Below are 72,089 nucleotides of genomic sequence, written 5' to 3'. Positions count from 1 at the left end.
TTGGCAAACAGTGCTGAAAAATCATAGCGAAAGGCTGGTGTTTTTTTTCACACAACAGGAAGAATTTGATTCATTTCAGCTCAGTGCCTGTAGTTTCTACCTTTGCCATCTAGTACAGTTTGAATGAATGTGATACAGTAGTCAGGGTAATAACTGCATTTGTGAGCAGTTCATTAACTACAAAGAGAGGGAGGGGCAGGTAAGAAAAAGATTTAAATATGTTTTCATCAACCAGTGTAATTATACCGGGTTTTTTCCCTGTTAACCCAAATTGGGGGTGGGGCATGTAGAAGCCAGTTGTGCAATCATTACTTGACGGTCAATTATTCTGCCACTCTCTCTTGGAGCTTGTTGATGAAGCTAATTCAGCTTGTACTAATGTAGGAAATCATTAAAGATCAATAACAAAATCATTAGCAGTGTGATGCTCTTTCTGGACCGTCTGATCGACAGATATGCCACTTAATCCGGCCATAAAATCGGCACCATGAGCTCATTTTAATGGGTGTCAGCAAGATTGATTGGCAGAGGTCTAAGGGTTAGAGCAGCAAAGCGCAAGCCAGACCACTAATGCACTTGCAAACTCTTTGGAGCACTTTGAGGCAAGTTAAACAGAAAGGGCCCTGCAAACCGCACAGAGCCCCATTTTGCTCAAGCCACTTAAAAAGACTCCAAAGCTAATGCAAGGCTATGCAACAGAGCAGGACATTACAATGATGGAGGCATTTTACTTGGTTAAAGTAAAATGAACAAGCAAAGATGTATATGCTTTGAATATCTCTTCATATCTATCCAGGTGTTCCAGAAGCTGCTGGGAACATCTTGGGATGAAGGCACCAACCTCAGGACTTAGAAAAAGTAGGATTTTAGTTACAATTTGTTCTTCAGCTTCTGCCAGACCCAGCCTCAGACATGTTGGTGCCTGAGAGACAACATTTCAGTGGCACACACCCATATATTTATGGGGCACAACCAGTGATGGCCCAAAAATTTGTTCACAAACTTATCTAATTTGCACACCCCAAAGCAATATGTGAAGCAACATGCTGCTTTCCTTGAAAATCTACACTTTTCGGAATTTTGGTCATATCTGATAACAACAAAAAAGGCCCCTGAAATATATTAGGGGAAAGTGTGCACAGACAGGGCCAGCTCCAAAGGGCGGCCAGGTGGGGCTCTGGCTGAGGGCCCCTGAGGGCCCCCCAGCTCCCCTTCTGCTATTTGCTGCAGCGATCCTGCCGCGGATCGCACGGTGAGAGCTCCGGAGCCCCCGCCATCTTGGCTGATGGCACTCATGCGTGCTACGTGCACACATCACTGCCATGATGGTGGCAGAGGCTTCAGCCCCTTAGGGAAACCTTGGCCGCCATCTTGGTTAAGGGTAGCACTGTGCATGCAACTGCGCAACAGCTGAGAAAGGTAGGTTGAGCAAGGGAATGGCAGGGGCTCTGATGCTCTCGCCGTGTGATCCGCAGCAGTCATCCTGCCGTGAATCGTGGAAGGGGAGCACTAGGGCCTGGGGCAGGCTTGTGCCCAAGAGCCCCAGCATGTCTGGGGCTGTTGCTGTACATGGAAACACCTGTTTTAGCAAAAATAACAAACATATTGTGTTAGAGGAAAATTGCTTGCATAAATGTGTATGTTAGGAGAAACATGCATCAGAATGCAGACGAAGTTTTGTGCAGAGGTTTTTTTTAAAATCTGAAATCTGATTTGGAAATGGGGGAACTTGAGATTGGAAATATGAGAAACCGAGAAACCAAGAGTGACAGATTAGTCCATCTCTAGGGACAACTCCCTGGGAAGTTTCCTTGCACAAGGCCTGCTGCAGTGTGGTATAGTGTTTTTAGAGTGTTAAACTAGGACCAGGGAGAACCAGGTTCAGATCCCCACTCTACCATGAAGCACACTTGGTGACCTTGGTCAGTCACTGTCTGAGCCTAACCTACCTCACAGGGTTGTTGTGAGGATAAAATGGGGGAAGGGAGAACCATGTCTGTACTCCACCTTGAACTCCTTAGAGGAAAGGTGGGAAATAAATATAGTAGTAGCAGTAGTAGAAATAATAATAATAATAATAATAATAATAATAATAATAATAATAATATGAACTGAGCTGTAAAGAGCATGTTTCCCCTTTCATTCAAAGGGGTTTCATTGTGATGGATTGTGATCTCTGGGTCATATCTGTCTGTCTCCACTCTGCATCCTTTACATGTATTGAGTGGGGCTCCCATCCCACATTCTTCTAACCTTCTTTAAGCATGTGAGGGGATTCTGAAGCCATCATGCCTTGTGGAAGGCCTGTTCCTGGCCTCTGCCAGGGATCATGACCATTTAACAGATAGAAAACTCTTAGGGGATGTGTGCGCTAGGAGTGGGCAAGAAATTAGTTTTAGTTCACATTTCAAACCAAATCTATCAAATTCTCACTTTTCAAAACAATGTGAGAATTGGAATACAGCCATCTTTTGAAATTCACACTTATTTGAATTTTGCAATCCAGTTCGCCAACCAAGCAATGTTTACAGAAAATCGTGTTAGGGGAAAGTGTGCATAAAAGTGAATATATGAGTGAAAATAATGTGCAAAAACATTATATGACAAGTAATTGCTTGCAAAAATGTGTACATTAGTCAAAACTACCTACAAGAATGTGTTTATTTGGAGGAATTCTCACTAAAATACTGGAGAATTTCATGTGGATTTTTTTTTAAAAAAAATCGCTGCAGAAATGTGGAGAATCAAATTTTTGGAAAAATGGGAAATAAAGAGAACCAAAATTGGCAGAACTTTCCATCCCTAGTGTACAGTGTAGTGATGTTGATCTCAAACTTTGGGCATTGTTGGTTCACATTGCCACCAGTGCTGCATACGAGTAGAAATCAATGGTGCTGCTTTCATCCATTGGACATGTTTTTCTGTACATGGTTATTGGTGATTATTATTTCAGTTGGTAGGCGGCTTTCCCACATAAATGGAAAGATTACTAACTATATGAAATTTTAAATTAAATATAAAATGGGCAAGTTGAACAGTGAAAGATGACCTCACCCCTCCCTTTTGCTTGACCTTTGCCAGAATACTTGAAAATACATCAAAAACTATGTACCCGCTTTTTTTAAGCAGAATGGTCAGAACAAATGCAGTAAACTGTTGGAGGAATTGGGGGGACCAAGGTTCCCTCTTTCATACGTGGTGGTCTGCCCAAAGGTCCAGCAATTTTGGTGAAAAGTGTTTCACGAGGTTCAACTGATTACTGATCACACTATTCCAAAGACTGCTGATTCTGACGCTCAAGATCAGAAGATCTCATCACTCACCTCACGACAGCAACAAGATTGACTATAGCTAGATATTGGAGGTTACTAAATGCAAATTTAGTAGAAATTTGGTTTCAGCAATTATGGGACTTGGTCCTCATGGAAGAATTAACTAGTTAAATACACGAATGCAGAAACAATAAGACAAATTGTATGCTCTTTGGTTTAGTTTTATTGGATATGCTGTGACAAAAGAATATGGATACAGTGTGCTAACATCCCATGGTGACCTATGGAAAGAAACTTTTATCTGATGGACACTGGATATGCTTTCCTTTACCAATGAAATGCTGTACTCATCTGTCTCTGTGTGTTTCCATTGTGTTTCTTTGAAATTCAAAAATAATGTTTTTTTAAAAAAAAGATTGCCTTGCCTCTTATACACCCAGTTGATCACTATGCTCTGCAGGTGAGGGCCTCTTATCAGGAGGTCCGTTCTGCACAGTGTAGACATTGAGCCGTTAGTGTGGTGGCACCTTCTCTTTGGAATCCCCTCCCCTTAAATATTAGACAAGCACTGTCTCTATTGTCTTTTTAGAGTGTACTGAAGACCTTCCTCTTTCAACAAGCCTTTAAGTAAATATCTTTATCTCAGTCTGTATCTGTACTGGAATTGTTTTTAGATGTTTTAATTGTTTTATCGCTTATGTGTCTGCTGGAAGGAAGGGCATGTTATAAATATAATAACTACCTAAATAAACTGAAGTGAGAATTGAGTGAAGATGGAGTGATGCCGTGGGTACAAGGACAGTGTGATTGTGCATGTGATTATGTAAGAGGGTGGTTTAGATTTGTTTTGTGTAGTGTGAACATGCATGTTATGTTTTTATCTTCTTGTAATACTTATGAGATTTCATAATAATATACTACAAGTATGTTGCATTTTTATGTTGTTATCTTGATTTTGTGGTTTTGTATCTGATTTGTATTCATTGCTCCACCCACTTTTGCCTCTGGCCCCACCCACCACTGACATGTGGCCCCTGGAAGATTCCTCAGGAGGGATTGTGGCCCTCAGTCTGAAAACACTTGCCCACCCCTGGCTCAGTGGTACCTTGGGGCATGACTATATTCCCGTATTTCTTAAATGTACAGAGAAAGGGGCAAAGCCCCCCCCCGGGAACAAGTGCAAGTGAGACTGAATGTGGCAAGATAAGACAGAGGCAAAGATGAGAGGCTGTGGCAGGGAACAACAGCAAACAGTGACCCCTAGTGGCCTGGGGCATAACTTGGGAAGCATTTCATTGGAGGACTAGGCCTTGTCATATGACCAGCCCCAACCTATTAATATTTGATAGGTGTCTTATAGTCTGGTTGGTCATTCTGCATTTCTGTTGCTTGACCCCATGTGTGGTGGTGCAGCAGAGACTAACACCCTGTCTGCCATGGCCTGGGATAAGGTGCCTCATGAGGATTCAAGTCCTGACGAGTGGCATCTGCAGATAGCTGTTGGGTTAAGATGGCTGCCAAAAGGCCGTCATGGAGAGATCCGTCTCTCCCAATACCAATGAAGCTCCAGTGGTTTCCCAGTGACTAATGATTTAGCCCTTGAAGTCACCATTTTGCCAGCAATTAGAGCTTTGGGTTTGGCCCACCAATTGGCTGAGAGACTGCTCCGTTAGGTTTACAAGCCTCTGAGGTTAAATGGCTGAAGAGGCCACAACGAGTCAATAAATTTAAAAAAGCACCGCACAGCAGCAGCATCAACCCAGAGTTTTCTCTAACGAGGGAGCCTTGTGTCTTCATTTAATCCTGATGAAGGCTGTTGGATTAAGTGGAGAAATCCCAGTATCGACGAGGGGAAATTGTGGTGATACCATAAAACACAGACTAAAGCAATTAGTGGGCAGTTCTGCTGGCCTACGGGCTGTTTAATTCTGTGGTCATTTCCATCTAATGAAAACCCCACACAAAATGAAGACACATTGGCTGTGACCTCCTCATACTTCACGCTGGCCACATGCGCACCACAGCGGTATTGAGAGTGATTTGAGGCATTGAGGGGAAAATTACTTATTGTGAGAGAGAGGGCTAATGAAACAGGGGAAGAAGAGAAGAGCGCACGAGAGAGAAAAACAGCTGACTGAACGTAGTATGTCTGAAATAATGGGAGTGTGGTTTCTGTCGCACCCACTCTACCCCCTCACTTGTCATGGTTAAATCATTGCAATTGGACATCCCCACTACTCTCCCATTCCCCTCTAGCTAGCCTGTTAATTATAATAAACCAGCTATTTCTTTGTCAAAGAAGCTGAGGAAAGCCTGTGCATTTGGGCCACAAGGGGGCGTTTTCCCATACAGAGCGACGGTGCATTCTCAAAGAGCACTTCATGGGGGTTGACTACTCCTTGACTCCCTCCAGCTGAATTGTGGTTGCTTTCTGGGTGCTTAAAAGAGTCAGGAATCTGCTTGAGGAACTCAGTCTTTGTGAATTCTGGTGTGAACTGACCTGATCCTCAGCTCTCTGGTTAATGTATGGCTTGGAACCAAGTTACCCAACAGCTTTCTCACTTCCTGAAACTTCCAATACATTTCTCGGCTCAGAAAAGGTATCAAAACACATTTTAAAACATGCATATTGAGAGAAAATAAGTTTAGAAACAATAATTTTGAGACTGAATACATTTGTAGGGCAATCCTGTGTATCTCTGTTTGAGGTCACTGAGATCCCATTGAGATCAGTGGGGCTGATGTATGTCCCGGTAAGTAGATACAGGCTGCAGCCTTAGAAATATTATTTAAATACATGTTGAAATGCAAAATCCCTTGCAGAATTTTTTTTACATGGCAGAATAATGTGGAATCAACACAGAATAGATTGATGTGGGTGATCACATGCAAAGGTGCCATGGAGTCTGGAAACGAAGGGATGCAAAAAGAGTTATGAGTCAGGAAAGGTTCCACACATCCCAAACTGGGAACCCAGCAATGTGTTAATGGTGGCTTCGCAATCATGGGACGTCCCGTTGGGAATTGAGGGATGGTGGAGAAACTCTCTACAGAGTGGTCATATCTGATAAGGCCTGAGGCTAGAGTTGTAGGTACTTTGAGGGGCAGGAAAAAAAGGAAAGTGAATGCATGTTATTCATTAGGCTGTGATGTGGGTGTCAGCTTAGGGATGGGTGAAACTGTCCATTTTGGTTTCTTTCCATTTCTCATTTTCTGAAACTTCAGTTCAGTTTTGTCCAACATGAATATTTACATGCCTTTTCATTGTTTGGTTGGTGTATTGATTTGAAAAGTGTGAATCAGGTAGTTGTGCATCAACCTGCGAACCAAACAAATGTCTTCGCTGTGCTTAGTACCAGCCTCTGCTTCTTACCAACATTGGCTGTCTGACTGAGACCTCCTGTCCTGGTGAAGGTCAACTCCAAAGCGGGCAAAGCTGATCCCATCTAGTCCAGGTGGTCACTGAATTTCACCAAAAGTAACATGTCAAGGTGAATTTGTTAGTGAAACATCCAAGGAGTTTTGAGGACAGCAAAAAGCAGTGTTGGTCAGCTTTCATCGGGTGTGAGGTCAATGTTCTGTACACCCCAAATTCTGGCTTTCCTTTGTCTTTCTTTTTTTTTTGGAAAAAATAATAGGCAAAGGCATAACAGTGAATTAGGGCTCTCATAACTTTGCACCTCCATATTATACTAATTTCAATCCAGTGGCCAAATTTCCCTAGCAAACTCTTGTCTCAAGCTGTTTGCCCTTCTGTACGTAGCAAAATGTGTTTGTTGGAATAGAGGTGGAATTGCACAAATTGTACAAACGTGTTAAAGAAAAAAATGGAATGAAACCTGCTCCTGCTGCCCCTGGAGGTGAAAGTATGTATTTATAGGAAATCCCTGCAGGTTAGTAGCAAGGGAAAAGTAAAATGTGATAATGGGCAAATGTATATTTAAAACATATCTTGGTGCATACCCATTTAACTGTCATGGCGTTCCCTCACAAAGAATCCTGGGAAGCAGTGAAGACTGGTGGCTCCAATGTTAGTGGGGCAGTGAATCTGCTCCGGGTTTTAGTCAGCAATTTCAGCACCTTGGCCAGCTCCTTGAAAGTTCGGACTAAAACCCAGAGCAGATTCACTACTCCGCTGAGATCGGAGCCACCAGCCTCCACTACCGGGAAGGGTAGTTTGATGAAGACACTGAGAATTCTCTGTTTGAAATCCCCACCCAACCTTCCCCAGTACTACCTTTCCCAAGCAGAGATGCAGCTTGGTAGTTTTAGACTCTGGGATTTAATGGCTGTATGTCCCCTTCCCCTGTTAAGGTGAATTGAAAAATGAAATGGACTGCCTTCAAGTCAGTTCCGACATATGGGTGGCCCTATGAATTGGATTTTCATAGTGAGTGGTATTCAGAGGGGGGTTACCATTGCCTTCCTCTGAGGCTGAGAGGCAGTGACTGGCCAAAGGTCACCCAGTGAGCTCCATGGCTGAGTGGGGATTGAAACCCTGGTCTCCCAGGTCCTAGTCCAACACCTTAACCACTACACCACACTGGCTATCCTAAGGTGAATTATTTCTGCAAAAAAAGGGGGGGAAAGTGGGTAGTGTACCATGCTGGGTTTGGCAGTCTTCCTGCTCATTCTGCTGAGTGGGGCCCGATGTCTGTCCCGGTGATACCACTCTTCTCTGAGGAGAAAGAATGACTGCAAAACTCCTTGCAGTTTTGCAAGGAGTCTCATTGGTCTCAGCCTCATAATGTCATTGGCCTAATTGTTACCTGCACTCGCGGCTTGAATGCACAACTACACCCTGACATTTCCTTTCCTCTGGGCACCATCGCTTTTTTAAGCCAAGCTTCCGCCCAAAATGTAGTAGCCACTCTGCCTTGCCCAGGCTTTCCAGTAATCATGCTGTGCATTAGTCTACAGCGAGCAGATTATTTCCTGTAAAATCTATTTGCTCCGACCACAAGCCAGTGCTCGGGCATGATCCTTTGCTTGCAGGCCTTTGCCAGCATGGTATCAAAATAGACATCAGCTGGAAGAGGTTTGCTCTGCTATTTGTGATACCCCTCCAAACACACGCACAGCACTTTCTTTTATTGCACATCAGTAGATGAGCTGTTTGCTGATCATACTGGATGCAATAAGGTGATCTTTACTTTCTCATAACACAACAGCAAACTCTGTGGGCATAAAGAAAATGAAGTTGTTCACATGCACAGTCAGATCATCATGGCACAAATTTATGGTCACTTGATTCATGAACCCTTAGTCATTGTTCATTGATTATTAACTAATACATTAAATCAAATGATGTAGTGGTAAATTTTGAAGGGCAAGAGCTCATCATGATAGCCCTTATAGACATGCCTCCCAGGGAGAATCTGTAGCCACGCCTCCCAAGAAGAGTCCTTAACCATGCCCCCAAGGGGAATCTATAGCCATACCTCTCAAGGAGAATCAGTTGCCACACCCCCAAGGAGAGTCCAAAAATGCAGGTAGCAGTCTGACCCCCCCCACACACACACGAACAACAGTACATAGCAGGCCCTCCCTTAGCATGTGCAGGGCCTGGGGCAAAAGCATAGTTGGGGGCCCCCACATTTGCTTGGGATCACTGTCTTGGCCTTGGCCGAGTTGCCGTAGGTGCACAGGCACAAGTCCCAGAACTGCCGGCCCAGCTCGCTGTCCCCGGGGCGGCTACTGCTCGCTGACTGCAGCAGGAGTGGCAGTGGCGGCGGCAGCTTCGGCATGGTGGGCAGGCGAGCGAGCCCCTGTCCCAGGCAGAGAGAAAGAGAGCGAGCGAGCGCTGCGCCCTGCCTGGCGTGGTGAAGGCGATCAGGCAGGCAGGGAGGAGCTGGCTGGTGAGCAGATTGTCAAGCGCAGGGGCCCCCCAAAGCGTGGGGCCCGGGGCAACTGCCCCGCTTCCCGGTGCATAGGGGCAGCTCTGGTACATAGCACAATATGTGATTTATTAGGGTTAGCATAACTACAATCCTATGTATAGTTTTCTGGGAGTAAGCTCCATTGAAGTCAGTGGTACTTCCTTCTGACTGCATAGGTCCAGCTTGCAAAACACGCTGAGCTTTAACAAAATATCTTCAACTAGAAGCAATGTAACCTTTGGCTTTTCATCAGAAACGCAAACAATCTTACAAATAAGTGTTGTGATTTAAACAGCTAGGTTGAAGGAAAAAAACCATCAAAGAAAAGGAAAGAAGTATCCAGCCTTTGCTTGATTATTTTCCTCATTCTCTGACTTCCTCTATACGCTAATCTGTCACAAATAAACTTGAAAAGCTCATTATCACCTCATTCACTTGTGAGAGCAAGGAGGACCAGCCAATTATCCTGATGCTCTGGCAGATGACATCATTGCTCCTGCTCTGAAAAAAACAACAGTCCCAGAACTGTGCTCCTCTGCATTAATCCTCCACTACACCACTGAGTAAATTTGTAGATGAGAAGAAAGAAACAACTACAGTTCTAAAGCAGTTTAGGAAGAAAAATAGCTAGGAAGGAAAAATAAATACACCTCAAACCACAGAATCCCAGTAGAGAGGTGGTGGAATGAATAGTGTTGCAGTTAGGGTTGGTTCTTGGGTCTCCACAGCCCAGGAGCTGCCAAACAACCACCTAGAGAACAGATGTTGATGGAGGCAGCAGCAAACAGGCCTGGTGTCAGTGCCTGGGCTGGCATGGACATACCAGGATCCACAGGGCCCTGTGCTGATTGCCACAGCATCTTTTCTTTCTTAATTTTTTTAAAAAATGTTGCTTACAAAGAAAGCATATGGGCAACAGAAGCAAACACCATTTTATTTCTGTAGTTGTTGTGATGCCTTAAGTAAGTTTAGAATGTGAAATTTACATGCTTAGAGTATTTCTTTGAAAAATCCAGGTTGGAAAATTGCTTGTTGTTTTTTAGTATAATATTAAGAATGTTGAAGCAGCTGTAACACATGGAATTATGGTGGGGAGAAGGGAAAAGAGACATGTTAATTGTGTTTTTCACACATGGTGTTCTAACAAGGTAAGACGGTAAAGTCCAGAGTCTCAAATTCCTTAGCTGCATATCTGGGAATAAACCTCATCTGAAAGGGAGCCTCAAAGCCTTGATGCTAGTAGTGGCTGGCACAGAGGTGTGTGTGTGTGTGTGTGGGTGTTCCTGACCTGGCTTCCCACCACTGCACCTCGCTGCCAGTTATGGAGAGGGGGAGGGGCAAGGCAGGTGGACCAGCAGCAGGAGCTTCAGAGTTGCTCTGACCCTGTCCCTGCACCAAACACGCCGCTGTCTTTCCCCTCTCCTTCTCCCTCTCAATAAGCGGCAGTGATGTGCAGCAGTGGGAAGCCAGATCAGCAGTGGACCCATGCCCCTGCTGCCATCACCAGCTGTGCCTGCTTGGTGCCACTGTTGAAAAGATCCTATCTGGGTAACTCTCCTCTGTATTTAAAATGGAGAGGTATCCCAAAAGCAGACCCTTTGACGCAGATTCTTTTAACTGCTGGTAGGTTGAAATGGGAGGAGACGGTGCACTAGATCAGCCTTTCCCAAGCTTTGTGTCCTCAGATATTGCCGGACTATAGTTCCCAGCATTCCTGACCATTGGCCATGCTGGCTGAGGCTGATGGGAGTTGTAGTCCAGCAACTTCTGGGGACCCAAAGGTTGGGAAAGCTGCTTTAGATATTCTGGAACCAGATGGCTTAGGGCTTTAAAGACTAACAACACTTTGTAACAAGCCCAGAAACCATCTGGGAGCCAATGACATTGTTTTAAGATTGTTATTGTATGTTTCCTGCATCCCACCCCAGCCATCACTAGTGTTTTGAACCAGTCGTAGTTTCCATGAACTTTTGAAAGACAGTCCCGCATATGGAGCATGTTACAATAAGTAATCTAGTCTGGGTGTGACTAAACCAAGGACAGGGAGTTGAACTACAATTTCCATCACCTCTGACCATTTATCATAGTGGCTGGGGCTGATGGGACCTGGAGCCAACAACATCTGGAGGGTCAAAGCTTCTTCGTCCCTGGACTAAAGCATGGACAGCTACATAAGAACATAAGAAGGACTCTGCTAGACCAGGCCAAGGGCATCCTGGTCTCACTGTGGCCAGCCAGATGCTTCCAGTTAGCCTGCAAGCAGGACCCGAGTGCAAGAGCACTCTCCCTCATGTGTAATTCCCAGTAACTGGTATTCAGAGGCATACCGCCACCGACAGTGGAGGTAATGCACAGCCATCGTGGCTATTTCTATCTGCTGATTTTAGATAATATTATTTGATTGTATTGCTGTATTTTTATTGTTTATCTATCTATACGGTGCCCTGAAAGCTTTTTTGAAAGATTAAGTATAAATTCTTTGAAGGGAGAAAAAAAAAGGGAAGGAAGGAAGGAGTGTATTGATTTCTGCTTTTTTTGTCAAATATAACAGAAAAAAGGGGGGGAAGCTAAAATAAAAAAGAGAAAGATCCCCCTCCCCAGTAAACACTGTCAGCTCACACTGAGAAAACCATATCCATCAGTACTTCCATCTAAAATTAAGCATATAAGTTCTCTAGATGTCTAAATAGGTATCCACATGAGATTGGCGTTTATATATAAAAAAGTTCAATGTAGCAAGGGTGGTGAGGTCCTCAGAACATTGCGTAATGCACTGTGGGTGTTTATCCTCCTAAGCGTGAAGTGTAATTCTCTTGGCAACCAGAAGGGCTCGCAAAATTCACTTTTGTTGTCATGAATTCTGCTGTTTTAATACTGTTTTATTGCATTTGACTTGTGCCTTAAAATACTGTCAGTTGCTCTGGAGTCAATTGATGAAAGGCAGTATCTAAATTATATCCCACAAAAGGTTCTGCCATAATAAGTGTGGTTCGCCTTTCAGGAGCTACTACAAGTCTCTTTATTCTGTTTTCTGCAGCATAGTTCCATGGCTACTCTTCTGAAATTTGTACTGATTTGGATCTGTTTTTTGTCCTCCTGCAAATGTAAGTCACTTGTACCATAACCTCTGAGCCTGTGGTCTTGAGGTGAATTCATCAGAACCCAAAGCCTCAGCTGAGAATGTATGGCTGGAACCAGACTCTTTGAAGGCTGCATATTGCTGGCAGGGATGACTTTTGCATAGCACCAATGCAACAGATTTGTGCACTTGAAAAAAGCACTGTGGGTACAATAAGGTGGAGTGGGTCTGAGCCTGTGGTGTGTGTTTCCTGAGATGAACAAAGATTGATGCAAAGTGCATGCAAGCCCATGGTGATTGTACGGCTCTGTAGGGGGTAAAGGCCAGAGCTTGGAAAGTTCATTCTAAAAAGGAACTACTTCTAGTTCGTTCATCCTGTCAAAAAAGCAACATATTCCAGTTTGGTGTTTTACAAAACAAATTAGTTCAGTTCAGGTTCATCCAAATGAACTTTTTAGTTCATAAAAAGATCATCCCTGATATTTTTTTTTCAGCATTCAGAATGTTATAAGCTGTGGTGCTGGAGTATAGATAAAGAAACCAGGGTCTACACAGAAGTAATAAAATGTCTGGCAGACAGAATGGCAACAGATGAAGCTTTCTCCATAATTGTATTTCTATACTACAAAAGGCTTACCCTATTTAATTTGTGCCAGCCACACAGATGTTACAGGCACAAGACATCTCTCCCCCCCCATACTTGTACTTCTCACTGCAAGCTGCTCCTGTTGGAAGAGAACAAATCTCTTCAATAGGAAAGATATACCTCACATTCCTTTATTCTGATAAAGAATACCACAGTGATTAAGTGACTAAGCGTCCTGAGAAACAACAGCACCTCCATATCTGCCTAATAAGTCTTTGAATGTTGCCTCCACCATTTTGCTTTCTAACTTTCTTTATAGATGTCTGATTTTTAAAAACTAAACCTAAGAGTCTGGGTCCCCTGTTTACAGGGGGAGGGGAAGGATTGAACTTGAAGATGAACTAAGTATCATTCAAAGTTCTACCCCCAAAAGGGACTTAATTCACCTTTATTTCACTGGGAATTACTTTCAGGTATAGTTCAGAGATTTTTGAACTAGTTTCATGAAATTCATTCAGCTGAACTAGTTCATTCCACGGACTGATAAAGATGGCAGCAATGTACAGCAGCAGCACTCTGAAGCATTGTTAGGTAGCTGTGAGGCTCCATTTAAATTTCCCACAGTCATCATAATCATTTATTTGTATGCTGCCTTGCCATAGTCAACCATACACAAGGCAGCTTACAACATCAAACAGTTCACATAATTCACTCACTGTTACAATACAAAACGAAACTGAAATAGTCATAAACAGTAGACTAATGAAAACATCTCATGTGCATAAAAATACCATAGAAATGGGATTTGAGTTGGACTCACCTGATTGGATAGCGCTCTATACATTTAAACATGGCAAAACAATTTCTGCCAATCATAAAGAAATTACGCTGAAAATATTTCATGTGTCTCACATATCTTCAACTATATCACCAACTTGCTGGAAGGGTTGTACCCAAAAAGGAACGTATTTTCCACCTTTGGTGGACGTGTCTGAAGATTAGTTCATTTTGGAACATAATCCACACTGAACTCAACAAAATTACTAAAGAAGATATTCACTTTATTTATTTATTTATTCATTCATTTATTACTTTTATTACATTTATATACTGCCCCATAGCCAAAGCTCTCTGTTTAAGTCCGGGATTGTTTTTACTCTCTTTATTCAAGGGTGAAAATAACAAATTGAAACCCAGAAGCCTTATTTCTAAATTATTATTAGCAACAAGGATATCGGTATTACAACAATGGAAACTTTTGAATGATTTAGACATACAGGCTTGGTATAGGAACATCTGGACGATCACGATTCTGGACAAACTCACGCTGCACCTTGGGTTCCTGCAAGGCAAAGCAAAACCAGAATCCTTCACGACTGTGTGGTGGATGTTTATAGAATAAACTACTCGACATGATTTACACGATCAGCTTTCCAAAGTAACCAGGTCTATTTGGCTGTCATGTTCAAAGATTCTAGATCACTTACTTGATGGATTAACCCAGTCTATAGTTACTTTTTATTTTTAGTGTTACCTCTATTAATATTTTTACTTGTATGATCCCAAATCGTATTTGTAATATTTGTCAGTGATAATCTATGATAATCCATGCCTCCGGGGTGGGAGGGATGGGAGGGGTTGTTTGTTGGTTGAATTCTTGTAATTTGCAAAATAAGTAATAAAAGTTTTTTAAAAAACACAGACAATAGAATTAAGTAATCCACTGATAATTCATAATAAAGTCTAATAATAAAAACACAAGAACATAATCCAGATAACAGCAAAAATAAGGCATCTCCAAAACGAAATCTTGATCCCAGCCACAACACTAAACAATACCCCACCCTGATTGCCTTGAGGCACTTCGAGCTACAGAAGGAATGTTTGTAGCTGGAGTCAGCCCCCCTCCCGGCCAAGTGGAAATGAGAAACAACAAAATAGGGAGCGGATCTTGCAGGACCCGCAGTGTCCCTGACATAGTGTTGCTCAAGGGCAGGGGTGGTGAACCTCAAATCTGGGGGCAAAATGCAGACCTCTAAGCCTCCCTATCTGGCCCTCTGAATTCTTCCCACACCACATACCCCTAGCCACCCCCCAGATCCCCAGGCTATACCCTCTCATAAAACCTGCTCTGTACTCTCCTTGAGTGTTTTTTTCCCTGGCTGGCATGTGCCCTTGACCTCTAATAATGTCTGGTTAGAGGATAGAGAGCCAGTGTGGTGTAGTGGTTAAGGCATTGGACTATGACCTGGGAGACCGGGGTTTGAATCCTCATACAGCCATGAAGCTCACTGGGTGGCCCTGGGCCAGTCACTGCCTCTCAGCCTCAGAGGGAGGCAGTGGTAAACGCCCTCTGAATACTGCTTACCATGAAAACCCTATTCATAGGGACGCCATAAGTTGGGATCGACTTGAAGGCAGTCCATTTACATTTAGAGGATAGAGGGGGTGTAGAAACTACCCTTCGGTACAAAGGTAAATGTACATTTGTTACTCTACCCTCTTTTGCCTTTGGGCCCCACTTACCACTGGCATGTGGCCCCCGGAAGGCTGCCCAGAAGGGAATATGCTCCTCCAGTTGAAAAACGTTCCCCTCCCCTCCTCTAGGGCATTATGCAAATTTTGCAATGGCAGTTCCTAGACCAGTCACCTGGCACTTAAAGGTGTTGTTACTGCAAAAAAACCAAACACCCTGTTTGCAGGAAGGGGCATATATCGCAGCCAGGGGAGGCAAGTTTGTAACAAGAAACTGGTGCAGGGCCCCGATCTGGATCTGGAGTGCAGCACCCAATCAGGATCGCATGGATGCCTTTCCTTCAAAATAAATGTGGCAATGTGAAGTATTCTTTTTAAAAAGTACGGTTAGCTTTGTTTGGCTGAGAGAAGGAACCCCTGTGAAGTACAGATTCATTACTAGGTAGGAGTGTAAAAACATGTTTCGATCCATTCCGACAGTCATTTGCACTTTCATCTGGTAATTTCCATTCCGTTGCAAGTGGTTTGTTTTGCACAAGTCTTTCTTCTGTTTCATCATTCACTGATGTGGAAATATACAGGTTTTAAATGCATCTAATTGCACACAATAGACACTCATATTTCAGCCATCAACAAATCAGTTACCTTCCTAGTGTGTTCCCTTTCAAAGTTAATGAATTTCTAGAAGCGTAGCCATGTTAGTCTTTTTCAGCAAAAACAACACAGAGCCTTGTGGCACCTTAAAAACAAAATTAAAGAAGTGGCTAATGGCCCAGCTAAAAGCCATCTGTGGGTGCAAGCCTAACCTTATCTACTCAGAAGCTAGCCCCATTAAATTCAGTGGAGCTTACTCTTAGGTAAGTAGGGTTATGATTGCAACCTCTCTTGTACTGGTGGCTGGTGTCCATCAGGGCTGGTTGAGTGGAAGACGGAGCCCAACAGTAGGTGCAGCCAGAGCCAATGACAGGGAAAGCCAATTAATTCTCCTTTGGTCCCCATCCTCCTCCCTGCTTGGTTCTACAAGGACAACACTGAGACCAAGGAAGAGATGGAAGTTTACAGTCAAGGCCACACACTGGACTGGTTATAAGTAAGAAGGCAGGCAGATGCGGGCTGGCTGAGGGCAGACTGGGGTTGGTGGGGCAGTGCCCCGCCAACCCCAAAGGACCAGCTTCCACTGCTCTTTTGCTCGCTTCATCTCACAGTTCAGTATAAACTTGCCATCACTTTCCCTCACTCAGGCATCTCAGGGAGGGACAGGTTAGCACCCTGCTGATATGAATTACTCCTGCCATTTAATAGCATAGAAGTCCTTTTTAAAATTGCAACATTTTATTTCATAAATGTATCTTTTTTTTCATAAAATGGTTGTGTATATCTGGATTGGATTAAGGCTGGAATCCTAACCCCTTTACCTGGGGGCAAGACCCATTGAATTAAGTGGGACTTCGGACTAAACATGGTTAGAATTGCAGCCTTAGTGCACCTAATCGGGCTCTAGCAACCAACAATTTCTACAAACAACACTGCAGAGAGAAGCAAAGCAATGAACTACTCTCAGGACAGCAGCAATTGAATATGAATGCAAAGCAATGTATGTATCTATTTACATATAATGTGTGCATGCTTTTTTTAAAAAATTTTTTGTTAGATAGAACAATGGATGGAAGGATCTATCTGTGTTGGTTCTCTCCAATATCTCATTTTTCCAATCTTAAATTCAGTTCTGCAGCAAATTGCACATGGACAACGACTTGTGGCCTTCGGGCGGAAGGGCGGGATATCAGTTGAATGAATGAACGAATGAAAGAAGCAATGGCACTCACAGCCTAGACATTGGAAATAGAGGGAATAATGTTTGCTAAGTTTATCATCTGAAATAGCTGCATCATATTTATAAAGTATATTTGAGCACCATGGAAGTGGGGGCGGGAGCATAGATATGTGTTGTGCTGGGGAATTTACAGTCAGGAAGACTGGAGAGGCAATCAATCTCTACACTTTGTTGCACGTGCTTTTGCACTGTTCCCCTCCTCACACGGAAGGAGATAATTGATTGTCAATAAGGATGAAGGATCAGTCCATTTCACTTCTCCCAGTTTCTCATTTTTATTTATTTATTTATTTATTTATTTATTTATTTATTTATTTATTGTACTTGTATACTGCCCCATAGCCGAAGCTCTCTGGGCGGTTCACAGCAACCAGAAACATTAAAACAAATATACAATTTAAAACACATATTTTAAAAACAATTTAAAACACAATTTAAACATTTAAAACAATATAAAAACAATTTAAAACACATGCTAAAATGCCTGGGAGAAGAGGAAAGACTTGACCTGGCGCCAAAAAGATAACAACGTTGGCACCAGGCGCACCTTGTCAGAAACATCATTCCATAATTTGGGGGCCACAACTGAGAAGGCCCTCTCCCTTGTTGCCACCCTCCGAGCTTCCCTTGGAGTAGGCACCCGGAGGAGGGCCTTTGATCTTGAATGTAGTGTACGGCGGATTCGTATCGGGAGAGGTGTTCCATCAGGTATTGTGGTCCCAAGCCATGTAAGGCTTTATAGGTCAAAACCAGCACCTTGAATTGAGTTCAGAAACATACAGGAAGCCAATGGAATCGGGCCAGAATCGGTTTTATATGTTTGGACCGTCTGGTCCCTGTTACCAATTTTCTAGTTTTAAACTCAGGTTTCCGCATTCCTGCAGCAATTTGTGATTTTTTTTAATTTATAAGAATCTTCCTAGGAATATGTCAGCATTTTAGTGCAAATTTATCCTAATAAGCACATTTTTCTGTGCAGTTTTGACTAATGTACAGATTTTGGCAAGCCTGGAACCTTTTGCACACAAAGCAGAACTGTAGCACTTCCCCACTGTTGTTTGTGGCAGGTTTTCTGGTGCTACGATTTCGTTTAATATCTCTGCCTTGACATCCCCAGAATCTACTAGCACATTTCAAAATCCTTTAGTTTAAGATTACATTAAGCAGGTTTTGGGTTTTTTAACTTTTTATTTGTCTTTTGTTACATTTATTTCCTGCCTTTCTTCCATCGTGGAACCCAATGTGGCATATATATCTCAGATGGGGAAAGTTTTCCAATTTTCCCCGCACCAGGAAGGATGTCCGTCTGCCAGCCCTGCCCATTTTTGCTGTTCCACCCCCTGATGCCCCCCATACACCCTCCTCTCTTTCCTGCCCTGTCCTTCCCTTGATTCAGAACCAATGGGAGCAGTGGCTAGAGCATGCTGGGAGGAAATAGTGTGACAGCATGCAGGGAACTATGAGAGATACAGTTCTTGGGAGAACTATACCTCCCATAGTCCCCTGCACTCCATCACACTGTTAGGAAGTGCCGTAGGCTGAGAGAGGAGGGGAGTCCCTCCACTCTGGTCTCCATCTGCCTTAGGTGCTGCTCCAGCTACCAGGTAAAGGGAAGGAAGTGGGAGTGTGTTTGCTTGGTGGTCATGCATGTGGGGAAATCTGGTGGAGATGGGGAAGTTGGGACTTCTGCTCTAGCTCAGATCAAAATCCGAACTGCAGGAGGACCTGGGGGCTTGTAAAACTTTAATCAAGGGTGGGGAACTTGAGGGCCAAATGTGACTCTCCAGGTCTCTCTGTCTTGCCCTCGGGACTCTCTCCAGTCCACCCCCTTCACTAGCCCTTCTCCACACCTTTCTCGAGGGACTTTGCCTCGCTGGAATGTGCCATGGATTGATGTGTCCTGGGTGTGTATAGAAACCACAGGTTTTTGTGTAGCAGGAATTTATTCTGCTATACAAAGGTAAGAGTCACATCTATTTTTCTGCTCACATTTACATCTAATCTTACCCAGTTTGCCTGTGACTCTGCCCACCAGTGATCTGAGGCCCATGGAAGGTTGTTTATGCAGGAATGTGGCCCTTGGGATGAAAATGTTCACTACCTTTGTCTAGGGATGGGCAAAAATTTTGCTACAAATCAAACTTGACACTGGAGTTCCCAATATTTTGCTCGTTCACTATCTTTGCAGATTGTGAACTTCTATGGCTTCCTGAAACTGGATTTTTACTAATGTGAAACTGACCAACATGCTCTTTGCTTTGCTAATGAAACTGACTTTACTGAAATACGAAAAGCAGAAGATGGCGAAAAACAAAGGCGCGTGGGCTGGAACTGCCTGCTAGGTCAATAGGATGCAATCAAACCAGCACCAAGAAGTTGATCTCATCCCGACCTCTGTCTTTAAGGAATTCCTGAAGCTTGTTCCCACCCACCCCTGGCTAAAAAAAAATATTGGGTGGTATCCAATGCTAGTCTTACTGAGAGTAAACCATGTAACATTAATGAACATGATTAACATAGGTCCATTGGTTTCAGGGAGTCTGCTCCTTTTTTGGCATCTCTCATTTCTCTACCATTCAGGTTTATCTATTTATTAGAGCATTTGTACCCTGCTCTTTAGAAAAAAGGCTTCCAGAGTGGCTTACATGCAGTTAATTAAAACAAGACAGTCCCTGCCCACAGGCCTACGATCTCAGGAACATGACACATAAGGGAAAAGAGACAGGGAGGGAAGAGGGGAAAAAAGCAAACTCACACAACCAATTCTTAAATGGTAGTTCTTGTAATGACCGGCTGGCATAGGAACAGTTCAGGGATAGAACATGCCTGATGGAGCAGTTCTTCTGGCAAAGGTGCTTCTCATCTCTCCCAGCTTTGACATGGATCGTCTGGTTTGCTTACCTGAAATATCGTCTTATCACTTATATGCCCAGCTGATCTGCATTCTGTCGGTGAGGGCTTCCTGCAGATAGCACCTCATCGGGAGGCCCATTCTGCACAACATAGGAAGCGGACTTTTAGCATTGTGGCACCTACCCTTTGGATTTTGCTCCCCTTAAATATTAGATGGGTGCCATCTCTCTTGTCTTTTTGGTGCCTACTGAAGGCCTTCCTCTTTCAACAAGACTTTTAATCAGAGACTTTATCCCAGTCTGCATCTGGGATGGAATTGTTTTTAGATTTTTTAAAAGATTTTTTAAAGATGTTTCGTTTTTAAGATATTTTAAAGATGTTTTTAGTGTTTTTGTTTGCCACCCTGGGCTTCCCCTGGAAGGAACAACAACAACAACCACCACAACAATAATAATGGATGCACCAGCCTTAGGTGGTGTACATGCATGCATTTATGCATGTGTGAACTAGATCTCAGCTGACAGTCTGCCTCAGAAATTGTGGGCTCTTCTTTACTAGAGATATTTAAGGAGAAGTTGGATGGTGAACAGGGCTGCTGTTGCTGAGGGGCAGAGAACCCCAATCCCAGGGGACAAATGTGGCCCTCTAGAACTCTCTGTTTGGAACTTGGGACTCTCCCCCTCCTCCCCCTCCTTGACTGCTATTGCCTGGCTGGAATGTGTCCTTGATAGGGGTGTAGTGATCTGCGGGCTCGTGGGGGTGTCTTAGGCCCTTTACTTTTTTAGGAGCAGGGTTCCAGCAGGGTCCCTATGTCTTCAGCATGCTATAAGCCAATCAGCATGAAAGGGGAGTGTGCTAGCTACTGAGAAGTCTTCTAACATGCCTCATTATTTTCCCCTGCTAATTGAAGCCAATCAGAGTGAAGGAGGTGAATCAGCCACTGAGAAGATTCTTCTCAGTAGCTAACACTCTCCTCTTTCCTGCTTATTGGCTCCTAGGAGCATCTGTTGTTGTGAGAGAAGGCATTCACAAGGAACTCATTCTCAACCCCACAGAAAAAAGGGGAGGGGACGTGGCTGCCACTAATATGAAGGGACCCTGCACTTCTGAATTTGCCACTACATTGCTGGTCCTTGAACTGACAAAATGCCTCTTGCTTGCTTGGATTGAGAGGTGTGTGTGTGTGTGTGTGTGTCTAAACCTCTGTCTTTTGCATGGCTGGAAATGTTACTTACTGCAAATGCTGCATGCCCATCTGGCACTGTCCAGTACTGGTATGTGGCCCCCAGAGGTTTGCCCATGAGGAAATGTGGCCCTTGGGCTCAAAATGTTTCCCCATGCCTGCTATAGATGCACTGTACATTTCAGATCCTGAACAGAGCAGGGGGTTGGACTAATATGCAGATGACACCCAGCTCTGTCTGTCTTGTTTCATCTGAATTGGGAGAGACAGCTGAAGTGTTAGACTGGTGCTTGCAGGCGATGATGAGCTGGATGTGGGCCAGTCAATGGAGGCTGAACCCTGATGAGACAACGTTGTTGTGGGTCCCGGGTTATTGAGTCTAGGAGGTGGGGAGACAACCTGCTCTGGACAGGGTTGCCTTCTTCTGGAAAGAGCAGATCCGCTGCTTGGGAGTGTTCCTGGATTCAGCACTGACACTGGTGGTCTCGGTGACTAAAAGTATTTTTTCCCCAACTCCAGCTGCTTCACCAGCTATGGCCCCTTTTGGACATAAGCGACTTGGCCACTATACTCCATATTCTGGTAATGTCCAGATTAGATTACTGCAGTGCGCTCTCCCTGGGGCTGCTCTTGAAGATGACTCAAACACTTTAGCTGGTCCAAAATGCAGTAGCCAGATTATTGGCTGGGTTTACATTTAGAACCCACATAACCGCTGTTTTAAAACAGCTGCAATGGTTGCCAGTTCATTTCTGGGCCCAATTCAAGGTGCTCACGTTAGGGGTTAAAGCCCTAAACAGGCCCCAAATATCTGAAAGATGCACCTCCTCCCCTACAGACCCTGCTGAGATCAGCAGAGGGGGTCCTTTCAGTAGTTCCGCCACCCTCAGAAGCTCAGGGGGTGGGCCTGGAGAGGGCTTTCTCTGTGGCGGCCCCTAAGTTGTGGAACTCCCTCCTCACCGAGGTGCGTCTGGCAACTTTGCTGTACAGTTTTTGGTGAACGTTGGAGATGCACCTCTTTATCCTGGCCGTTGACACTGGGATGTATATTTTTGAGACTCGTCCTATTTCTTGTGATGTCTGTGATGTTCAGATGTTTTTAATTGTTTTTAATGACATATTTTAAACTGTTTTAACTTGCCCTGGGACCTCAGGGTGAAGAGCAGGTAATAAATTAAATAATGAAAATGGAAATGGAAATAGATGGCCTGTGAGGGCTCTTCCAATACTATGATTCTACTATTCCAAGGGATGAGAGATAAAAAAAACTCAGGTGCATCCCTTAAACAGACCTGGCCATCGCTACAACAGTGCCTGAAGTATTTAGAGAAGCCAACAGTATATGTGGCTTCCCTAGGCTGGATTTTAATCTCCTAGCTCTATATTTGGATTAACTGTACTCGTGCAGAAGAATGAGGCGGTAAAGCCCTGAGATGGTTGAATGGACTGTACCACTTTAGGCTGAAGAGGCACAGCAGCCACAGGTTTGCATACTCCCTGACATTAAAGCCGTGGGCAAGTAGTAAACTACCACAGCAGGGTGAGGGCTGAGCTGGAACCTTTCAACCAGATGTGCTAGCTTTCTATTTGCAAGGAGGGTTTTATCTGTTTACATAGGGGAACATTTTAAAAATATGCCTCTTCATCTCTGGGTTGGGGCCCAATCCATCACCTCAGGCCTCTTCTGCCACATTCTGCTGCTTACAGAGATGCAACAAGGAGTCTGTAAGAGTCTGGGAAGAGAGAGAGAAAAAAGAAGAAAGTAGTTAAAGTTCTCTTATTGAAAACCCAGCAACTTCTAAGCATCTTGCAATTTCTCAAGGAGGGATTCGGGCCTCCTACAAAGACCTTCTGGTCCCTACCCCCCCTCTTTCTCTCTCAGCCAGCATCCTGTCTCACAGCCTGGGGGCTGTGAGATTGCACTGAGGTAACAGGTGCACAAAAACAGGGCCATCAAAAAACCAATGACTTCCCTCTCTGTACAGACTTCTCCTTTCTGAGGGGAAAAAAAAGAAGATGTGGTGCATTTGAAAAGCCAGCTTTGCGTGCTCGGCCTGAACCTTCCTCTCTGTCTGGAGGTGGCTGTTCTCTCTGCTTGTTTTGTGTGTTTTTTTTTAAAAAACAATACCGGAAACTGTTTTTGTCATGTCTGTGTTGACACAGTAAACAGTCAGGGGTGGGTGTATGGAATTTCCCAAGGCGACGGTGCAAGTTGTGGGCGTAGATGTTCCTCTCACGAAGGCCTGTCCAATACAACATTGGTGCCCATGGAGAGGAATCCAAAATGGTGCCTGTCTTATGCTAATTAGCAGGGGGTACATTTCATAGGGAAGTTCTCCTGTGTGAGCTTCATTGAGGTCACATCCACACCGTACATTTACAGCACATGGCTTCCCCCAAAGAATCCTGGGAACTGTAGTTTACCCTTCAAAGAGCTACAATTCCCAGCTCCCCTAACAGCTACAGTTCCCAGGATTCTTTGGGGGAAGCCATGTGCTTCAAATGTATGGTGTGGATGTGACCTGAAATGCACAGAAGCTATGTGAGAGCACTGCCATTTCTGACTCTGAGCAACCTAGGCTTCTCCAAGGTTCACTTTGAGTAATGGGGCACTCATCTAACTCTTCTGAGGGTAGAGTCTTTGACTATTTGGGAGAACATAGGAACACAGAAAGCTGCCTTATACTGAGTCAGACCAGTGGTCCATCTAGCTCAGTATTGTCTACACTGACTGGCAGTGGCTCTCCAGGGTTTCAGACAGGGAGTCCTTCCCACCCCTCTCTGCAGAGAAGAGGGACTGAACCTGAGACCTTGTCCCTACCAAGTAGATGCTCTGTCCCTGAGCTGCAGCCCTTTCCTCCTGAAACAGCTATTTTCACTCCATAATGTCTAACATTATTCCAAGATGGTTTTAGCCATCTCAGCTGACTTGGAGAGTTCAGGTGAACACCTGAGGCTTCCTTACACTGAAACAGACTATTGTTGGCCCATCTAACTCAGGACACACTGCCAAAAAAAGTGGAAATGTATCACCACAAAAGGGAACCAAAGAGGACACAGATGTGTGCAAAATATTGCAGGTGCTAATTTGTTTGTGCACATGCAGATTTAGAAAGAGTGAATGAAAAGAAATACAAGCCATTTCACTATAGTTGGGAAGGCTGGGGCCAGGGGACCTGGGTGTGCCAGCTCAGCCCACTGTCCAGCTGCTGCTTGTGGACTAGAGATATCCAAATCTGTCAGTTTCAGTTTCTCTGTTTCTTATTTTTCCAGTCTTCAGTTCCCCATATTTCCACATCAGTTTGTGATTTTATTTTATTTTTTAAAAGAAGTCATGAAAATTCATTTCGGTGTGTTTTTGTCCTAATATATACCTTTGTCTGCACTTTTTGCATAATACAGACATTTTTGCAAGCAATTTCCCTTAATGCATTTTTGTGTTATTTTCAGTATTATATTTTTGATGTATATAGTATATGCATTTTGTACACATTACTTGTCTGGAGAAATGCATTGCAAAATTCAGAAAAGTGTGAATTTCAAAGGAGGGCTGTATTTCGGATTGCATTTTGTTTTGGACAGTGTGAATTAGGTACATTGGCCTTTAAATGTGAACTGAATGGAATATCTGCTCCATCCCTACTATTGATGGGAAAATTCAAGGCCCTTGCTCTCCCTTCCTGCGGTTCGTTTCCTCTAATCTGGACTTGGATTGCTCAGTCTTTCAAATACAACAGGAGTATGGAGGATAAGGCTATCAATATGGAGGATAAGGCTATCAATGGCTACTTGCCATGACAGCTATGTTCTGCCTTCATAGTTGAAGGCAGTATCTTTCTGAATACCAGTTTCTGGAAAGCACAGAAGAGGAAAGCTGCACCATTGCACTCAGGTCCTGCTTGTGGGCTTCCCATGGGCATCTGGTTGGCCACTGTGAGAACAGGATGCTGGACTGGATGGGCCATTTGCCTGATCTTTCAAGCTCTTCATATGTTCTTTACCTCTGGCCCTCTATTTATTTCTGAACTACAACTCCCATCATCCTTGTCCATTGGCCATGCTTGCTGGAGCTGATGGGCATTGTAGCTCAGCAACATCTGGAGGGCCACAGGTTTCCCACCCCTGAAATAGAGGACTCCTTCAAATAGAGGACTGCCTTCTAAAAAGGAGAACACATGGAACCCTATACCTTAGTACTGTTCCCTCCAGCTTTCTCCAGACTGCTATCTTCCAGATTCATTGAATGCAAATAGAATTGAGGCAGGCACAGGATGCATCTACGATGGCCATGCCTTCTACTTTACAAAGGAGAATCCTCTAATTGAAAGGCTAACAGTCCTCTGTTTCCGGGGTGGGGAACCTGTAGGTTGTACAGATGAAACACTACAGACAGAACCCGTGGGTACCACTGACAAAATGTTGCTGTCTCTAACCCTATAGTGTGTATGGTGTCTTTAACTCTAACCCTTCCCCTCTTTATGTTCCGTTCTGTATGGGTGATGCTAGCTCCAACACTCCAGATGTCTTATTACTACAACTCCCATTATCCTTGATCATTGGCCATGCGTGCTGGGGCTGATGTGAATTGTAGTTCAGCAATATCTGGAGGGCCACCAGTCCCCCTCCGCTGCTCTATCTGAAGGGGTCCTTCATTTGACGGGCTATCCAGCCCTTGGATAAAGAACCTTAAGAAAGGAGAGCAGGAAAGGCCTTGTCCATCTAGTTAGCACCTGGACAACAAACTGTGCAGGCACACAAGCTTGTTTCCCACTAAGTTGAGATGTATGGCATTCCTATTTAAATTACAGTAATTATTCTAAATTTTCATCTATACTTACGCTATTTTTATGCATATTGGGGGCCTCTTTCATTCTGGTAACGCATTTTCATGTTTTGGGTGATACATAAGTGACCACCCTGTGCCCTCCCCATCTCACCAGGGCAGGAATTCTCACTACACCCTTTTTATCCTCCCTTGTGGAACAGATGGATGCGGCCGGGTGAGTGGGGAGCAGAAACTAAATATCTTCAAAAGAGGAAGACTCCTAGCTCAGTGGCTGAGCATCTGCTCTGTACGCGGAAGATCCCAGGTTCAGTTCCTGGCATCTTCATTGAAAGAGAAAGAAGGGAGAAAGAGCTTTGCTGGAGATTCTGGAGAGCTGCTGCTAATCAGAGTAGACATAACTAAGTGGAATGGGCCAGTGGTCTTGTTCTGCCTAAGGCAACCTTATATATATACTTATACTAGGCCAGGGGGGTAGCCAATGTTGTTGTAGACTTCCACTCCCATCAGCCCCAGCTAGGGATGATAGGCACTGTATTCAGTAGAGACTGGTGGTCCCCTGATGTCAGTGGGGCAGCTGCTGGGACAGCTTCTTGAAAGTTTGGACTAAAACCTGGAATGGCTTCAGGTCCACCAGTCTCCACTGGTTGTACTCCGCAACATGTAGGTCACCACATTTGGCTAACCATGCCTTGGATTGCACTGCTGCTCATAGATTGTTGGGTCCCAAACTGAATTCTGGTACCTTCTGATAGTCAGTATTATTATTAGTATTATTTAGATTAGTCACTTGTTATCAAGATCTCCAAGTGGCTTATACCTGAAAACATAAACAAAAATACATCAAACCATTAAAAATCCATATAAAGCATTAACATTCACCTATAATTCATTCATTCTCTCTCTCTCTCTCTCTCTCTCTCTCTCTCTCTCTCTCTCTCTCTCTCTCTCTCTCTCTCACACACACACACACACACACACACACACACACACACACTCACTCACACACACACACACACGAGGAAGCTCGGGCAGTACAGTAACATCTACAAACATCTTCCCAGTCCATCAAAAGCCTGGGGAAAAAAGTTTTTACCTGGTGCTGAAAAGATGTAGTGAAGGTGCCAGGTGAACCTCACTGGGGAGAGCATTCCACAGACAGGGGGCCACAACTGAAAAGCCCTTCTCCTATAGATTAGCAGAAGGGAACTCCTGCCTTTGGGACTCATTAGGCCAATGGGGGTCCTAATTGGCCCACAAAGCAAATTTCCCTAATCCACACCCATCTGCCCTATTCCTGATGTCAGGTATGATGTGGGTCAGGTAATGATGTGGATCTCTGCCAAAACTTTGGATTGCAGGTGCTGCCAATCAGCTGATTGTTGGCATCTGCAATGCCCTCTGCCTTTGCCTGTGAAGTTTGATTTTAAATCATCTGGGCAAACGAAAACCTTTCAACTGACCTCATGGTGATGTCACCTGATTGATATGCGGGTGGTCCTGCCTACCTGTCAAAATGGCCTGCGGGGCTGGATTTGCCCTGCTGGCTGGAAAAGGTTCCCCACCCCTGATATAGACAAACCGAGGCTAGAGAAGCCAATGGTCTGAGTTATAATAAGGCAAGTTCATATTGTCATAAGAGCCCTAGTTTTGAAAATTTGAGGGATGCTGCCTGGAGGGAATGACATTTGCTAAAGGAGCAAAAAGCATTTTTGCAAAATAACATTGCTAAAAGCATGAGGTTGCTCCTCATTTTGTTATGTGTGTGTTTGGGGGGGGGCAGACATTTGTGGGACATGCTGCCCTGGGCTCCTTTGGAGGAAGATGCAGGATACAAATCTAATGCATAAATTATAACAATCTTATGGTCTCCTAAGCTTATGTGAGCCGACAGTGCCAACTCCAAGGTTTAGGGGCCTTCCCTTGAAAGAGCAAAGGCATCCTCAGGGGTGGAACCTAGAAGGGATGGGGGGCATACAAACGGAGATTTTTTTCTCATGCTTCCTTTGATCTTTTGGCTTTTCCATGCAACGTGAAAAGGGTGTTGCTGCTGCTGTGGTGGGATGGGTCTTTGGCCGTCTTTGGAACTCATCCACTGCCTATCTTGGACACCGTTTGGAGCCAGCTCTGTGCACCATCTCACTCTGGTGGCTAACATTTTAATCTGAGATGGGGCCTCTGTCTGTGTGGAAACCATAGCTGTAGGAGTTGATTCCGTCTAATCCCAAATTTGTGAGAGTGAGGGAGCGAAGACTTTGTGGTGGTTCGGGATGGATGAATCAGTTTATTTCTGACCTGCGTTAAGTGCACATGTGTTCACTCATTAATCTATTTCATCCTGTTCCCACAAATAATCTGTGACTTAAAAAAATCCACCTGAAAATTCTTTTTTAAATAAGTATTTAAATACATATTTGTTTTAATATATTTTATTTTGCAAGATTTATATATCACTTAATTTAAAAAAATGTCTAAGTAGTTTACATAAAATGGTACAAAATATTCATTTAAAGACAGCAATAAAAACAGACTTGAAAAACAGTAGACATAATAAAATGACCAGAGGATAGATAAAATCAACAATTTTAAAAACAAATGTACATAATAAAATTACATGACTGGGTATTTCAAATACATATTTTATCTAGTGCATGTATTTCTAAACATATTTTACCACAAAATACATATTTTAACCCATTTTGGTACATTGTTTGAGTCAATAATTGTAACATTCAGGGAAGTGTAAAGTCTGAAAGATAATTACATTTTGATCCGTTTATTTGTCCAGCAGATGCAAATTAGGTCAGTCACTTAAAAATGCAGACCAGATGAAATTCTCCTCCATCCCAAGTGTTGGTGGTAATACACTGTGTGCATGATCAGAGACACAGCTGAGTTTGTTTTTGCATGTTTCAGGACTATCTCTTGTCATGGAGTCAGGTTCCAGAGCTGAACCCCAGTGATGAGCCCTAGTTCAAAGGAAACATCCACTCTGTTTGTCTATTCATCTCTAACAAAGCTTCTTTCCTGGTCTTCTTCCCTCAGAAGTAAGGATGCTTGAGGAATCCATTCATTGTTTTATTCCTATGAACTGACCTAAATATGCACAGATAAACAAGCAAATCAGAACCAGAATTATCCTTTGGATTTCGTACTTCCCCAAATTTTGCCATGCAGTTTTTGGCTTGGCAGACATACAAAAATGCATATGTAAATGTGCATTTTAGCATAAAACAAGTTTAGAAGCTGGTATTTCTTGGAAAAGGTGTTCAAAAATACGTATTTAAATATGCATTTTCTAAGGAGTGTTTTTTTTACATTGCTGATTAATGCAGAAATAAATGTGTGAGGTGCGAAGAGGAGGTGGCGTCGCCTGCCATGGGCCTCTGTGCCTTCCTGCCTTTGGCCTGACCAGATCTAGCCATGGGGGGGGGGAACCAATTGGTATGGCAAGAGTGAGACTGGGGGGCACACTCCTGTGTTCACTGCGACTTCATAAGGGATGGGTGTGGGGTCATGAGAGGCGAGTGGCACATTTTGGGGTAGCTGTGGGGAGAAGACCCTCCAGGCGGAGGAAAGACATTAGGATGGGTTGAGCAAGGACAGAGAAATCCTCTGCCCCCATGGAGTTGCAGGCACAGAGGATTAAGGGGAAGCACAGTCTGGATGGGATGTCTGGGGCCAGAACCCCAGTGGCGAGCCAGGGAGAAGGGGAGAGAAAAAGCAGGGAAGCTTCATGTAGACAGCCTCAAAAGACCTTCTCTCCATCCCACCAGTTAAAACAGCCAAACTAGTGAGGACTAGGGAGAGGGTTTTTTCAATTGTGGCCCTCACCCTGTGGAACTCCCTACCAAATGATCTCCATCATGCCCCCTCTATGATGGGCTTCCGCCGGGCCTTAAAAACCTGGCTCTTCAGGCAGGCTTTTGGGGTGGGTTAGGTTTTATTATTCTGGTTTGAGATTTTAAATGTTTTAATGTAAATGTATTTGGATGTTTTATTTTGTACGTCACCCAGAGTGGCTGGATAACCAGCCAGATGGGCGACTAATAAATTCAATAAATAAATAAATAAATAGACAGGAGAGCCTGTGATGAGAAGGGTCATTTGGGCCCCATCTGCGCTATACGCTTAGAGATGTTTCATACCACTTTAAACAGTCATGCCTTCTCCCAAAGAATCCTGGGAACTCTAGTTTGTTAAGGGTGCTGAGAGTAGTTAGGACATCCCATTCTCTTCACAGAGGTACAATTTCCAAAGCGGTTGATCAATCAGTCCTTCTTCCCAGGGAACTCCAGGAGAAGCCATGATTGTTAACATGGCATGATACTGCTGTAAACGTATCATGAGGATGGGGCCTGCCTTAAGGAGCAGCTTGTCTGGTGGGGTGGAGCCACAGCAGTGCTGGCAGGGAGAGGGGTGAGGTGATGGTAAGGACTGGAATGTGCATACGCACCAGCAGAGGCCAATCCAGTGCTCCTGCCAGTATTTCTGTGCAGTGACGATTTCACCACTGCCTCTCTCCTCTCCCTGAAAGCAGACTGCAACAGCTCCACTGCTGAGAGGCTGTTGCTGTAACTCTGCCCTACTAGGCGAACCGCTCTTGCATTAAGTCTCTGGGAAAGAATTAGGGACACCCCTCCCCAGGTGGAGCTTGAAGTAAGGATCTCCTCTGGGGCTCCGAGGGCTTTATATCAGCTGTGGTGGTAGGGAGGCACAGGTTCCAGGGAGGCAGGGAACAGACGACATGCAAAACCTGACACTGACTGGAACATGCATGGTGTGTCTTCAAAGGCAAGCGTTTAGATGGCTGCACTCCCTCCCTCTCCCTGCCCCACATCTCTCCCCAATTCCTAATTCAGAGTGTGACTCACTAGCCAGCTACAAAAGACACGATACTCTCAGTTCTCAAGAAACCACACGTCTGCATAAGTTTCCCACGGTCGGCACTTTAAATAGATGCTGCTGGGCTGCGCCTTTGTGCACTCTGTCGCTGGTCACGATGCTTTCCTCCCTGCTGCTCGCCCCGTCCTTCTCCGTCTACCCTTAGTCTAGTAAGCAATGAAAACTGAGGATCACATTGGATCTGAATTGTATGCAGAAGTATAAAGTCCAGATTTTTTTTTTATAGGAAAAAAAATAGTTCTCTAGGGACAGGGAGTGAGGCAGGGAGAGCCAATGACTTCAGCCTATAAAGCCAACCTCTTTGGTCCACAGGCAAGCTTCTGTTGGTTGAGGTGGCTAGGAATGGATGGATCTGTCCATTTCGGTCCTCTCAGTTTCTCATTTTTCCAATCTTAAATTCAGTTCTCCACATTTCTGCAGCAATTTGCATTTTTTTCAAAAAAAAATCCTCATGAACATTTATTAATGTTTTAATACAAATGCTTCCTGTTTGTATGCAGTTTTGACTTATGTACACATTTGTGAAAGCAATTTTCTTGAATGCATTTTTGTATATTTTTTCCTGCATATATTAATTTTTATACACTTTCTTGTAATATATGCACTTTTGTAAACATTGCCTGGCTGGAGAACTGCATCATAAAATTTGGAGAAGTGTGAACATCAAAGGATGGCTGTGTTTCGGTTCTCATGTTGTTTCAGAAAGTGCAAATTAGATAGAGTTGCTTTTAAATGCAAACTGAATCAAATTTCTCCCCCATCCCTAGAGGTGACTGACTTCTTTACTACTTTATCTGTCCCCTGAGGCAGAGCTTGGAATTGGTTACAAGTAACATATTACTTGTAATTCATTACTTTTTTGAGGAACGAGTGGGCAATTCCCTTACATTTTGATTGTAATAGAACTAGGAGGAATTTTATTACTTTTGTGGAGTAATTGTAATGTTTCCAGCATTACTTTTGGGCATTACGGGGGGGGGGGAAGCCGGGGAAACATTCTGCTTCTCTGATTTGTGGATGAAAATCATGTGCCTCGAACTTGGGCTTCTGTGCATCATTGCTCTTCCCTCATGCTCTGTGGGTGGGTAGCAGGCGACGAGGGAGGTGGTGGAGAGCGAGACAGGGTGGAGCGGAGAAAACAATTGTTTAAAAAAATGGATGGTGATGGTGAAGAATGGAGTGGAGGGAGAAAGGAGCTGGAGGGCAAGAACATGGATAAAGGAGGAGAAGGAGGCAGCAGCAGAATGGAGATAAAGAACTGTGGGGGTGAAAGATGACAACATGTGTGTGTGTGTGTGTGTGTGTGTGAATACTATGTTTGCACTTGGCACACAAAGTGGTCTCCACCACCCTTTCTGGCTATTGTGCTACATTTGCAGTATTTTAACTTTTTTTGTATCTCGGGGAAAAACGTTTGCTTGGGTGAGTGCCCCTTAGTTGGTGGCAGGGCAGGGTCCGGGAGGTGGTTAAGTGAGAGAGATTCTGGCTGGCTGAGTGGGGGGGGGCTGCACTTGGTTTGACATGCAGAGATCTGAGTAGCGGCCTCTGCCTCCCTCCCCACCTCCCTTACCAGCAGAGAGACCACCATTGGTATCTTACGGATGAAAAGAGTTATTCTACTACCTCTATATGTGTGTGTTTATTTTTAATGTTGTTTTAGGCTACTTAGATGTGCAGCAACCAAGGCCAGCACCTTGTAGGTGTTTTTTTTAAAGTAACTGAAATGTAATTGTAGTGATTACTTTTTCTCAAAGTTACTTTCAGAGCAATTGTAATTGTAACAGTAATTACTACTTTTTGGGGCCATGTAATTGTAACTGTAATTTATTACTTTTTAAAAGTAATCTTCCATGCTCTGCCCTGAGGTTCTTCTCTGCTTGGTTCACCTTGAAAGAGAGAATTTTTCATTGGCTGTTAACAGAAGCTTTGCTAGACCTGTCCTGATACATCAATCCAAAGACTTGCAAAAGCTTAGCTCCTTTGCAAGGTAATAAAGTCAAGACTATCAGCTGCAAACTGAACAGATAATTAAAATAAACCCACACCACTAAATGTACAGAGAGTTTCACCGAGCACAATCAAGGGTGTATATACGCTGCACTTTAGAACAATCCAAGAATTCTGGGCCAGGGTTATCCAAATCGTGACATTCTGTTCCAGCAAAACTAAATCCTGCGCCCTGTGTATGTTATGCAAATTAATATATTTGCATCATTGATTCTTTTGCATAATTAGTTCTGTTTCTGTTGGTCATGGGGGAGGGGAGAGGAAGGAGTTCCATCATTGTTTACTTGCTGTATTCAGGATTCTCAGATTTTACCAGGCATCGCCTTTACACTCTGAAGCCATAAGGGCCAGAAACTTGCTTTCCCAAAGCTGAAATCTTGTGCCCAGATACAATATTTTGCTGTCCTGATTTTTTTACACTCATATGAGACCTTGGCATATATACGCACACAGCCCTGGCTACAAAGCCTAAATCTAGATAGCACTGTAAATCCAGCCTCTCCTGAAGATTCAGAGGTATGTTGGGGAGAAGGTCCATGAAATTGTATTGGTTTAGGTTAAATCCGATTGGTCCATTTAGCTTAGTATTATCTACACTGACTGGCAGCAGCTCTCCAGGGTTTCAGACAGGGAGTCCTTCTGGGATTGAACCAGGGACCTTCTGCTTTGCAAAGCAGATGCTCTGCCACTGAGCTGCGGGAACATTCCCCGGAACATTTTCTGCTCTGTTACCTTATCTACCTCAACTCTTCACAATGGGCATGGGATAAAAATCTAAGTAACAGGCAGATCATGAGCCAAAGTAGACTGAGTTGCATGCAGTGTTTCCCCGAGGTTTATTTTACAAAAATACAACAAAAAGCAGCTGAGGAGCCTGTACTCTGTCCCAAAATATCTTTCACGGGGAGGAGTTTTGTGCTGGAAATAATCTCCACACCCCATTACTATAGTCAGGCAGAAAGAAAGCAGATTACAATTGATGCAACAGGCAGACAAATCAGTAAGTGGTCCACCAAGACCCTCAGCAGCTTTCAAGCGGAGAGAAGCTACATGTGATTGTAGTTTAGGACTATCACTGTGCAGGATGAATTTTACTGCTTTATCATCTTCATTTGCTTATCTGTTTCCTGCAACCTCTGATGAACAGTTTTGAGGAGAGAGTGACGCTGTGTCATTAACTTGAGAGTTTTATTTATTTATTTATTTTTTAAAAAGAGAGGCGGCAACTTAGTGTGTGGATGTTTTTGATGTGTCTGAGGTAGGTGGCAAGATCAGGACCGCTTTGGGTTTTGGGGTTCCAGTGTTACTCCGCCATGTAACCCCAGTTGTGTGTTACGCGTTGGCCACAATTATTCAAGGATGAGCAAAATGCACTCTGCATATGTTTAAAGGCACACTTCTCTTAACAGTGACGCAACATGTTCCAGGGGCTCTCAGCCATGGGATTAGTCCTGAGTCCCAGTGAGTCCAGGCCTGAATTAAACCCCCTCTACTGCTGCTGGGAAAAGCCAGTGCAATCTTAACTCCCCAGAATTGTGGTGATTTGTCTCTGCGGTTTCTTTGCAGAGCTGATCCAGGTAGATAAGCCTCAGCTCTTTGGCATAAATGCAGAGAACTCCCTCCCCCCGTGCCATTTCCTCCTCCCCCTCCAGCACAGCCACCTTCTCTAAGTTTTGGCAACTGTGCAAGTCACTGAAGAAGAGACTATCAGCAAGAAGCCCTTTGTAGTTCTGGTTTCCAGTTATGATGCTGAACAGTGATGTAAGCACTCAAGGTCTACACACAGTTTGCGCATACACACAAAGGGAAAATAAAGTGGGGACGCAGCTTGGCAACACACTCCTGTTTCCCCGTGTTTTACGCCTGCTTCCAGTAATCAGATGCAGCCCCTGCAAGTGGCATGTTAACAGCTCTTAGTCTGTCAGAACTGTAAAGTGGTATGATTAAGTCATTGTTGTAGTGTGAACATACTTGGGTTTCCCCCGTCCCAGTATGCCAAGGGCTAAACAGGGTCTGCAAGGGTTTGTAGTAGGTCTGGACTGAAAGTTCACCCAATTTTTTATTTTTTAAAATTTTGTCTGGGGAGAGGTATGCTTTTGGGGAGACAGAAATGTTCCCTCAACCCATCCCCCCCTTTCCCCCTTTTGGTTTGTAGGTGTGTTTTTCCCAGTCATTGTTTCTCACTGCTACTTTGGTGCCATCCTTTTTACCCTACCCTGGACTGATGCCAGCCAATCAGGGACCACGTAGTGATCATAATGACATCATGATGTCACTTATGCAATCAGATCTTTCACTAATGGCACCAAAGCCAGTTCAGGGTGATGCCCACACTTTCTACATTGCATTGCCTTGACTTACCATTTTTGTCCCATTGCAATATCACTTGAACAGGGTTCAGAAACAGATTGGTGCAGCTGTTTCAGTACAAGTGAGATGCAATCTTGTCACCCGGTCCTACTGCCAGTATTCTGAAGTAATTGCAGTTTCTTCAAAGGTAGCTCGACATACTGCATATACTAGAGGAGTACAGCCTGAAGTTTTCCAGAGCATGGATAACTGTGGCTAGCAAAGTGTTCCCTTTCAGCTTAATCCTGTTTTGCAGTCCTTCAAAACCCTGTTAAATCCGTTTAATCAGAGATTGTGGCAGGATGGAAAAAATGAAGCTTATGGCATGAGCAACAGTGACTGTATCACACCAGCCATCACAAAAATATAAGCCAGGGGAGGCACAGGGCATTGTGCTGCCTTGAAGGCCCCCTCCTCCATCAGTGGGTCTTGTATTAGGGATGGGGGAAAAGTTTGATCCAGTTCACATTTAATGACAAACCTAATTCACACTTTCCAAAACAATAAGCAACACAGCCATCCTCTGAAATTCACACTTTTCTGAATTTTGCAGTGCAGTTCTCCAGCCAAACAAACAAAGTAATGCATACAGAAATGCATCTACTTGGGTAAACTATGCATAGAATACATGTATTTGTGGAAATAACATACAAAACGCGTTATATTACATAATTTTTTTTTTTGCAAAAATGTGTATGTTATACAGCAATGCATACAGAAATGTGCATATTAAGAGAAATTTGCACTAAAATCTGTTTTTTTAAAAAACTGCAAACTGGTGTGGAAATGTCAAGAAGTGAACTTAAGATTGGAAAAATGAGAAACCCAGAGAAACTGAAACTGACCAATTCACCCATCAGAACTCTTGGAGACTGGGTCTAGCAGCCATTTTAATTTCCCAAAATGCCCTGTGGAAAATTAAGATAGTGGCTAGCCTCCTAGTGCTTAGCCTGCTGGCCCAGGGGAAAAAAATTAAATGGGGCCACAGGGCAGGCATCAGAAGTGGGCCCTGCCAGGGTGCTGAGACCCTGGTGGCTGCTCAAGGATGCACAGTGCTAATGCCAACCCTGCTTGTATTTGAGGATTCCCAAAGATGAGGTCAAGGTGCTCCTTGGACAGCTCCTTGAAAGTGCCGAGTGGATTCACTGCCCTGTTGATATTGGAGCCACCATTCTCCACTGTTGGATCCTTTGTCTGCAAATTCATGTCTAGTTCCTCTTTTTAATTATTTATTTTTGTGGTAAAAATAAAGACTTCCAAACAATGTCACACACATTAAGTGACATTCTCAGTCACTTTCTAGCCCTTGTTGGGCATTCAGCCTGTATGCACAAGGGAACTGAAGCGGGGGGGGGAGTGAATAAGGACAGGCCCCCAGTTTTTACAAACACAAAGATGTTTCTTGTAGTTTAACACAACTGCTGAGATATTGCCACAAGAGGCAGTGGTGGCCATCAATTTGGATTCCTTTAAAAGAGGATTAGATAAATTCATGGCAGATAAGGTTATCTGTGGCTACTAGCCACTATGGCTATGTTCTAGTGCCACTGTCAGAATCAATGGGCCCCTAAAGGTCAGTTGCTGGGGTTCACAAGTGGGGAGAGTTGCTGTTGTGCAACTCCTGTGCGCAGGCTTCCCCTACACCAGGGGTGGAAAACGTTTTTGGCTCTGGGGGCCAGATCTTTATCTGGCCTCTCCCTATGGGCAACCCACATGCCAATCATGTCATCATCATCGTCATCATTTGAATTTATATCTCTCCCTTCCTCCCAAAGGAGCCCAGAGCAGCAAACACATCAACAAAACAATTTAATGACAAAAAGGAAAGCATTCTAAAACACACGTGCAGTTAAAAAACATTCTTTCATCCAGTGATGTCTGGGTTTCCAGGAACAGTCTCATAGAATCATAGGATAGTAGAGTTGGAAGGGGCCTATAAGGCCATCGAGTCCAACCCCCTGCCCAATGCAGGAATACAACTTAAAGCATTCCCGACAGATGGCTGTCCAGCTGCCTTCAGCCATCAAATTCCTGGGTAAACAGGAATGTCTTCAAATTCCTCCTGAACACCAATAGTGATGGAAACAACGTACCGCTTTATGATGTCACATGATTGACAGGCAGGTTGTCCCATCCACCTGTCAAAATCCCTTGAAAGGATTGCAAACATGATGGGGAGAGGAGAAAGAAAGGAGGAGAGGCAGCAGATCCCCCACTCTGCTGATGCTCGCAAAAGGCTCCTTTCTTTCCGCTTGCACTGGCTGGATGCACCAGTTCCTAGTAGGGAACAGATGCACGCAGTGAAACTGAGCAGGATTTAGTCACCACTCATCAGCTGACAAATGTGGGGTCCTAAATCCTGTTTGGGCTGCAAGCACATGTTGGTGCAGCCAATGCAAAATTACACCTTGCTCTCCTGCTCATCAGCTGATGTCACATGTGACCCCAGCTGATTGATGGGTGGGCATGGTTTGTGGGAAACGGCCTCACAGGCCAAACTGGACTCCCTGGTGGGTTGAGATTGGCCCGTAGTCCAGGTGGTTCCCCACCCATGCCCTAGGCATGTAGTTAGCCGCTGTGATAACATGATGCTGGACTAGATGGGTCACTGGCCTGATCGAACAGGCCCTTCTTATGTTCTTATGTAGTGCTGCCCTGTAGTGAAGCCTTCTGCTTGCACATGTGCAAGAGTCCACCAAACTTAAGGCATCAGGTTCTCCTTCTGCTTGTGATTCCTTGGTTCCAGGCCAATGCGTTGAGCTGGGCCCAAGTGTACTGCCAATGATTCTGACCTCTTTTTCAACATAATGAAACCAGAATCAGGAATTTAAGATCCGGTACTCCTCACCCTCCTACCGTCTCTTTCTGTTTGGGGAAAAATGTAGGTGAGGTTCAGTTCTCCTTTTATAGATTTGAACTCGACTTTTGGCTTGCTTTTGCCCTCATGTTATGTGTGTAATTGGTTGACATGCAGCTTGGCTGCCAAGTTTCCATCCTAGATTACTTCTCTTGAGAGCTTTTATTTTGTTGTTGGTCCCCCCCCCCCATCCAGCATAATACACACACACACGTTTGGCTTGCACAGAGCAAATAAAAATAAACCAATAGAGGCCTCTGAGTTTGGTTCTCTGGGTTGCCTCTAAAGGAACTGAGGTGGCAACCCTAATTGGTCCTGGTATTAGTTTAACTTATCAGTTTTGATGGTATGAGAATGCAAGGGTCAGAAACTTGTGGTTCTCTAGAGATCAGTGGTCCCCCAACTTCCCTCTCCCCCCATTGTCATGGTCTTGGTGGACTGCTTAATGGTTTTTTCTGTAGCAATTATAATGGACTATGCTACCTGGTCTATTTTATTTACTTATTTAACAACATTTATATACTGCTTGACGGTAGAAAATCTCTAAAGTGGTTTACAAAAAACATTAAAATTATTTAAACAACAGTTAAAAACAAGTAATTAAAACATTTTAAAACAATTAATACAGCAATAGACTAAAAAGATTAAAACACACCAACTTCTAAGTGTAGGCTTGCATTATTGCCTGTACAATTTTTAATTTGTTATATATAATGTATTTTATTGTGTTACAGTTTGAATCCCACAGAATTCAAATTGTAATACAATATGAATGCAATATAAGAAATAAAAAGCAATTAAAATACAATTAAAAATCAACATGAATATTTAATACGATGGATGTGCTGTCTCCTGTCTTCACACATAAACCCACAGACACACTGCAAACAACCTGAATGAAGGTCAAAGACCACTGGTGGTCCATGCACCACTGGTGGTCCACAGACCACAGTTTGGGAATCTCTGCTCCAGATATTGTGAGATTCTGAGTCCCATCAGCCCCAGTCAGCATGGCCAATGGCCAGGTATAGGGATGGACAAATCCAGCAATTTCAGTTTCTCTTGCTTTCTCATTTTTCCATGTTTAAGATTAGCTCTCCACATTTTTGCATTTGTTTGCAATTTAAAGTAAAAGTCCTGATACCATAAGAAGGGGCCTGCTGGATCAGGCCAAACACCCATCTAGTCCAGGTGCCTATGGGAAGCCTGCAAGCAGGACACAAGCCAGAGGACTCTCCTCACTTGCGATTCGCAGCAACTGGCATTCAATCAGACGCATACTACCTCTAACGGTGGAGGTAAAATTACAGCCATCATTGCTAGTAGCCATTGGTAGCCTTCTGCTCCATGAATTTGTCTAATCCTCTTTAAAAGCCATCCAAGTTGGTGGCCATCACTGCCTCTTGTGGGAGCAAATTCCTATGAGCTATGTGAAGAAGTACTTCCTTTTGTCTGTCCTGACTCTTCCAACATTCAGCTTCATTGGATGTCCATGAGTTCTAGTGTTACGATGAGAGAGGGAGAAAAACATTTCTCTATCCGCTTTCTTCATGCCGTGCATCATTTTATACACTTCTATCATGCTGCCTCTGACTCACCTCTTCCCTAAACTACAAAGCCCTAAATGCTGCAAGCTTTCCTCCTAGGGGAGTCGCTCCCTCCCTTTGATCATCTTGGTTGCTCTTTTCTGAACCTTTTCCAGCTCTGCAATATCCTTTTTGAGGCGAGGAGCAGGGGTGTTGTCGTCTCGGGTTGTTGGGGGTCATAGAGCCATTACTTGTTTGGGAGTAGGGTCTCAACCAGGACCAATCAGCATGAAAGGGAGCCTGTTAGCCACTGAGAAGAGTCCTTGTTCTTTTGTGCTGATTGGAGCCAATCAGAGTGAAAGGAGGTGAGTCAGCCACAGAGAAGATTCTTCTCAGTAGCTAACATACAGTCTCTCCTTTCATACTGATTGGGTCCCACGGACATCGGTTGTAGTGGAGTGTGGACTCAGAGACAACATGGAGGGCAAGGAAGATGAGGGAAAATGGAAAAGAGGGCATGACTTTGAGGTGGGGTAGCATGACTATCATGAAGGGACCCTGCACTTCTGAATTTGCCACTAACCTACTGGTGAGGAGACCAGAACTATTCCAAGTGTGGTTTCACCATAGAATTATGTAACTTTATGATATTGGCTGTTTTCTTTTCAGCCCTGTTTCCTAATGACCCCCAGTGTATACAAGCACATACTATATTAGGACTGTAGCTCAGTGGCAGAACATCTGCTTTGCATGCAGAAGGTCCCAGGTTCAATCACCGCCATCTCCAGGCAGGAACGGGAAGGTTTCCTGCCTGAAACCCTGGTGAGCTCCTGCCAGTCAGTGTAGACAATACTGACCTAGATGGACCAATGGTCTGACTTGGTATAAAACGGCTTCCTGTGTTTCTGTGCTTTTTTTATGCACACGTTATCCTGGTATATGCATTTTTGTACACATAGCTGGGCTGGAGAACTGCATTGCAAAATTTGGAAAAGTGTGAATTTTGAATGATGGCTATGTTTTGGTTCTCATATTGTTTGGCAAAACGTGAATTAGGTAAGCTCACCTTTAAATGCTAACTCAAGTCGAATTTCTCTCCTTACCTAAATAACTGTTTGCTTCCAGCAGTACTCCCACTAACAGCCACTTGTTTAGGCACTGAAGTCAAGCAAACGGGGGTTATTAGAGGATGGCAAGGGGGGTGGGGGGAAGCTCTAGGTCTTTTTCTCTAGATTTTGCCCCATCTTATAAGAGCCAGTGTGGCGTAGTGGTTAGAGTGTTGGACTACAACCTAGGAGTCCAGGGTTCGAATCCCTACACAGCCATGAAGCTCACTGGGTGACATTGGGCCAGTCACTGCCCCTCAGCCTCAGAGGAAGGCAATGGTAAACCCCCTCTGAATGCAGCTTACCATGAAAACCCTATTCGTAGGGTTGCCATAAGTCGGGATTGACTGAAAGGCAGTCCATTTCCATTTTAAGTTTATTTTCCCTTTCTTTACAGGTCTCCTGTTCCACTGCGAGTGAGCCCCCAACCATGCACCAGTGATTTGCTCAGAGATTTAAATTTGCATCTACTAGCATCTGCCATTTTATGCAAATTTGTGTCATGGTCAGTGGTGGCTGTTGCCCATTAGGACTGGTCGGGCAGAAGGCAGAGAGGCCAACAGTAGGCGGAGCCAGAGCCAATGATAGGCAGAGCCAACTAATTCTAGTTTTGCCCCCATCCTCCTCCCTGGTGAATTCTACAAGGGCAAATAAGGAAGAGGAAGCTCACAATCATCACCCCTCTTGCACTGGATGTGAATAAGAAGGCAGTCAAGTGGATGCCGGCTGAAGACAGGCTGGTGGGGCAGCTTCCTATTTGCCCTAATGAGCCAACCTCCACTGGCCATGGTGGTCCTGTGCCTTGAATCTTTTAAGTACCTGGCAATGCCCCTGCCAGCAACATGTGTAGGGAAGGAATATACTTTATTGCTTTGATCCAAGTAACCACATTAATAGCTGCCCATCCTGCTTACAAGTATCCAGGGATGTTTAACATCTATATCTTGGCCTGCAATCCCTGTTTTGTTTTGTTAAAGGCAATGGTTCCAGATAGAAGCGATTTCCTTTTATCAGGCTGCTGGAAAGGAAAAGGCTTTTGATTTACTACCTTTCCAAAGCCAAGTGTGATATCTACAATTTATGTGGTTGCAATGAGCCAGCTAAGGATAGGAAGGAGCATTTTTGTGATTCACTGGAAGGCTGCGATGCTTGAAGCCCTGTGCATCCCACAGGAGGAGGAGTGGCAAAGAAACAGAAACGTACTGGGGGGTCCTTCCTCACATTGGGTTGCATCCAGATTACTTAGTTGCGCTTAGGCTGTAGACCTGATGGGGATGGTGGTGGAGTGAATTTCTGAATTTCAATAAGCCTGAATATGTTATCTATTTCTAGAGATTCTGGGAAAGAGAGCTTAATCTTCTTTGTTTGTGTTCAGAGGAGAGATGTGCATTGTATTTAAAATGCATGTGCTATGTACCTGCCCAGAAAGGAAGATGAATGCATTTCACGTCTGGGAAACATCGGAGGTGTCCAAACAAGCCTGCTCAAAATCCAATGAACATGCTGGCTTTGTGCCTCCAGAGGTGAAGAGCTCACCTCTACAAGCACAGGGTTCCTCCAAGCACCTGAGAACTGTAAATGGCCAGGGTTCCGGATTGGATGGAGGAGTCCCCATGCAGGGGTGGGGAATCTTTTGCAGCCTCTGGGCCACATTCCCTTCAGGATGACCTTCCAAGGGCCACATGCCAATGATGGGTGGGGCCTAAGGCAAATGAGGGTGGAGCAATGAATGTAAATGTTATCTTTGTACAGTAGGCTGTTTTCTACACACACTCATGATGGACCCCTCTCTACCTCTCATCTGGACAAGGAAGCAAGAGGCGTTATCAGAGTTCAGGGACACCCTCCAGCCAGGCAAAAACTCTCAAGGCGGGTGTGAAGCAACCCTAGTGAGGGATTTGACCTCGGGAGGTGTGTTGCTAGGAAGGGTGGGTGGCCTGGGGACAGTCCCAAGGGCCAGACGAAGAGGCCTGGAGGGTCACACTTGGTGCCTGGCCTGAAGTCCCCCCCCATCCTATATTCATGTAGGAGTCCTGTGTGCCTACCCAGCTGTGCGCATGTTGGGCTCCTCCATTGCCTTTTAAATACAATGTGCGCCTTTACATTTAAAGTTATTTTAAATGTAAAATAAATTCCCCTTTATTTTGCATGCATACACATGCATGCGCACCCCAAATGATGCCAGAAGGGACTATTTGTGCAAAGCGACCTTTACGGTTGGATCAGGAGTAGTAGTTAGGGTTGTGTGTGTGTGTTTGACATGGAGGTTTTGTATTTTGTTGTTTGTATCACCAGCCAAGAACAAGATCATTGTTGTTACGTGCCTTCAAGTCTATTATGACTTATGATGACCCTATGAATCCTTTTTGGATATATTCATAGGGTTTTCGTGGTAAGAGGTATTCAGAGGTGGCTTACCATTGCCTTCTTCTAAGCCTACGGCACCCGGTATTCCCAGGCGGTCTCCCATCCAAGTACTAACCAGGCCTGAACCTTTTTAGCTTCCGAGATCAGATTAAGTCGGGTGTGTTCAGGGTAGTATGCCCTGTTCTCTATAAACATGGGCTGTAACAAAAAGGGGACATCAAAGGTGGGATAAATACCTCATCGTTGAAAACCAGAGGACAAGCCTGACTTCTCTAAAAAGCTGGCAGAAATGAAATAGTGTAGAGCAGGGCTTCATTTATGAAGGACCCAAATAGAATCAGTTGCCCAGGATACTATTGAGCAGGCGTTGCATAATAGTGGCTACTAAGAGCAAGTGGTATGGAGTTCCTGGCTGTAATTTGGGCATAAGAATTATTCTGGTCTATGTTACAAGGTCGTTGTAAGGATTTACATATGCCAAGTGCTTTGAGAGCTCAGATGTCTGACATAGGGTTGCATCCCTAGGTGGTGCTCAGTTACAGTCATTTAATGGTAAACTTGTTCTGCAGGTGAAATGTTTTGTGCCAGCAGAATGTTGTAGTGCAACAGAACATATTTTGTAAGAGAACATGAAGGTCTCTGGTAACTCTTTTTTGCACAATAGACTGAGCAATCTGTTACACAACGGCTTTCTGCTGGCACTACTGTTGCACTGGATTCCTTCGTTGTGCAGCAATAAAACTCACTCATCCCTTGCGCTAGCAGACAAAGAATGTTGGATTTAGCCCATGCATTCTAAGCATCTACCTTATCATTAAAAAAAATAAATCTAAGGATGCAAAATTTAGACTGCAATGCTATGCTCACTTTCCATGGAGTAAGCCCCACTGAATTTACTGGGGCTTACCTCTGAGTAAGCATCTCTAGGATTGCACTGCTGTATTTTCTTTAAGCAACTGAGGGAGCAATCCTACACTGAGGAAGCTGACATAACTTACGGGTACAATCCTATAGGTTAACTTAAGTCAGTTTAAAGTATGCCAGATCCTAACTTTGTTCAGGAGCCCTTGGGAGGGGAGAACTCCGGCTGAGCCAGCAGAGCCTTTTCCCGGCTTAACTTATGCAAGGACTGGAGGACACATGACCAAGCTGAATGGAAGCAGGATATGGTGTAAGTTCCCCTCCTGTTGGTCCCTCCCAGCCACACCCCCAGAATGCCTCTTTTAGGGAGTTATGCCGGTCTCTGCTGAGCTGGCTGAGTCCCAGCTGAGCCGGGTTCGGCTACTTGAGCCCTGGCTGTACCGGGATGGGGGACTTATGCTGGTGTAGCCTGGCTGAGCTAGAAATCCGCCACATCCTGTATCCCCTCGGCCTGGTGTAAATACCAGCAGGATTGCACTATTAAAATGGAGTCCTTGATTAATTGGGCAGCAAATACAATATTTTAATACAAGCAAAGCCAATAAAAATGGCATAAGGCAAGCAGCGCTATCTTTAAAGCGGCACCTCTGGCTTTTCTCTCACACTCAGCAGAGAAAGTCTCTTCTAAGAAGTTGCCTGCTATGACACATGAGCATGTCCCCTCAAAACGAAGAAAATAGGCTTCTTGTTTCACAGTGATCATAGAACCATGTGCAAGTTTATGCAATTTTTAGTTTAGATATAAAAGCAAGTAAGAGAGGGATAAGACAGAGGTGTATAAAATTATGCATGGTGTTGAGAAAGTGGACACAGAGAGACGTTTCTGTCCCTTTCTCATAATACTAGATCCCAACAGCCATATATGTGAAAGACACACTAAAAAGAAAACAAATTAACATTTTGCATCAAGGCAAAATGATTCCCATTTTATTACATCTATGATTTATTATTATTATTTTTATTTATTTATTTTGGAGCTCGAGATGGTGCACATTGTATCCCCTTCCATTTTGTCCTCACAAAAACAGTGCAGGTAAGTTAGGCTGAGAGATGCTAACTGGCCCAATGCCACCTAGTGATCTTTGTGGTTGAGTGGGGATTTGAATCTGCCCTCCTGCCAGTCCTGGTAATCTCAGGAACCCCTGATCATTAGGAACGCCTAACTTCTAAGATTCCAATAGGCGCTCATCAATGTACTTTAAACTGTGTAATTGCACTGTGACCTTAAGGTCTAGAAACTTGCTTATTGAACAGAAGGAAAGAATGAAAGGAAGGTTCTTAGGGAGCTGAATTCTGTATTAGATACCCATCAGAAAGGGATGGGCAAATCTGTCAGTTTCCCTTAGCTTCTCATTTTTCCACTCTTGAGTTCAGTTCTCCATGTTTTCACATTAGTTTGCATTAAAAAAAGAGATCCTCATAATAATTTGTCAGCATTTTAGTGCATATTTCTCCAAATATACCTATTTGTTCATTTACTCTGGTATATGCATTTTTGTACACATTATTTGGCTGCAAAACTCCATTGCAGAATTCAGAGAAGTGGGAATTTCGAAGGATGGCTGCGTTTCAGTTTGCTCACTGTTTCGGGTCAGATCCACCTTTTAATGCAAACCGCATCAAATTTCTCCCTCATCCTTAGTGCCAGATGCTACATTCTTTTTCTGTGCTTGGGTGGAATTACGGAACATATATACATGCAGGCGACCTTGCATATGCTAGAATAGGGTACACTCTTTTAAACGCAGGGTGTGCCTTCAAGTGGGGCATCTGGCAATCTTACTCATAACTGAATCAAATCATCAGACAAAACAGGCCACTTGACTCTTGTTGGCGTGGCAGTTCCAAATAAAACCACACATGGAAACTGGGCGCTTGGTCTGAGGAAATGCACAAATCTAATTTAAAGAATTTATTAAATGCAGTGGTATGGAATTTCCGAGGCACTCCCCCCCCTGCAGCTCCTTACAGCAGTACATCATCAGCCTGTTTCTTTCAGCTACTGTATGCTTATTGAATAACAGCTCCCTCCCGTCTGGTAGAATTTACAGGGGATGCAAAGGAAATTACATTGCCAGATCAGAGTGTTGCTCTAAAGTTAAAAGCAAAGAACCCACGCTAATAGCCAGTTCTAATCCTGCGTTTGTTCCTTCGTTCATCCATACTGAAACTATCCGCACATTTCTGGGAGCAAGTCCCCACAGTGGGAAAGGTCCACAGTTCAGTGGCAGAGCATCTGCTTTGCATGCAGAAGGCCCCTGGTTCAATCCCCAACATCTCCAGGTAGGGCTGGGAGAGAGTTTCTGCCTGAAACTCTGGAGAGCCGCTGCCAGTCAGTGTACACAATACTGAGCTAGATGGACCAATGGTCTGACTCAGTATAAGGCACCTTCCTATGTTCCTGTGACTTAATTCTGAGTAAATATGCATTGGATTGCACTTTGCCTGACCCCGATGCTCAAAGGACAAGTTGTTGTTTCATAAAAAGCAATTACCAACGAAGCAGATTTGAAGTCAGAAAGAGGTGTGTTACTCTGTCACAGCAAAAACAGCAAAGTGTCGTGTCACCTTGAAAAATAAATATGAACAATTTTTTGTGTGAAGAGATGGTTCGGGGTTCCAAACGGTGGTCCGCAGCTTCATTCAAGTGGTCTGTGGTGCGAGTCTGTTAAAATACAATTTCAAATCATACAGCATGGACAGCCGTCTGTCGGGAATGCTTTGATTTGGATTCCTGCATTGAGCAAGGGGTTGGACTTGATGGCTGTATAGGCTCCTTCCAACCCTACTATTCTATGATTCTATGAGCATCTAGCACAGTGCATTACAATTGCTACAATAGGCTGAACAATTAGGGCTGTGCACTGTATTTGTACAAATCACAAACCAAATAGGGCTGATTCAGGCCTATTTGTATCCTGTCCAAATCAGGCTGAAGCAGCTACAAGTCTTTACAGAGCAGATCTCCTTGTCCTGAATCAATTTCTACAGATCTGTAGCTCAAAACAGTCTCTAATCAACTCAGACAGGGTGTCTCTGAAATGGAGCAATTACAACACCATAAAGGGAGAACACCTGGATGGAGAGAGAGGGAGGAAGGCTAGATTGCTATCACCCCACCTAACACTCTCCAGTCACAGTGCTTGGAAGGGGTGGAGACTTAAAATGCAGAAATCTTTTGTATGTTCTGTCTCTTAGAAATGTTTGGAGGGGTTAGGGTGACATTTTCAGCTTGTTTTCTGTTCTGTCCCAATCAATTGCATTGTTATTTACATAGTTTTAAAAGAAAGTTTGTTGTCCATTTTTTTTATTCTATTCTATTCTGATTGCTAAGAATTATTATTAAACCTTGTGGGCATATCTAGCCACAGCTCTCTGAATTCAGTACAGTAATACCTCATTTAACAAATCCTCCAGGAAAGAAACTCCTTTTAACAAAGTCTTTTTTGGTTGCAGGGAGCATAAGGGGGGGGGTAGCACAGAATGTGGCTCCTTGTCTACTGGATTGCAGCTGCTGCGGGCAGCTCTCTCACACATAGCTGGAATGGCACTTCGTGACATGTGACCCAGGTGCTCCTGCAGTAAACAATGCTTTGGGTGCCCCGAAAGCACTGTTTACTGAAGACATGTCGCCTGAGTGTAGGGAAGAATGGCAGAGAGAAAGAAACCAAGCACAGGGTATGGTGGTGACTGCCCTTCTGTCTGCTCAGGTCTACAGAGAGGAAAACTGTGCTCAAAGCTTTAGGTTGCTCTAGCAAGATGCTACATGATAAAGGGGGGGGGAAGGCAAGGCAGGCATCCCTGGATGTGTTTTGGAAGAAGCCTTCAAGTGGTCTGTAGGCAAGGCTTACCTGACATGGTTGTTTCATTTCAGATGTGCGTATTGTTAGTTTTGAATTAACAGTTTGCTGAGATAAGTTGAACTGCTCTTCTTTTTTGTGGTGTAGGAACCTATCCCTGTTCTTTCCATGTTACTCCTACCTCTGATATCAAAGTTTCTATTAAAGAAGTAATGTCCAGCAACTTATTATTTGCTACCCACAAACAGTAAAAAGCAGCCAGCTTGTGTGGTTGTGGTTGTTATTTCTTCTAATTGCTAACCACAGTGAATATTGTTCATACTAAATAGTATTTTTATTTTTCCGTCACTCACTACTGTTGTTGGCAATCTGCCCCATATATGACAGGATCTTTTTATAAAAAAAAAAGTATTGGAAAAAACAAATTTTAAAGGTGGCTAGCATGAAAACATCTGGAAGTATTCACCTGAAATTTGGCAGGATTAATTTCCTCTATAGAAGCTACCATGTCTCCAAATTTCATGACTCTCTGTGCATGCCATCTCCATGGTGCTGCCAGCCTGTGCCTGCCTGATGCTACCTACACATGTCTAGTATAGCAAACCTAATTTTAAATGCAGGTTTAAATGCAAACTGAATCAAATTTCTCACCCATCCCTAACCCACAGTTAGCATTGCTATCTTTTCCCCCTGATACAATGCACCAGATCATTTATAGGGAACTTGTTTTGTTTTTATTGGCAGCTGCAAAGTTGGAAACAGCTCATCATTGGTGCTCCAGCTTGAGAGGTGGTGGAACAAAGTGTGGCATTTGCTGATGGAATGGCTCACACATACTTCACCTCTATACCTCTTCACCTTTTATAACCAAAGTGAACTGATTTGAAGAAACATGGTGGCCCTTTATAGCCTTTGCTGGTCAAGACTTTTCCATGGTCCAGCCCCCTGAGTCAAATTTAATTTTTGGAAATGGTTAATTTGTGCATAAAGTAGTCTGTCTCTCTGAGAGTATTATTTCTTACATTTTTCTGGAAAGGTTTAGTACTGCCTGCTTTTTCTTTTACATCCTATTCACTAATAGGCAGAAAACCTTGCGGTTTAAAAACATACCTATAGCCAACTGATATTTCTATCAAACTTTAAAAAGCAGGGAAATTGGGCAGCTATAGTGAATGCACCAAGGGAGCAGGAGACCGGGCCTTTTCTCTGAGATATTGTACTGCCTTACAAATTTGTAAAAATGCAACACAATTTGGATTGGTCTTTCACAATCCAATCCACTTCCTGTGTAGCTTGGAAGAATTTGGTAACATGTGCCTCCCTCATGTAGGGGGAGGGAGAAAGGGGGAGGGGAGGGGGAGGAGTAGGGGGGGAAGAGATTGGGTCGGTGGACACTGGGCAGAGGGAAAGCACCTTTCCAAAAGGAAAACATTGTGACAGTATCATTATTTTGGGGGATTTCTCCCACCTACTCATGTAGTCCCCTACCCAAATTTAAACCAAAGCTGTCCCTGGCCACATCCATACCAGACATTTAAACTGTCATGGCTTTCCTCAAAGAATCCTGGGAAGTGTAGTTTGTGAAGGGTGCTGAGAGCTGCTGGGAGATGCCCCATTCCCATCACAGAGCTACAATCACCAGAATTCTCTGGGAAGAGAGGTTTAATAGTCAGTCCCTCTTCCCAGAGAACAGCCAGTCCCTCGTCCCAGGGAATTCTGGGAATTGTAGCTCTATGATGGGAAGAAGGGTTTTCTAACAACTCTCAGCACTGTTCATAAATTACACTTCCCAAGATTCTTCAGGGGAAGCCATGACTGTTTAAAGTGGATTAAATATCTGGCACTGGTGTGGCCCCCTGATTAGCCAAGCCAAACAGCTGTTAGCCTGCCTTTTAGAACACTACCAGTTGGTACTGAGCATGCCTGTGCTATCATAGACCCCAAAGTTAATTTTCTTAAATTAATAAAAAAATCAGCCAGGCATTTAAAAAACTTTTAAACTGCAGAAGATGAAGGTCAGAGTACGGGGCAAGGTCAATAATAAGATTACATGTACTCTGTGAAGTGGCTGGTTTTTAATTAATTTCAACAAATTATGAGACCACCTACAGAAAAAAATCAAATGGGGTCTGAATTATTTTACTCTTGTTTTAGACTTTGAATTCTGGATTCTCTCGGAGTGTTTTGTGTATCACCATGAAAAATTAGAAGGTTGTTAAGCAAGAGTTTCTGAGTTCAGGTCTATAGGTTTCATAAGATTTTGTTTTGAACTGAGTTTATGGGAAGCATCAGAATGGCATGGGGGTATTTTCAATTTAACATGGCGGAATGTAAAAAATCCATGCTTGCTACAGTATACAGCCACTCCTGTGGCTGTATAATTTGCTGTTATTCTTGTTATTCCCTCCCCTTTCCATATTCCTTGTTGAAAATAATAAAGACATGTTTGATTGAAAAATATATATCTAGAAAACGGTTTCATAAAATGTTATGAAATGCTTCAAATTTAAGTTTGATGATAATATATTTTGAAAGTTCATTTAAAAAAGATATTAGTTCCTGTTCCAGTTTACCCCCACCAAAAAGGAACTAATTTCTTCCAGTTCCATTCACAGTTCCATTCACAATTCATTCATGTGATCTTTGGCATTCTCACCCCAGCCTTTAGAATTTTAAAAGCTGCTCTGCTAAAGTGTAAACTAATGTATACTTAAGAAGACTAAGGGTGCAATCCAACTTGTATTTATACTAGACGGAAAGGAGATGGATGTGGCAGGGTCCCTGCTCAGCCAGGCTCTGCTGGCAGAAGCCTCTCACCCCAGCTCAGCCATGGTGGAGGTGGGACCCTGTTGACTGAGCTGAGGGTCCGCCAGGGAAGCCCAGCCCAGCAGAAGGGGTGCTGATGGAAGCCGGGGTAAGGGTCAAAGAATGGATGTTCCAGGGGTGTGTCAGAGGAGGGGCCGTGGGGGGGACTTACGCAACATCCACCTCCCATTCGGAGCACTCCTGTACATGCTGATCCAGGCCAAAGTTACACTGAGAAAAAGGTTGGTCTAAGAATATAATGGAATGGAATTCCAATGGAACAATGGAAGTCTATGAGGAGCGTTTACTCCCTGTTAGGAGTATTCATGAGAGCTGGCATTTACTTTCTGGTGCCTGTGTGCAGCTCCTGGCTGAGCCCACGTTCTGCCGGCCCAGAGGCTCCTGAATGGCAATTGAATGCTGCAGACCTTCCTGCCAGCTCCTCCTCCGCCGGCACCCCTTCTGCCAGCTTCCCATGAGTTGCTCTGCCCAAAAACATCAAAGCACAGACACACAGGGCAATGTGAACAATTGTTTTATTTATTTTCCCCAACAATTATGATCCTTGAGCTTAAAGAGGAGCATCACTTTTCAGATTGATAAAAATGGTAAATGCAATGGCCATAATCAGACACAGAGTTACGGGTGATGAAACCTATATGAAAATTACAATTTAATTTAGTTCAAAACCATCCAAGTTCTACTGCAAAAGGAAGTTAATTCACGTTCAGTTCACCTGGAAATTATAAGACTGCTTTTAGGTATTAATTAGTAATTAATTAGTCATTTAGAGATTTTTTTAATTAGTTTGGTGAATTGGTTATTCTAAATAATTTCATTCCAAGGACTGACTATTATCATCACCACCACCACACCAACTTCTGTTCCTGAATCAAAGTGCAGCTTGGAATTTCTACAGTCCCACTAATGTGGGTGGGGGACCATTTCTTTTTAATGGTGGAGGGCAGAATCCATTTCTGTAGGTGGTGTGTGTGTGTTGTCGGAATAGCAGACATTCTTCCAGCCACTTCAAAGTCAGTACAGCATCAGCCCACTTTTGTTCTCCCAACATGTGCCTTTAAATTAATCCTTCTCATAGAATCAAGGAAGATCAATCAGCATGGAACACTTTATTCATTCCTCCCAGTAAACAGTTTAGCACCTAACCATAGCTGGAGTAAACAGCCAGGGAAGTGGGGCAGACATAGGGGTTGCCTTCAACTACTGTCAAAGAAACAAAACAGGAATGTATGAGAAAGACTTGAGATTTATTAGCTGCTCCCTATAAAAATGTTGATTCTTCTCCAGAGTAGGTATTCACATCAGCTGTTTTTTCACATTATCTATTCCACAAACCCTTGCCCTGTCTGACTTCATCATTTCTTATTAGGGTTGGGGAAAACATTTGATTCAGTTTGTATTTAAAGGTGAATCTATAAAATTCACACTTTCCAAACAATATGAGAACTGAAACACAACTATCCTTTGAAGCTATCCAAATTTTGCGATGTAGTTCTCCAGCCAAGAAAGGTTTACAAAAATGCATATAACAGGGGAAAGTGCGCATTAAAAATGACCATATTAGTGAATATAACATACATAGAATGCTTGCAAAAATGTGTACTTTAGTCCAAACTGCCTAAAATGTATTAGGAGAAATTTGCACTAAAATGCTGGAGAATTTTTATGAGGATTTTTTAATCGCAAATTGGTACAGAAATGTGGAGATCTCCGTTTAGCAAAATGAGAAACTAAGAGAACTGAAATTGACAGATTCTTCCATCCCTATTTGTTACCTTATAGTTCTCAAAAGCTAGAGACAGTATGTCTCTGAATACCAGTTGCTGGGGAGCACTCGAGTGGGGAGGGAGGCTGTAGCACCTGTCCCGCTTGCAGGCTCTCCCATGGCATCTGGTTGGCCATGGCGAGAAGAGGATGATGGACTAGGTGAGCTTTTGGTCTGATTCAGCAGCCAGGCTCTTCTGATGCTCAAAGAGTGAGTCATCAGGTGTCCCAAGGCCATGGCCAAGGGTCTGGATATTATGCTAGATGTTGGTATGCAGTAGGGATTGAATTTTGGTTCTCTCAATTTTGGTTCTCTCAGTTTCTCATTTTTCTGATCATTTTTCTGATCTTCAGTTCTTCAAGTTTCTGCAGCAATTTTTTTTAAAAATCCTCATGAAAATTCTTCAGTATTTTACATTTTTATGCACTTTGGACTAATGTACACATTTTCGCAAGCAATTTATCCTAAAATGATGCATTTTTGCACATTATTTTCATGAATATATTCATTTTTATGCACACTTCTGTCAAATACATGCATTTTGTAAACAATGTTTGATTGGAGAACTCCATTATAAAATTCTGATGTGTGAATTGCAAAGGATAGCTGTGTTTCTGTTCACATACTTTTTTTGGAAAGTGCAAACTTGATAGATTTGCCTTTAGAGCAGGAATGGGGAACCCTTTTCCGCTAGCAGGCTCATTCCTTTCTTGGCAACCTTCTGAGGGCCACATGTCAGTTGTGGGTGGGGCTGGAGGCAAAAGGAGGTGAACAGTACAGTAGGCTAGTTTCTACACACACTCATACACTCCTCTCGATCCTCCATCCAGGCAAGCAAGACCGGGGGGGGGGAACAATCAAGGAGGGTGTTAAGCATGGCCCATGAGAGGTGTGGCTTGTGGAAAGAGGGTGTGGCTGGGGAGACTCCCAAGGGCCAGATACAAAGACCTGGAGGGCTCCATTTGGCCTCTGAAATTGAGCTCCCCCCCCCAGAGTAAAGCCTACTGCTTTAGTATTGTATAAGTTCTCCTGGTGGTTTAAATAGTTATTTATCTTTAGCTGTGCTTGCTTGTTTCGTTATATGTTTTGTGCCCTGCTTTGGAACTGCCTGCAATTAAGAGCAGATAACGAATGTTTCAAATTAAAAATAAATAAGTAGAAAGGACCAGAATGATTGCCCATACTCTGCCTAGTGATAGGACCTGTCCCAGCTTTCAAGTAGGGATGGGGGAGAAATGTGATTTCGTTCACATTGAAAGGCAAACCTACCTCCTCCACACCTTCCGAAACAATACATGAACTGAAACACTGCCATTCTTTGAAATTCACATATCTCTGCATTTCACAATGCAGTTCTCTAGCCAAGTAATGTGTACAATGTGGCTTCTGTGGCAAGGAGTTGTATTCTTCTTCTTCTTCTTCTTCTTGAACAATAAAGTCAGGATCATTCAGACCATGGTATTCCCGATCTCTATGTATGGATGTGAAAGTTGGACAGTGAAAAAAGCAGATAAGAGAAAAATCAACTCATTTGAAATGTGGTGTTGGAGGGGAGCTTTGCACATACCATGGACCACGAAAAAGACCAATAATTGGGTGTTAGAACAAATTAAACCAGAACTGTCACTAAAAGCTAAAATGATAAAACTGAGGAGGAAGGCCAAACAAGAGATGGACTGATTCCATAAAGGAAGCCACAGACCTGAACTTAGAGCTGAGTGTCATCTGAATATTTATTCCCATATTTATGCCCAGCTGAGGCTGATTTGCCAGCTACACTTGTTCCTGAACAGGGATAGCTTGACCTCAGTTGACCATGCTCTGGTGACTTCCTGTCTGGACTACTGTAATGTGCTGTATCTGGGGCTGCCCTTGAAGATGGTCTATTGGCTGCAGCTAGTGCAGAATAAAGCTGCTAATCTGGTAAGTGAGACAGCCTGATGGCACCATGTGTCATTGGTCCTGAAAGAACTTCACTGGCTGCCAGTGCTCTCCTGGGCCCAATTCAAGGTATTAGTACTAGCATATAAAGCCCTAAATGGCTTTATATAATAATAATAATAATAATAATGTATATACTAAAGTGTGCATATGAGTGCATATATTAGTGAAAATAATATACAAAATGCATTATATTAGGCAAAATTTGCATTAAAATGTGCATATTAGGAGAAACTTGCACTATAAATAAATAAAACACCAATGAATTTTCATGAGGATATGTTTTTAAAAGTTTGCAAACTGATGTGGAAATGTGGAGAGCTGAACATAAGGATGGAAAAATGAAAAACGGAGAGAAGCTGAAACTGACAGATTCACCCATCCCTGGCCATACTGCATCAGGGATCCACCTGACAAGAGCCTCCTGGACTCCACCTCTTCACCACTGCAACTTCCTTGTTCACCTGCCTCTGACTTTGGCCCAGAAGGAATGAGCATCTCCTACAGTGGTGAAGGGGAGGAGAAGGAGGAGCTGCCACTGCCTGATTGGTCATTGGCTCTCTCCCTGGCAAGCAAGCAGGCAGTAGCAAGGATAAGGAAGTGGTGCAACCAACCACAGGAGATGGCAACAAAGGTGGTGATGGGGAGGTGGGCTTATTAAGGAAGAGGGGCCATGAGGATGTCTTACCCAAGGACCCCATTCCCCCCCCCAAAAAACCTTGGAGCTGTCACTGAGTTTTCCCATGACAATGATACCCTTCTAGAGCAGTCTGATGTGACTTCCGGGAAGGGTGACTTTGCCTGTGCCTGCTTTTGAGACGGGCTCCTGCCTCAAAAGAAGCTTATTCAGATATATCAGTCAGATTTTTTCTTTTTTTGACTGATTAAACTTCTCCCGGGTAGGGAGAAACGAAGAGATTAACCTCAAAGCCTATTTTTGTTGGGACGACCAGATCTCATTAATTTATGGGACGAGGTCCAGCCGACGAAGGTGGGACGGATTTTTAACAACAAGCTCTATCTGGAAAAGCGAACGTTCATCTTATCTTCTAAGAGAGAACGCACTAACAGGCAAGCACCCTTCTTTCTATATTTTTCTTTTACTTGACTTAAATTGTTGCTGTTTAAAAGAGATTTGCCAGATTGATCGGTTTTTGACATCTCACTGGGGAGCCATAACTTCTCTCTGCTACTCACTAATTAATAGCTTATCTCTGTTTTTGTTGCAAAAAGCTGTCCTGGATTTGCATTCTAAAGATATACACAGAAGAGGGATTTCTATTCCAGATTTTTATTTTGAAGAATATTATATTGTCTGAGACTACTCTCTTTTTGGTCTATTTTATTTTGACGAATCTGTTTCCTGACGACCGCCATTAATTGTTTCGATCCTGGGAACTGCATTTTGTTTACTTAAGCATGGAGAGATAAGGCTGTCTGCTCTGTTTATACTGTGATGTCACCAAGTTTGGAGTATTAACCCAATTGTTGCTGAAATAAGAAGTGGTTTTCCTATATTTTTCTTTTAAAATGGCAATTAAGAAAGTGGCTGAGAAGCTGGAAATAACTATGTTTCAGAAAATAATGGATGAGATTGAGATAACGAAACAAAACCTGCGACAGGGTTGTAAGGAGCTGAAAATTGAATTGAGTAAAATGAAGCAGGAGATTAAAGATATAGGGGTCCCTGTGAGAGAGGTGACCCTGGAAGGGGTCCCTGTGAGAGAGGAGACCCCGGAGATTGGAACAAACGTGGAACAGGAAAAAGATTTGGAGTCTATGGACTTTAGAAACAAAATCTATTGTTTGGAGACACAGGAGATTAAAGACATAGGGGTCCTTGTGAGAGAGGAGACCCTGGAGACTGGAACAGGGGTCCCTGTGAGAGAGGAGACCCTGGAGACTGGAACAGGGGTCCCTGTGAGAGAGGAGATCCCGGAGATTGGAACAAACGTGGAACAGGAACAAGATTTGGAGTCTATGGACTTTAGAAATAAAATCTATTGTTTGGAACTCAATGTTATCTCTGAAGAAATTAATGAAGATTCTAGAGATAAAGTTATCAATGGCATGGATAATCTTCTGGACTGGAATGATGTGATGGAGCCCAATATAGAGAAAATCTATGGAATTAACTGCAGCCATGTGACAATGGAAAAACTTTCAAGAGATGACCCAGTGTATTTTGAAAAAAAGAACAGAGATATGATTTTACAGCAGTATTTCAGCAACCTATTCAGAATGGATGGCAAGAAAATATTTGGGATAGAGGTAATTCCCATCAGACTCTTACTATATGACTATGGCTTTGACAGCAAGATTATTATGGAATACTGATAATGGAAGATTGGATACTGAAATTACTGGACTTAACAAGACTACTGAAGATGGAAGATGGAAAATGGAACTAATAGGGATAATAGAACAATGGCTACTGAAATTACTGAACCTAACAGATTCTGATGTGATGGATTAATTGAAATGTTTATTTTGACTATGGTTATGACAATAAGATTATCATAATTAGTAATGAGATGGATTAATCGATATGCTTATCTGGAAAAAAAAAATTGATAGATATATTTCTTAAAGAATTGAAACCTCTCTTTGACTTTTTGTGGAAAGAATAAAGTAATGTTTATGAGATTTGATGATTAAGTAAGATAACTACTGGAGGAAAGTGATTTTATAATATGACTTAAGAGACAGGATTGTTATATATTATAGACTTATAACTGATTTGATCTTTGACAAATGGGAAGTCAATATTTTACTCTTTATTTTTTATTTTTGTTTTTTTTTTCTTTTTTTTCTTTTTGTTTAACTATTTTTGATTTTGTTTTTTGTCTTTGAATGTTTTATGATTTTGTCTTGTATGTTTTATGAAAATCTGAATAAAAATTATTGAAAAAAAAAAATAGAGCAGTCTGATGTCTAGAGGCTGGAACACAGGGAGCCAGCATGGCACCCTCCAAATGTTATGGGACTCCAAAGCCTGTATCCAAAGCTTCAGCTCCACTCATGCAATTGATTTTTGTGCATAGAATGGAACTTCTTCCCCCTCTCCTGTCCCCTCCAGCACCCAGTGTGTCCTCAAAATTAGCTCTGGACAATTGGGGGACCCTGTGGAGCAGATTTCTTTGGGGGAAATGGTGCAGGCCCGGGGAGAGAGAAGAAAATGAAGCCCCATAGCACAAGCAGAATTCCACAAGCACAGCATATTGGATACAGCCCCAGCTCCCATCAGCTTCAGCCAGTATGGCTCAGCCGTCTCTAGAACCATGTAGCAGTCATCACCATCCTGCTGGCACCAGATGTTTTGGGCAACAACTGTTGTGGGCTGGCAAAGATTGCCATACATATTGCTCCAAGAGCTCCAACTTCCAAAGTAAAGACCCCAACAACAGGCATTGTATTATGACTCTGCATTATTCCCCATGCAGCTTGGGTTTCCAGAGGGAAAAGGTACAGCTGATTTCATCTTGAACCAAAGCAAGATCCTCCTTTCCTTCTGCCCTGATTTGCAGCAGGTCAGCTCAGTGTCTTGGCCCTATTGATCTCCTGTTTTCATAAAAACATCTGCCTCCAAAGAAAGACGATGCTGTCAGTGCAATAAACCGTTGCCCTCTTCACAGATTTACACAATGCAAATCCCAAATGGAACCACTTTACTGTTGGCTGATGCAGCTGGATCTATTTTTTTTAAAAAAAGAAAGACCCAAGGTCTTTGGCGTATTTTAGAATATGCAAAGTCTGAGAGGCAGTAATAGCACATAGTTTGGTCTTTCAGCCTCGCCTTCTTCTTGATGTGTTCCCTTTCTTTGTATATCATTTTATTTATTATTGTTAACAAGGGGATGTATTTGAACATGCAGTCAACTTGCCTGTGCTCAGACGCGTTAAGGAGTATATTGGATGGCGGCCCTCGCACAACAATGTGGATAACAACATTAATCCTCAGCATTTCTAAGAATCTGGATTGTGATTTCCAAGGGACTGGGTAATCTTAACAATGTTATTGATCATAATTAGGACTCTTCATATTCTGCACTTTAAAAAAAACCCTGAACTTTGGAAGGCCAAATTTTGCCATAGGGAAAAGCTGGATTATTCAGCCTGTATAAGAACTAGAGACGTGCTAGAATTCCACGCAATTCAGATTTGGTACCAAATTTTCCATTAATTCGCTTATTTTCTCATTGTGGATCAGATTTTTATGTGGTGATTTTATGGATCTTTTTTAAAAAAATCTGCCACTAAAATATCGATATAAAGAATGATAATTTTATTGATATTTCCTTTCAAAATATTGATATTTCTTATCAGTTTCCTTTAAAATTATCACTATTTCCTTTAAAAATATTGACAACATATATATTTTTTGCAAGTGGTAAAAGCGGAGGCTAGTAGACAAAGAATGAACTTGAATTGATACTGGCTTGCTTTTGAACTGGCACCAACCAACAGATCCCATACCTAATAAGAACATAAGAGCCCTGCTAGATCAGGCCAAAGGCCAGCATCCTGTTCTCACAGTGGCCAGCCAGGTGCCTCAGAGAAGTCTGAAAGCTGCACCTGAGCACAATAGCGCTCTCCCCACCTGAGATTCCCAGCAACTGATATTTGGAGGAATACTGCCTCTGATAGTGGAGGCAGAACACACTCATCATAGCCTATACCTCCATGAATTTCCCCAACCCTTTTTTAAAGCCATGCAAGTTGGTGGCCATCATTGCTTCTTCATGTTGAGCCTCCGCTTCCCCACGAGGGCCAGGGAGGGGGGAGACATGAGTTCCAGGTTTCCCAGCTGTCAGAAGGTGTGGAAGACCAAGGAATTGTTGAGTCTGAGCAAGACCTTGGGAAGGGGAGTGAGGTTGACTCCGGGCCAGTTCCCACAAATGGTGCAGTCTCGGAAGCGGAGAACGCGCCGCCCCCAGACAGGTCGGAGGAGCCGTTGGAAGATGTTTCAGAGGGGGCATTGACCCCCTTTACCAAGCGGTTCTTGGGATGCCTCAAGCTCATCACTGCCCCCTGACCTCGAGCCGGTTGCTAAGGAGACGGTTCTTTCGGACAAGCTGTTGGAAGCACACACCCTGTCACCCCGCTCTCGACGCCGTGAGAAGTGGACGGGACAGAGGCAGGACTTGCGAAGGAGCCAGAGATTACGATCTAAAACTTTCCCTACTTAAGCCTCCAGCTCTCTGGGTTGTGCTGCTGAGTCAACTGTCTTCACGTGTTGCAGAGCATGTCTAGAGTGCAGTTAGGGAATTGAGCTAGCTTAGAGGTTTCTATGAAGCTCACTGCTTTTGATGTATCCATTACTTTAATACAACAAGCTTTGATTGCACCTGCGTCTCAGCCTTGTGAATCCCGCTCTGAACAGGACACTTCTGGAAGCAAATTCCATAGTTTAATTATGCACTGTGTGAATGATACAGATGGGGCAAATTTGGTAATCTGTCATATTTTACAAAATTCATCATGCAACATTTAAAAATTATTCTATTCATATTATCTGAGCATAAAAAAACAAAGTACAAAACTGATAAGTATACATGATCAGGCAGAAAATCATGCACATTTGAGGCCTTTTTCTATTTTCTATTTTCGCTCCTCAGGAGTCTCCTTGAATATATAATTCTGTGTAACTGGATCCCACAGCCCATTGCATGCATGCATCCTGCAACATTTATACTAGTTTGTGTAATTTAGTTTTGCTGATCATGGGAAGGGCCAGTGAACAATGATTTGGGGTCCATAAATATAAGCCAGAGTGAGGAATGGCATTAAAAATAATTCACAGAGGGTACAATCCTGTACTGAAGATATGCTGGCTGAGAGCCTATATAGGATTTAGCAGATGCTCTGTGATGGCGGCAGAATGCAAGATGCACCCTTACCACCAGACATTGTTTGTATTGTGCATTCATGACAATTTGTGCTCAGGATGCTATTGGGAGGTCCCATGCGATCCCACTTTCAATGCTGTTTGCACCTGCAAGCGTTTTGGGGCGCTCAGACAGCTTTGCTGCCAATCAGTGCATATCCCACAACTTCCTGCTGAAATCCCGTAACTTTTTATTCCACAAATGTTCAGGTTTATCTTTGTCCTGCTTTTGTTGCACTATAGCCTCTCTGGACAGCAACAATGTGGTAGCAGTAGGGAAGCATCACAAAACAAACTAAAGCAGAATCAATGCACCATGCATGCTGTTATTGGGTTCAGAACATGTTGCAGAATACACCTGCAAACAAACACCAGTCTGGAGGGGCCCTTTATCAGTGTGCTTTCTTTTGGGGGGGGGCTGTCAGCGGTAAAGACCAAGGCTAGCTTGCACAGCCGTTTAGCCCCTTGCATCATCATCAACATGGACTGCCTTCAAGTCGGTTCCGACCTATGGCGACCCTCTGAATAGGGTTGTCATGGTAAGCAGTATTCAGAGGTGGTTTACCATTAGCCCCTTGCACATGCGCCATTTCAATGAAAGGGGGTCAGCTTAACTCTCCATTTTTTATCCTCAATCAATATATAAAACGAGTAGCTCCTCATGGGATCAATTCCATTTGTTGGTGACTTTGTCTCTAGCTTCTTCCTCCTCCTCCTCCCTCTTGATGAGAGGAGCCTTTTCTGCCAACCAGAGACGGGGGGGGGGGCTGTCATAGTTCAGTGGCAGAGCATATTCTTTGCATGCAAAAAGTTCAACAGTCAGCATCAACAGTACGGAACTTCAATTGTCTAGGTTCATCCCTGCCTAGGTCTCAAACCTGAGGTCTCCTCAAATGAGAAGCAAGCCAATGGTTTTGAGGAACCATCAGACATGGATATTCCTGCACCGGGAGTAGGGGTCCCTATAACAGCTGCCTGAGGTCTAGGACCAAGTGGCTAAATCTTTTTGGTCAGAGGACTCCACTGTTTTATTACATGACAGAGTAGGTGTGCCCAAAAAGTGGGTGTGGCCAACATGGGTGTGGCCACCCTCTGATGCACATATGTGCACACTCTTCAAACTTGTAGGCACCAATCTCTCTCTCTCTCTCTCTCTCTCTCTCTCTCTCACACACACACACACACACACACTGCTTTTTTGGTAAAAAAAGAGAGAAAAGGTGCTGGTACTCACATCTTGATAAAAGTACCATCAGTGCCAGCACAAAATGGCAGGCGTGGGCAGTAAAAAAAGAAGTGCCAGTATTCCATACCAGTGAGTACTACTGTGACACAAAAAGCCCTGCATACATACATATGCACACATACATACCTATATATACACATATGCACAAAAAGGCCCACAGTCTCTCTCTCTCACACACACACAGCTATAGCATCCTATCCCCAAATAACTCCTTTTAAGCAGATAGCATTTTATTTCTTTGCTGTTGCATTTATATGTCACCTTTCCTCCATACATGATTTCCCCCCCTTTCCATTTTATCCTTGCAACAACCCTGTGAGGTAGCATAAGCTGAGAGATGGTGACTGGCCCAAGATCACCCAGTGAGCTTCATGGCTGAGTGGGAGTTTGAACTCGGGTCTCCCAGGTCCTAGTCTGACACTCAAACCACCACGCTAACACTTTCAAAAGCCTTTTCGTTGGGTGGTGTGTGTGTGTGTGTGAAAAAAGAGGATGTGTGTGTGTGTTTAAAAAAATTGAAGAGAAAAAAAGTTTATTTCTTAGGGTAATAGGATTGTTTCCCTTAAACCAAAAAAAAATGTGCTGGTTGTTTGATGAGGCTCTGAGACAGGAAAAACATCGGCTCTTATTTTCTTGCTATTCTTTTGGAAAAAAGCAGTTGCATACTTTTCTGCAAAAGGGGGTTGTAGGAAATTGTATTTACATAAACTCCCTCTTTTTTCTTTTTTGGCTAATATTTACATAGAAGGGAAACAATGTTCTGGAGCTTTTAATGTCTCGCTCTCCCCCCTTCTCTCCCTCCAACAGCAGCGCTGCCCGCAAACTTCCAAGCAACCCAATCTGCATTCCAAAGGATGGGAAATGTGTTGGATGTTAATAGTTTCCTGACCCCGTTGGTTGCATTGTGGGGTATATGTGTGTGGCGGTTGAGGTGGGGGAGAGAAGCACGATGTTCAACTTAACAGATCACAAAAGATACCACCTCTCAGGGGTCTGCCTGCATGCTTCTTTTAATATAGTTTCCCTCTCGGATGAGACGGCAGGTCTGAAGGAACTTTTTGCCAGATCTGATAATTGGATTTCACCACAGAGACAGCCTAGAGCGACAGACCTCCCTCCTCCAAAAAAAACCCCTGTAGCAGATTTCAAAATCCCATAGAGCAACCAAGGAGAGATTCTTAATTGCTATTGTGCCAACCAGCTTATTTATTTCTGTCTTGCTTTCATGCCACAGTTTCTTGCAGAAGTAAATTAGTCCTGGTTTCCTTCCTCATCCCCAGCTTTCCTTCCTATCCATGCAAAATGCTTAACATTCATCCCTATCCCATAAATCTTTCTGGAGTGTTTGCTTACAGAGACTCTAGCATCGTGAGATGAAACACTCTAGATGTTCCATTTACACCCACAAAGAGCAGGAGAATCACCCAGGAGTCAGCACCCCAACTGTTAATTGTTGAATTGGTTTGTTGTCAAATGCACAGGGCTGGAACTGCCAGGTGCTGTGGCGTTTGAACCGGGAGCCCTGCAGCTCCAGCCCTTGTCTGACCAAGGCTACTGGTCAGAAGATAAAACTGCCTGCTGTTCCAACTGGGATACTTGCACAACAACCACCCACTGAGCTCAAGGAGTCAGGTGACATAAGAGGGCCAATCCAGTGTCTCTGGTCTCAGAGCTGCTGTCTTCTCTTGGTCCTGGGAATCCTGTTTCTGTGGGAGATCACTGGGTCCTCCTTCGGTGTAGAAACCTCATAAAAGTTCATAATTCCCTGGTTCAGAGTATGAAGGCTTGCAATGCTGGAGTTCAGCCCAGGGTGAGCATTATGGCTCCATGAGTTCTGACCTATGTTAGGTTGTAGTCTGAGCTGGAGAAGAGTTTGTTGTCCTGCCTCCTGTCTAGGGATGGGGAAAAATATCCACTAAATTAGTGCCAGATTCTGACTGAATTTGACAGTCCACAACCTTTTCGAACTGGCACTGATTTCTTGCAGTGGGCTGCAGCTGTAATTGGCATGGATTTTTTTTATTTCCCCCCCGATTTTACATAATTATCTTTGTAATGTCATCTAAGTTGATGCATTTGTTATGGTGTGTAGGTGTGATAAATAGGAAAAAATAAACCACTTGGAACACTGTGATAATTTACAGAGGCATTTACATTAAAAATTACACAATTTTTTTTCACAGCCAAAAAAATAAACAGCAGATGAAATCGGCAAGCACCAAAGCAAGCGGGAACAAAAAAAGAGCAGATCGGAATCGAACGATGGACTATCAGAATACAAGCCAATTGGAACTAGGCAGCGAACCCCATCCCTACTCCTGTCCCCATTCACTGGGTCTGGTGATGACTATGAGAGCTATGGCAAAGGTGGCTTGCTGGTGTGGATGTAAGAAGGTGTCTTTCCTGTTCCACTCTATTTGTCGCATGCAGCACTGTTTCAGTTCCACTACAGTCAGCCTTCTGCCAAAACCTACATTATTCATCTCTCTGTCCACTGTGGTGAAATTATGTAACTTATGTAAATTAAGTGATTTATTATTGGCACAATCATTAACCAAAATGGAGACAATAGTCAAGAAATCAGAAGAAGGCTAGGACTGGGGACGGCAGCTGTGAGAGAACTAGAAAAGGTCCTCAAATGCAAAGATGTACCACTGAACACTAAAGTCAGGATCATTCAGACCATAGTATTCCCGATCTCTATGTATGGATGTGAAAGTTGGACAGTGAAAAAGGTGGATAAGAGAAAAATCAACTCATTTGAAATGTGGTGTTGGAGGAGAGCTTTGCGGATACCATGGACTGCAAAAGAGACAAATAATTGGGTGTTAGAACAAATTAAACCAGAACTATCACTAGAAGCTAAAATGATGAAACTGAGGTTATCATACTTTGGACACATCATGAGAAGACATGGTTCACTAGAAAAGATAATAATGTTGGGAAAAACTGAAGGGAGTAGAAAAAGAGGAAGGCCAAACAAGAGATGGATTGATTCCGTAAAAGAAGCCACAGACCTGAACTTAACAAGATCTGAACAGGGTGGTTCATGACAGATGCTCTTGGAGGTCACTGATTCATAGGGTCACCATAAGTCGTAATCAACTTGAAGGCACATAAGAACAACAAATGTAATTAATTACATAACGTACATCACTGACATTATCATGATGTTATTCTACTCCATTCACTTCAATGCATACAAAAGCAATGAAAATGGGGAAAAAAACATAACCAATTACGTATTATTTGCAAAATGAAAGCAACAACAATAGCGAATACAGACGAATAACTTGTAGTCCCCAAGGCTCCTGGCATGACACCTGTACAAAGTTGCCTTGGGAAAATTACATCCAGCTTAAAGCATACCAAACAGGTGGCTGTCCAGCTGCCTCTTGAATGCCTCCAGTGTTGGAGAGCCCACCATCTCCCTAGGTCATTGGTTCCATTGTTGTACTGCTCTAACAGTTAGGAAGCTTTTTCTAATGTTCATTATCTGAAATCTGGCTTCCTGCAACTTGACCGTATCCTGCACTCTGTGTCCTGCACTCTGGGATGATTGAGAAGAGGTCCTGGCCCTCCTGTGTGTGACAACCTTTCATATACTTGAAGAGTGTGAGGTGTTGCTCTTCAGCTGACCAGTCTAGCAATGGTACTTCCCCACCTTTGGGCCTAAGCGTGTGAAATTCAGAAACAAGCATACCGGTACGAAGTGCAATTCCCAAAGAAGCACCAGTCCTTTCAGACAAATCAGTTCTCAGTAGGAATGGGCAGATCTGTCTGTTTCAGGTTCTTATAGTTTCTTGTTTTTCAGATTTTAAATTCAGTTCTCCACATTTCTGCATAAGCTGCAATTTCTTTTTTTAAAAGTCCTCATGAAAATTGATCAGCAGATTTCTAATATACACATGTTTGTATTCGATTGTACCCAGCAGGCACAATTTTGCAAAGCAGTTTTGCCTAACAGAATGCATTTTCAAATGTTATTTTCACTCACGCTTAAATTTTATGCACACTTTACCCTAGTATATACATGTTTCTGCACATTATTTGGCAAGAGAACTGCACTGCAAACTTCTGAGTAGTGCAAATTTTGAAGGATGGCTGTGTTTTTAAGTTTGTGTATTGTTTTAGAAAGTTCAAATTAGCCTTTAAATGTGAACCTAATTTTCTGCCAGCCCAATCCAAATGCTGTTCAAAGCTCCTCCATTTGCTTTCCTAAGCCCAATCTTGGCATATGACTGTGATGCCCAATCCAGGGGCTTCAAAACAGACAAATTGTCCATTGTGTCCATTGCCTGCCATCAATGTCCAGATTGCACTGAAGCTGAAAGTGAGAGACATTTGTCCACTTTGCAATGTGTCACGTAACGGTGTGACTGGAGACAGCCTTTAAAAATTCTTCGGCTGACCATGTTGCTGACCACAAAGAAACAGCTGACCCGGTTTGCTCCTCTGTGAAATGCTGAAACAGTAGTCGTCCCAAAGCCCTGAACCAGCCCTGGCTATGCCAGTTGTTTCATGGTCCTAGGTAGGGATGGAAAGAACTGTAAATTTCAGTTCTCTCAGTTTCTCATTTTCCAATCTTAAATTCAGTTCTCCACATTTCTGCAGCAATTTGCTTTTTAAAAAATATCCTCATGAAAATTCTACAGTAGTTTAGTGCAACTTCCTCCTAATAAACACATTTTAGCAGTTTTGACTAATGTGCAATTTCTTTCAAGCATTTTCTTGTCATATAATGTGTTTTTGTTATTTTCACTCGCATCTTTCTTTCTTTTTTGCACACTTTCCCCTAATATATGCATTTTAGTCGATATTATTGGAGAACTGCATCACAATATTTGGATAAGTGCAAATTTCAAAGGATGGTTGTGTTTCGGTTCTTGCATTGTTTTAGAAAGTACAAATGGAATAGACATCGTTTTAAATGCAAACCGAATCAAATTTCTCCCCCACCCCTAGTCCTGATGCACCCTTGAACCTACTTGTTGCTTGGGTTAGTTGCTTTGGTGGTGGGGAGTCATTAGACTCACACAATTGGAAAGTACCTCAAAGGTCATTAGTCCAGTCCCTGCTCAATGCAGGAAACCTATGAATCCATACAGCATTCCTGATAGGTTGTCCTGGCTTCCAACCAGAGAAGCAGACTCAGGACTCAGAGACTGGGTTTTTCTCCATAAAATTTTAATTCCAGAAATCAGAACAGGGATCTAACATCTCACGCTAGGCCTAAACCGGGATTCAAACAGGAACAGGCATACTGGAGGTTGGAAGCAACAGCATACAAGTTGTTGCAACAGCAAATACAAGTGGTGCTACTTATATACAGAAATAGGGAGGGCACTTAACAGAATTAATTCAGGCTCTTTTCAGCAGAGCTGTAAGGCAGGGGCTACAATGCGGGAGGGTGGATGAAACTGGGCTTTGTAGCCATCTATTCTCTGTGACCTTGGAGACCTGTCAGTTTCTGACTCTGCTGAGTTGCTTTCATTTTCTTCTGCCTGAGAAGTTCCAGTGTTTTTGTTAGCACTTACCTCTTTTGCTGTTATGCTTGGTGCTTGCAGAGAGTCCTCACTAGCCAGATGAGACAAGGAAAGGCTGTCTGAGTCTTCCTTAGTTACTCCAACAGCCGGCTTTGAAGCTTCTGGAGACACATCCTCTGTAACCCACTCATTTCCTTCATCAGTGCTGGCAATGTCCTCCCCAATGTCAGTAACCCCTTCTCCATTCTCCCAAACTTGCCAGAGATTCTCCTTGGAGCCCATGACATATATGGACATCCAGCCTCTCTTCTGAAGGGCAGTCCCCCATCTTCCATGGCAGTCTGTTCCACTACCAGACAACTCATACTATCAGGAAGTTCTTCCTAATGTTTTGTCAAAATCCATTTTCTCATAATTTGAACCCAGTTTGGGTCCTATCCTCTGCATGAAAATAAACCTGGTTCACCATCTGTGTAACAGGCCAGCAGACATTTGAAGTTCACTCTCATGATCATCTCTTCTCCAGGTTGAAAGCCTGGAGGAAGATGTGGGTCTTTAACTGGCACTGAAAGCTGAACAGTGTCGGCACCATGCATACCTCAATGGAGAGGGCATTGTACAGTTGGGGAACCACCTCCAAGAAGGCCCTATATTGAATCACTGAACCACAGGAAACACTCAGAGGGGGAATAGCAAGAAGAGCCTCCCCATCAATGTTAAAGGCCAGGCAAGACAATAAAGTGGGAGGCAACTGGGTCCTAAGTTATTCAGGGCTTTATACATCAACTTTTATTATTATTATTATTATTATTATTATTATTATTATTATTATTATTATTATTATTATTATTATTTCTACCCCACCTTTTGGCCAAAGGCCCTCAAGGCGGCTTACTAAAAAATAGGCACAAGCATAAAAATACATCAATGAAGGCAATACAATTTACAAAAATTAAATAACAAATATCATTTTAAAAAAACAGCAATTAGAACATTATTAAAAAACAGTAAGTACAACTTATACCCCTACAGATGTTGCTGGACTGGATTGGATGTATGCATTGTCACTTATCCCCACAAATGGAACCTGAGAAACTGTGAACAGTCACCTATGCCATGAATAACATCAGAAGTAGATAGGACAGAGTCATTGAAGTTGTGAGGAGTTGCTGGCACATTTAGTTGGAATCAGCATGAATTACTGGGAGTCTTCTGATAGTGCTGTTGAAATCTTAGTGCCGCTTGCGCAGCTGCATGGCGTGGGTGGAGGAAGGGTCCAGGCTGTCCTACTCTTGGCCATGAGTTCGGGCAAGTACTTGCTCTCCTCTCACTCAGATAAATGGGTCTAAAATATTCTTCTCCAGCAAAACTACTCACACCGATAATGACCAACTCTTAATGATGATGATGGTACTAGTAGTCAAAATAAATTATTAATAAATAAATAACCAACAATTTGCTAATCTTTCATGACACTCAGAATTATTATTTATTATTTATGCAATTTATATACCACTTCATATTTCAAAGAAAATCTAAAAATATCTCAGACAGACATAGACAAGAGTGGTATTCAACTAAACAGTTCCACAAGCCCAAAGACTTTTAGCTGTGCAATGCCATTTCCCTGCCCCTTCCTTTCCTCTTGTGCCCTTCCCAAATCTGCTCCAAAGAATTGGGGGGGGGAGCTGGAGCAGATTTAGGGGAAGGGCAGGGAGGGAGTAGGGAAGATGGGAAAGTTGCATTACACAGCTGAATGCCGTCATGCTAGTGGAACTGTTTAATTGAATACCACCCAAAAAATACTGTTACAAAATATGACATTTTAGAGCAGGAGAGATAATAATTAGATAAGATTTCCTCTTAAAACAGCAATGTAAAGTAAAATAACTAACATATGGGGAGGATGAAACCACTAGCAGATCCATAATACAGCTGAAACAACCAGGCCCACCCATCAAATATACATCAGATATATTTCTAGGTAGCAATAGCAGTACTTTCTCACTTCTGCTGCTGTTTCCCCAGCTTGCCAAGGGCAGCTACCTCACTCTGCCTAACTGTAGAGCCGGCCCTGACCTGCAATGCTCCTCGATGATATAGCACAACTGTGGGGCAATTGGTTGCATCAAAGTAAGTTCTATTCAAAGTAGACCCATTCTATTTCATTAACCTAGTCATGTACATTAATTCCAAGGTCTGCTCTGAGTATGACTAACTTTGGATCCAACCCATTTTGAATAGCTACAGTGGTGGCCGCCCAGCACTCAACAAAGCACCAGAAAGGGGGGGGCTTTACGGCCATGTCTGCAGCGGTGGACCCTCTGCTGGTGCCTGAGGGTGCCACTTGTTAATGCTGGCCGTGCTCCCCCATGAGGAAAGGTTACAACATTTGGGGGGTTTGGTAAGAGTAAAGGGGACCAAGAACAGATATGGCAGAGGGATATAAAATGATGCAGGATGGGGAGAAAGTAGATATAGAGACGATTTTCTCCTTCTTTCATAATAGTAGACCTTGGGGACGTGCAGCGAAGCTGAACGTTGGAAGATTCAGGATGGACATAGGGAAGTACTTCCTCACGCAGCACATAGTTAAAGCATGGAATTCGCTCCCACAAGAGGTAGTGACGGCCACCAACTTGGATGGCTTTAAAAGAGGATGAGACAATGTCATGATGGATAGGGCGACTGGTGGATGCTAGGCACAATGGCTGTGTTCTGCCTCCACTGTCGGAGGTAGCAGGTCCTTGAATACTAGTTGCTGGGAACTGAAGGTGGGGAGAGCACTGGTGTACTCAGGTTCTGCTTGTGGGTTTCTCGTGGGCATCTGGTTGGCTACTGTGGGAACAGGATGCTGGGCACGATGGGCCCTTGGCCTGACCCAGTATGGCTCTTCTTAGGTTCTTGTGTTTAACATTAATAAAGTTGCGACGTTTCGACTGCTCAGGTTCTACCTCTGCTTGCTGTGTTGCAAGTTTAGCCATGGTTTCCAGTGGAAACAGGAAGATGGGATTTGATGCCCAACCAGGAGAGCTGTGATATGCTTTTGCTACTTGTCCCGCAAGCTTTGCACACAAGATATCAACACACCGAGTGATTGCATGGAATGGTTCCTGCAGGAGTGTGGAATTTGGCTTTCTATATCTCCAGAGGGCCCTGTAATTCTCTTTGCTTGGCAAATCAACCAGAGCCAACAGATCACTACTGAATAGCCTCCTGTCCTCTGGAAGCGAGGCACGCTGATTAGTGTCATGTTGCTGCAAGCCTTCATATAAATGTTTGTGGGCCGAATTATGATATTTGGAGGATTCACTCTGGTTCTCTAACCATTTATAGATGGGGAGGGGAAGGAGGAGGAACAATACCATGCAAGGAAGCAATCTGGGACAGAAAGAAATGAAAGATGGAGACATAGGCTCTCTGTTTTGCAAGTTTTATGCTTATTATAGTGCTGACTGGGGAAAAGGCATATTTATATTCTCACAGTTCACTGGTTGAGGGTCTGCAAAAGCATTTATCTTTTTTAAAAAAAGCAAAATGTATTTAAGGTGAACATATGAAAGGCCCAATTCACCCCTCATTTAATGTAAACTCACACTGATGTGAGCTTGATTCTATGCATGTTTACTCAGAAGTAGGGATGGGGGAGAAATTAAATTCAGTTTCCTTTAAAAGCAAAACTACCTATTTTACACTTTCCAAAACAACATGTGAACTGAAACACGGAGATCCTGTGCTTGGTTCAGCAGCACATATACTGAAACACAGAGATCCTTCCAACTTCACACTTCTCCAGATTTTGCAGTGCAGTACCTCCAACCAAGTAATGTCTACAACAATGCATATACTCGGGTAAAATCAGAGCTTGGAAGATTACTTTTAAAAAGTAATAAATTACAGTTACAGTTACATGGCCCCCAAAAGTAGTAATTGCCGTTACAATTACAATTGCTCTGAAAGTAACTGATTACTTTACTTTTTCTCAAAAGCAATCGCTACAATTACATTTCAGTTACTTTTTAAAAAAAACACCGCCTACAAGGTGCTGGCCTTGGCTGCTGCACATCTAAGTAGCCTAAAACAACATTAAAAATAAGCACACACACACACAGGGTAGTAGAACCAGGGACAAGACAAGCAGGGAGAAAGAGCCACTGAGGGCCAATTTAATCTACACATGACATTAATCATATGGTTTGTCCTTGAGTGCACTTTTTTTCTTTCAGAAATAGCCAGTGTGGGGGTTTCCTTTTGTATAATGATAAATTAGAAATTTACAATAGATGTAGATACTCTTCTGTACAATCAACAAAGAAAAATAAAATCAGTGTCCATTTACCTTAAAAAGTTTCAGGGATAAGCAATATTGTCCTTAATGGAACTAACACAAAACATGTACCTCTGCGTCAAGCACCTTAAGAAACCTGTAATATTGGAACAAGGAAAGGCAAACAAGAAAGTGGAGGAAGAGGGGAAATCATTCCAGAGCAGAAGAGAACTGAGCAGGCAGGGCGAGAGAGCGTGAGTGGAGGGGGTGGTAGGGTGTGAGGGAGTTGAGGGGCGAGCGAGCAAGTGGGGGGTGAGAGAGCGGTGAGTGGGTGGTAGGGAGAGTGAGAAAGTGAGTGAGTGGGCTTGCAGGAGGGTGTGGGGGAGGGCGGGATGGTGAGCGAGCAGAGATCCGCCATCCAGAGTGAGTCCAGAGATCCACCATCCAGAGTGAGTCCAGAGATCACCCCTGAAAGCCAGAAAGGGTAACCCTAATTCACACACACACACATGACCGTCACTTAGCTCCACAGCTCTTCATCTGCATTCTGCTTCTGCCTTCTCCTCCTTCATCCTTCCCCTCCGGCTTACTCCCTCCACTGTCCATTTCTGAAGCAATTTTTTTTCTCTGTCTCCGCTCCACAACCGTCTGGCACTCCACCTCCTCCCTTGTGGCCTCTTAACACAGAGCACGAGGGAAGAGCAATGCTGCACAGAAGCCCAGTGTGAGGCATATGTCTTGTCCACCAATCAAAGGAGCAGAAGACTTCCCCTGCTTCCCCCCCCAAGTAACACCCAAAAGTAATGCTGGAAATGTTACAGTTGCTACTCAAAAGTAAGGAAATGACTACTCATTCTATTACTAGCAAAATGTAACGAAGTTACCCACT

At 43.4% G+C, this 72,089-nt stretch overlaps 1 pseudogene; it reads right to left on the bottom strand.

Annotated features, from left to right (window-relative positions):
* Positions 1-43,127: 43,127 nt before the first annotated feature.
* Positions 43,128-43,247, bottom strand: LOC133371024 (5S ribosomal RNA; annotated as a pseudogene).
* Positions 43,248-72,089: the final 28,842 nt, after the last annotated feature.

The sequence above is a fragment of the Rhineura floridana genome, chromosome 15 (assembly GCF_030035675.1).
Source record: "Rhineura floridana isolate rRhiFlo1 chromosome 15, rRhiFlo1.hap2, whole genome shotgun sequence".
NCBI classification, from domain to species: domain Eukaryota; kingdom Metazoa; phylum Chordata; class Lepidosauria; order Squamata; family Rhineuridae; genus Rhineura; species Rhineura floridana.
Note: the sequence above shows the minus strand (reverse complement) of the source record. Positions and strands in the feature narration are given on the sequence as shown.